General features: G+C 37.8%; 2 protein-coding genes and 1 long non-coding RNA gene across 3 annotated transcripts in view; all 3 read right to left on the bottom strand.

Moving 5' to 3' along the window:
• The window catches only part of LOC133572561 (cartilage intermediate layer protein 2-like), an 11,751-nt gene extending 1,661 nt beyond the window's left edge, over positions 1-10,090 (bottom strand). The window contains exons 1-6 of the mRNA XM_061925377.1: positions 10,073-10,090; positions 9,526-9,556; positions 9,411-9,441; positions 6,743-6,781; positions 2,448-2,619; positions 1,428-1,537 (exon numbers count right to left, since the gene is read on the bottom strand). Coding sequence (XP_061781361.1) covers positions 1,428-1,537; positions 2,448-2,619; positions 6,743-6,781; positions 9,411-9,441; positions 9,526-9,552 — 379 coding nt within the window. The 5' untranslated portion in view covers positions 9,553-9,556; positions 10,073-10,090. The remainder of the gene's footprint in view (positions 1-1,427; positions 1,538-2,447; positions 2,620-6,742; positions 6,782-9,410; positions 9,442-9,525; positions 9,557-10,072) is intronic.
• An 18,921-nt stretch (positions 10,091-29,011) lies between these two features.
• On the bottom strand, positions 29,012-30,358 carry LOC133572900 (uncharacterized). Its single transcript, XR_009810592.1, has 4 exons — positions 30,337-30,358; positions 29,805-29,835; positions 29,690-29,720; positions 29,012-29,050 (listed from the first exon to the last, which is right to left on the bottom strand). It is a non-coding gene; the product is annotated as an uncharacterized lncRNA (long non-coding RNA).
• Positions 30,359-44,559: 14,201 nt separating this feature from the next.
• LOC133572899 (cartilage intermediate layer protein 1-like) lies at positions 44,560-54,173 on the bottom strand. The gene is made up of 11 exons (XM_061925975.1): positions 54,156-54,173; positions 53,261-53,291; positions 53,146-53,176; positions 52,500-52,538; positions 51,366-51,537; positions 50,536-50,642; positions 49,244-49,415; positions 48,131-48,240; positions 46,971-47,142; positions 46,510-46,619; positions 44,560-44,718 (listed from the first exon to the last, which is right to left on the bottom strand). The coding sequence occupies exons 2-11, from the start codon at positions 53,285-53,287 to the stop codon at positions 44,714-44,716; spliced, it is 945 nt and encodes a 314-aa protein (XP_061781959.1). The 5' UTR covers positions 53,288-53,291; positions 54,156-54,173; the 3' UTR covers positions 44,560-44,713.
• Positions 54,174-58,013: the final 3,840 nt, after the last annotated feature.

Below are 58,013 nucleotides of genomic sequence, written 5' to 3'. Positions count from 1 at the left end.
AAAAGGGTACAAACAAAAGGCACGCACCAGGCGGAGAACAAACTTGGCTATGAACAAAAACTAGCACAAAGGCTAACTGTGGACAAGAAACAAAAACACTTACTGTGACACGAAGGAACTATGACATGAGCAGAGTGAACAGAAGTAGACACAGCTACAACGACAAGTATTAAGGACATGTAGTAGCGACAATAATCCAGCACTGACTGGAGGACAAAGCAGATCTAAATAGCAGCTGGCTGATTGACACCAGGTGTGGCCCGGTGCCAATCAGCCACAGCTGAGGGGAAAAAACACTCAGGGATACAAGCAAGAAATAAAGACAAAATAAGAGCGCTAACAGGAAATAAAGACAGACACAGAGGAAAAACTAAAACATGACCAAGCTGTCAGGGACAAGCCTGACAATCACAGATGCTGGCTTGAACTTTTCGCCTAAAGCAATCTGGATGGTTCTTTTCTCCTTTTGGTCCGGAGGACACAACGTTCACAGTTTCCAAAAACAATTTGAAATGTGAACTTGTCAGACCACAGAACACTTTTCCACTTTGCATCAGTCCATCTTAGATGAGCTTGGGCCCAGCGTTTTTGGGTGTTTTTGATAAATGGTGTTGGCTTTGCATAGTAGAGTTTTAACTTTCACTTACAGATGTAGCGACCAACTGTAGTTAGAGACAGTGGTTTTCTGAAGTGTTCCTGAGCCCATGTGGCGATATCCTTTACACACTGATGTCGGTTTTTGATGCAATACTGCCTGAGGGATCGAAAGTCACGGGCATTCAATGTTACGTGCAGTGATTTCTCCAGATTTTCTGAACCTTTTGATGATATTACGGACCACAGATGGTGAAATCCCTAAATTCCTTTAAATATCTGGTTGAGAAATGTTGTTCTTAAACTGTCAGACAATTTGCTCACGCATTTGTTCACAAAGTGGTGACCCTCGCCCTATTCTTGTTTGTGAATGACTGAGCATTTCATGGAAGCTGCCTTTATACCCAATCATGGCACACACCGGTATTCAATTAGCCTGTTCACCTGTGGGATGTTCCAAATAAGTGTTTGATGAGAATTCCTCAACTTTCTCAGTGTGTTTTGCCACTTGCGCCAGCTTTTTTGAAACATGTTGCATGTATCAAATTCCAAATGAGCTAATATTTGCAAAAAAAAAAGAAGAAAAGTTTCGCAGTTCCAACAAGTGTATTCAATTGAATATAGGTTGAAAACGATTTGCAAATCATTGTATTCTGTTATTTACACAACGTGCCAACTTCACTGGTTTCCTGGTTTTGTATAAAAGTTCAACCAAAGCAAGTTTGGAAAAGTGGGAAATAATGCAAACCATAAGTACTTCAATGGGCATTATTATGTTTAAATCATATTTGTATTAGTTTAATGATTGTTTTTAGGAATGTTTCCCGTCTTACCTTTGCGCTGGCAGTAATCATATGGACATCTAAAACGTACACGATAATCAGAGCACATTCCCGTGTTCTGGTCTGAATTTCTACAGATGAACCCACTGGTAGTGTCAGCTCTGCAAGAGAACAGAATTCAGTGAGAACATTGTGGGGCATCCACCCTAATATTGTGCTGAAAGGATTGTTAAAGGAGACAAGTTGTGTAAATTCTTCACAGATGAAAACTGTTCTCAGGTGTCCTTTTTCAAAATGCCCCAAGCACTGAGATATTAGAGAACCCTCAAATAAAACCCTCTATGAAACAGCCCTGTTTAGAGCATCCGGGAGATATTACTGTATGGTTTGTTACAATATGTAATAACTTCATGTTACTTTCTGGTTCCTTACGTATATTAGTACGAAAGTAAAGTTCTTACATCTTATTCTGGCTGCGGTGGCTTTGCTAGTGACTGATAGCATGTGACGTTCTATGAGATGTTTATGGATCTGTTAAACAGAAGCTAGCGCTAAGTTGATGGGATTTGCATGTTGAGTATTTGAAACTTAGATTGGTTTGCTGGGAAATAACATTTACTGAAATAGGCAGCTCACATAAAACAATCTTGCTTGTGTAATTTCACACTCAATGAGTGAGCAGGCGTTTAACAAACCTAAATACAGTATAACCTGTTTAATTTAACGCTCCTCAGTCTGACATTAACTTACGCTGTGGTCAACATAATCGAAACTGAAACTGTTCATTACTTGCACATATTTGGCTAAAGACATCAGTAGAATGGGTAATAAAGGTTATTTGAATCAACAGTAGTTTGTTGACAGATTTCCTCCATGTGTGCATATTTTTGTTCAGATTTTTCTGTTTTCATATGCTATTGTATACTTTTATCTAACTGCCAAAGGTAAATGTGTTGTATACCTTAACAACGTAGACTATAAAGCTTTTGTACAATGGTTACAGTTCCATAAATGTATATTTTTGTGCAGGTACAAGATAATCCCCTTCCAGAAAGAACAGCTCGTACTTACACAGCAACCACATCGCCTGTTGAATCCATGCTTAACCCAGATGTAGTTTGGACTTCAATATCAATGGGTGCTTTGCAGATTTTATTTGGATTTTCCTTGTACAGGTTCTTAAGAGTCTCATAGTCTCCAGTACCAGAGGGGTTGTCTCGATCAAACCAAGGAGTCCAGCAATCTGCAAAAGTCATGTCAAGTTGAAAGAGCTGTTAATACCAAGATCACAATAGCTGTTAAAGTTTTTTTTTTTAAAAACTACTTCAAATTAGTTAATTTCCTATTTTTCTTTGTCCGGCATATACAGTAACACACTTGTTTATCTTTCTAATCTCATCATTAAAATATTATTGTTGAACAATGAGAATACTTGGACAAAACATCACCGATGAACTGATCACCTATGAACTAATTGGCAATGTGGCGATATCCTTTACACACTGCTGTCGGTTTTTGATGCAGTACCGCCTAAGGGATCGAAAGACACGGGTATTCAATGTTACGTGCAGTGATTTCTCCTGATTCTCTGAACCTTTTGATGATATTACGGACCGTAGATGGTGAAATCCCTAAATTCCTTGCAATAGCTCGTTGAGAAATGTTCTTAAACTGTCGGACAATTTGCTCACACATTTGTTCACAAAGTAGTGACCCTCGCCCCATCCTTGTTTGTGAATGACCGAGCATTTTATGGAAGCTGCTTTTATACCCAATCATGGCACCCACCTGTTCCCAATTAGCCTGCTCACCTCTGGGATGTTCCAAATAAGTGTTTGATGAGAATTCCTCAACTTTCTTAGTCTTTTTTGCCACTTGTGCCAGCATTTTTGAAACATGTTGCAGGTATCAAATTCCAAATGAGCTAATATTTGCAGCAACATTTTTTTTCTCAGTTCCAACATTAGATATCTTGTCTTTGCAAAACATTCAATTGAATATAGGTTGAAAAGGATTTGCAAATCATTGTATTCTGTTTTTATTTACGATTTACACAACGTGCCAACTTCACTGGTTTTGGGTTTTGTATAAAAGCTCAACCAAAGCAAGTTTACAAAAATGGGAAATATTGCAAACCATAAGTACTTCAATGGGCATTATTATGTTTAAATCATATTTTATTTGTATTAGTTTTCATGATTGTTTTTTCGAATGATTCCCGTCTTACCTTTTTGCTGGCAGTAATCAAGTGGACATCTAAAACGTACACGATAATCAGAGCACATTCCCGTGTTCTGGTCTGAATTTCTACAGATGAACCCACTGGTAGTGTCAGCTCTGCAAGAGAACAGAATTCAGTGAGAACATTGTGGGGCATCCACCCTAATATTGTGCTGAAGGGATTGTTAAAGGAGACAAGTTATGTAAATTCTTCACAGATTAAAAGTGATCTCAGTTGTCCTTTTTCAAAATGCCCCAAGCACTGAGATATTAGAGAACCCTCAAATAAAACCCTCTATGAAACAGCCCCGTTTAGAGCATCCGGGAGATATTACTGAATGGTTTGTTACAATATGTAATAACTTCATGTTACTTTCTGGTTCCTTATGCATATTGGTACGTAGGTAAAGTTCTTACATCTTATTCTGGCTGCGGTGGCTTTGCTAGTGACTGATAGCATGTAACGTTCTATGATCATACCTGCCAACCTTGAGACCTCCGAATTCGGGAGATGGGGGGGCGGGGTTTGGTGGTAGCGGGGGGTGTATATTGTAGCGTCCCCGGAAGAGTTAGTGCTGCAAGAGCTTCTGGGTATTTGTTCTGTTGTGTTTATGTTGTGTTAAGGTGCGGATGTTCTCCCGAAATGCGTTTGTCATTCTTGTTTGGTGTGGGTTCATAGTGTGGCGTATATTTGTAAGTGTTAAAGTTGTTTATACGGCCACCCTCAGTGTGACATGTATGACTGTTTATCAAGTATGCCTTGCATCAACTTTTGTGTGTGTGTAAACGCCGCATATATTATGTGACTGGGCAAGGCACGCTGTTTGTATGGAGGAAAAGCGGACGTGACGACAGGTTGTAGAGGACGCTAAAGGCAGTGCCTTCAAGGCACGCCCCCAATGCTGTTGTCCGGGCGGAAATTGGGAGAAATTCGGGAGATTGGTTGCCCCGGGAGATTTTCGGGAGAAGCATTGAAATTCGGGAGACTCCCGGGAAAATCGGGAGGGTTGGCAAGTATGTCTATGAGGTGTTTATAGATCTGTTACACAAAAGCTAGCGCAAAGTTAATGGGATTTTAATAAATACAAGTTAAGTTGTACGATGTTGAAAAACATCTGCAGGGTTCATGCCCTGAACCTTATGTTACTTAAGCAACTAACCAAAAATCATTCTCGTTTGACAATGTATGTTGAGTATTTGAAACTTAGATTGGCTTGATGGGAAATAACATTTTCTGAAATAGGCAGCTCACATAAAACAATCTTGCTTGTGTAATTTCACACTTAATGAGTGAGCAGGCGTTCAACAAACCTAAATACAGTATAACCTGTTTCATTTAACGCCCATCAGACTGGCTGACTGGCATTAAGTTACGCTGTTTACAACATAACCGAAACTATTCATTGCTTGCACATATTTGGCTAAAGACATCAGTAAAATCGGTATTAATAAAGGTTTTTTGAATCAACGGTAATTAATTGACACGGATTTCCTCCATGTGTGCATATTTATGTTCAGATTTTTCTGTTTTCATATGCTATTGTATACTTTTATCTAATTGCCTCTGGTAAATTTGTTGTATACCTTAACTACGTAGACTATAAAGCTTTTGTACAATGGCTGCAGTTCCATAAATGTAAACATTTTTTGTAGGTACAAGATGCTCCCCTTCCATAAAGAACAGCTAGTACTTACACAGCAACCACATCGCCTGTTGAATCCATGCTTAACCCAGATGTAGTTTGGACTTCAATATCAATGGGTGCTTTGCAGATTTTATTTGGATTTTCCTTGTACAGGTTCTTAAGAGTCTCATAGTCCCCAGTACCAGAGGGGTTGTCTCTATCAAACCAAGGAGTCCAGCAATCTGCAAAAGTCATGTCAAGTTGAAAGAGCTATTAATACCAAGATCACAATAGCTGTTAAAGTAAAAAACAACAACAACTTCAAATTAGTTAATTTCCTATTTTTCTTTGTCTGGATACAGTAACACACTTGTTTATCTTCCTAATCTCATCATTAAAATATTATTGTTAAACAATGAGAATACTTGGACAAAACATCACCTATGAACTGATTAAAAATAACTGATATCACACAATTAGCTTCTTTTTTGCAGAGACAAAGTAGAACACTTTTTTTTTTTTCTAAAAATACTACTAATGTCAAAGATGTGCGATATTACAAATATGTTCTGTTTTTGTCGACAGACTCGACACCCATACAGTTGGACTGGCTGACTCACATCGCCACACGCTGTTGTTTTTCCTGTGTTCTGTATCATTTTCTGTCCTTGTGCTCTTATTTTGGTTATATCTCCCATTGTACTCCTTGTTTTGCTGCATTTTTTTTCTTTTGTGTAGTTTCCTGCCAGCGCACCTAAAACTCTAGTATTTTAAATAAGGAAATTGTGTACTGTACTTTGATTGTCAATTCTATATGCCGGAAACTGTATCCATCAAAAAGGCAATAATAATGATTTGTAGACGTCATACCCATTGGGTTGTATGCATTATCTTAGTAACTTGACATATAGTGTAAGAAATACTGAGGATTTCTGACTAAAATGTATGTTATAAGGGCTAACACATGGGCGTCCTTTAACCGCATACAGAAAATTCAAAGGATATAGAAAGCCATTTTGTACATTAAAGATGCTAAAATCTATCTAATGTAAGTCAATATATACTAAGCCTCATCTGCATGTTACAGGTGACAAAGCAAATTAGTGTAATATCTAATAAAATAGCTCATAAAATAATAATTTGTTAAATTTTTACAATATATTGACAGTCAATTAAAAATGAGATGCAGGCAGAAAATGGCCATGGACAAATTTGGTGTATAAAATGAAAATGTTATATTTCTACATAAGTCAAAGCCAATATACTGTAATGTATACACCATCATAGTCATTAATGGATCCATTTCAAATGTTCTCTTGTGGTACCTGAAGAATCATTGCTTCTGGTCAAAGAACATTCCGAACAACAACAACAACAAATTATTGATTGACTCAGTCATTCTTTAAAGACAAGGCTTTTGGTACAGTTCGACTTTTTTGCAAGTGTAACCTTGCCAGTGGACTTCATGCCTTTAAAATTTGAGACCTCATATGCAGAATAAACACAATATAGCCTGCTTACGAGAGCCGCTCCACGGTGTCCTGGCTTGCACTTCATTTCCTAGAAAAATAAATAAAAAGATACAGAAATTTTACAAAAAAAATGGAGGATCTAACAAAGACTAAGTGCAACACATTAGGGCAGTGGTTCTCAAACTTTTTTTGTCATCCCCCACTTTGGACAAGAGGGAGTTTTCAAGCCCCACCTGCCCCCATCGGCCTAATAGAACGCTAATGCCAAGCTTAACATTTTCAAATTTATTGAACATCAAGTAACATCAAGTTGTATACATTCAAACTCAATAACATAAAATAACATCAAGTTCAACAATAAATAAAATAACTGTGCACTTGTGGTATAACTTGCATCAAGTTCAATAATAAATAAAATAACTGTGCAGCTGTGGTATAACTTGCATCAAGTTCAATAATAAATAAAATAACTGTGCAGCTGTGGTATAACTTGCATCAAGTTCAATAATAAATAAAATAACTTGCATCAAGTTCAATAACAAATCAAAAAGTGTTATAACTTGCATCAAGTTCAATAACAAATCAAAAAGTGTTATAACTTGCATCAAGTTCAATTATAAATCAAATAACTTGCATCAAGTTCAATAATAAATCAAGTAAAAGTGTTATAACTTGCATCAAGTTCAATAATAAATCAAATAAAAGTGTTATAACTTGCATCAAGTTCAATAATAAATCAAATAACTGTGCACTTGTGGTATAACTTGCATCAAGTTCAATAATAAATAAAATAACTGTGCAGCTGTGGTATAACTTGCATCAAGTTCAATAATAAATAAAATAACTGTACAGCTGTGGTATAACTTGCATCAAGTTCAATAATAAATAAAATAACTTGCATCAAGTTCAATAACAAATCAAAAAGTGTTATAACTTGCATCAAGTTCAATAACAAATCAAAAAGTGTTATAACTTGCACCAAGTTCAATAATAAATCAAATAACTTGCATCAAGTTCAATAATAAATCAAATAAAAGTGTTATAACTTGCATCAAGTTCAATAATAAATCAAATAAAAGTGTTATAACTTGCATCAAGTTCAATAATAAATCAAATAACTTGCATCAAGTTCAATAATAAATCAAATAAAAGTGCCACTTTGCAAAAAAGGAGGAGCTATGCATTTGGCAAGACAGGGCAAGTGACAGCACTTTGCCCCGGGAGAGCCACCTTGCTTCACTGTGAAACAGTACAGCTGTATGATCAGCTCCCATTTCCTCACACAGTGCAGAGAACAGTCGCACTTTCAGTGGTCGTGTTTTGATCAAATTTACCGCGCTCACAACATCTGTTAAAACCTCATTGAGTTCGGGGCTGAGCTGCTTTGACGCGAGTGCTTCCCGGTGAATGACACAGTGTGTCCAACCCTCTTTATTAGAGCCTGCAGCCCGTTTCTTCACCCTGCCATGGTCTATGCGCCATCGCAGCAAAAGCCCACACAGTTGTCCCATTTAAGGTCGTGTTATTTGAGGAAACTGTCCATTATCTTGAACAGCTCATCAGCAGTGGCTCTATTTTTCATGTATTTGCAAAACAGCAAATCCTCGCAGTGACTCGCCATTCACAAAGCGGACGTATGCGATGAACAGGCAGTCTTTATTGCTGTCAGTAGCTTCGTCCACTTGTAAAGCAAAACGACTTTCTTTTCATTTGTCTACTCAAGATCACTTGCAATGTCGCATATGCGTCTCGCAATTGTGTCGTTTGACAGTGGGACAGCTTTTAATTTTGCTGAGCTTGTTCCGCTTAGCCCCACCCCCATTAGTTACTGCTGCTATGTCTGTCAAACGTTCGCTCCTACCTAGAAATTTAAAGCTTACAGGAAAACTAAGTCATTTACATTTATTTATATAGCGGATTTCACTGACGGAATCACAAAGTGATTTACAGTGTGTATAGAAAATGAAAGCATAGTAAAAAAAAATAAAATCTAAGAATAGAATTAAAAAAAAAAAAATTTAAAGTGAAATTTCCTCCCGTTCCTCGCGCCCCACCTGTCATGTCTCTATTCCCCACCAGTGGGGCGCGCCCCACACTTTGAGAAACGCTGCATTAGGGGCATTTGTGATATTTATTATTCTAAATTACTCTTAATTAAGGACAAAGATGTGGTATGTTACACTTAGCATTTTTTCTTTTTGCTGATATGCAAGAACAGTTCAATTGTAATAGTGGACACCTACTTGAGCATTGCAATTATTGATTGGCTTTGGAATAAATTTCAATGGTAAAAAATAAATAAATATATATATATATATACATATATATATATATATATATATATATACCGGTATATATACACCTTTAGATATAAGGGGATTTTTGGAGAAGTCATACCTCGTACAGTCTCATGACTATAGAGGGAATTAATGACTTCTAGTCATGCACAAAGCAGTGTAAAACACATTTTAGCACATCTAAAATATTGCTGACACACGTGTCATCATGGTTTCTTACGGGTTACTTGAAAAGTGGGTGAGGCTCCTGTCCTGTGCCCGCAATCATGTTAGAATCTCGCGAGAGCTCGTCCCACCCCTAGTTTTTACCATAATGACTTTTATAATTTTGTTCTTTCACATGGTGTGTCAGCATATGCAGGATGATACTGTACATACAAATGTGTTACACAAGATTGCATTTCTTAAAAACGATCTTACCTACAAGCAGGGCCACAATCATGGCGTACAACTGCAGGATAAAATATGATATTAGGACAATGCATAGTGTTCTGTCAAATGTAATCTTCATATTTATGTCAAGTTGATACATTACCCATCTGATCATGTTTGGAGATGTCATGTTTCTATCAAGAGAGGAGACAGTTTCTTTTATTTATTAAAAATGATATCAGTAATCTACCACGTAGTGAATGCCCTGGACTGATCAATTGCTGAGCTAATAATGACTAATAATGTTTTTCTTTTAAATTGTTTGGTATGGATTATTTGTTTCAGACATGTCTTAAAATGAGTAGGAAAATGCAGAGTTTCATGAATGTCATGACAGGTTTAGATGCATTTACTCAACTGTGTTTGGTATTGTTTCCTTACCAGCGCTCTTATTTTAAAGAAATTTTTTTTTTTTAAATGATAGTTAAGAAAAATAACAGTATATACTGTAGTTATAATAATGCTTCCACTATCGACTTATCTTGAAGCAATTTTTATTTAAAACCATTTTTAAAGAAAAATTAATTTAACTTAACAATAAAAGAAGTATACAATTGTTTTTTTTAAGAATATAATTTGATTTCAAGAAAGAAAGCATCGTGATGTTTAAAAATGATAAAACATGCAAATAAAAATATGAAAGCTCTTACTGTTCAGGATGCTGCTGTTGGTTGTCCTCGGTCTAAATGAAGAAAAATGCACTGCCTTAAATACTTTGACACAAAGGAGGTAGCCAATCACTAGGAACATCCCACATGATGGGACGTCACACTCCCAAATATGCTGAAGCTACAGTTAGAGATTTCAAACTTCATTACAGATAATCAGAGGGTTTATCAAAGTTTTATGTTCACTTTTACCAGTTTGCTAAGCATACACATTTTATGGGAGTGGAATTTCTGTTGAATCATCGAGCATCTTAAAAGACAGAAAATGCAACTGGACCTCATACAGATGCAGAGCAACTCGCACAGGTATGCAGGGGCGCCAAAAAGGGGGGGTAAAGGAGACTGATTCTAGGGGCCCATGATGGAGGGGGGCCCAGAGAGGCCCCTAATGATGATGAAATTATAATACAGAAAAAATAATGACACTGTGTTGGGGGCCCTGTAAAGATTCTCTTCATGGGGCCCAAAATCCCTAGCGGCGCCCCTGCAGGTATGTCTTGTAAATCTTGTAAGTCTTGTGTGACTTGAATGTCTCGTATGACTTGTTCATCTTGTCTGTTTCCCTTCTTCCCAATAAATAAAGATCAATGATGAATGTCAATGATATTTAACACTTGGTATTTGCTGCCACACCACCAATCATTGGTCGGATTAAGATGCATTGTAAACCTGTTGCAGTGCATGTTGATATATGACAGGAATGTGTTGATCAGATGATGTATTTTCCTAAAGCTTTCCACACATTCTCTAGGAGTAGACGATACTGCAAATGTTGGTACGTTTTACTTGAGATGTTTAATGATCATTTAAAGATTGTGCCTTTAATTTGTTAATAACAATTACAGCAATAAATAAGAGGACAGATATTTTAGACAAAATATTTTTTAATCTACAAATTCAACAATATATAAATACAACAAGATAAGACTGTGTAACAATATCAACCAAATATTACAATTACAGTAGTACCTCAATTTACGAGCTCAATTGGCTCCATGACTGAGCTTGTGACTCAAAACATTTGTGTCTGTCCCTGAGCAGCCGTTTGGTTGACTCCCCAAGGAAGCCTCTGGCACACACCTCCACTGGGTAAAAATTTACATTCCTTACACTCTGTAACCAGGTCAGCATATCGTCCATCCATTCATTTTTTTAGAATTTGAAAAGGTCTGACATATGTTGTGGTGCTAATCCGTTGGAAGATTTTAAAAAATACCATTTTAAATTTAATTCTAAAATGAACTGCCAGTAAAGTGATTGACTGAATATTTTATTAGGCCAAAAGTGTAGAGCAGCACACTTAAAATACTATGTCTAACAGGTCTGTCCAAAAAAGTAATCTTGTCTTGTTTCCGTGGGGGTCCTATTCAATTCACTTCAATGACATATATAGTGGCACCGACATTTCAAAAATCATCACAAAAAATACAGGGAAAATAACTCCATATGTACATCAATAAAAAGAACAAGCAATAAAACATGGAATAAAGAAAATAAAAGCAGAAAAAAAACATTTAAAAAAGCAATATTCACAGCAAGGGGCGGAAGGCTTCTCTGTCTGATGGGAGAAAATTGTATTATCTTCTTTTTTGGCCTCCTGTTAAGTGAATTTTCAGGGCTGTTTTGAAAGAGCCGCGCAAACTACTTTTTTGAGGGAAGGGGTGGACTATTGCAAACCAGGGTTGCTGTGCTATAGAATGAGAATTTGCCCATGTTTGTTTTAAGGGTGGTTGGTTCCAGATCGTTGTTCACTCTCCCTCGAGTTTTGTGACTGTCAGTGTTGCTAACCTTTTGAAGGTAGTTAGACAGATATGCAGGTAAAATGAGCATTTCGGGCAAAGTTGCATTTACAATTTTGAATACCAATCCCATTTAGAGGTAACATGCTCACGTTTTTTATGCCAGTTGAAAGGCAAGCAGCAGCATTTGGGACTAACTAAGGTTAAGCGAGTGAGGCCTGGTTCATTCCAACATAAAGTGAGTTGCAGTAGTCCAAAAGTGATTTAAAACAAATAAAAATAGCATGCATTACCCGCTCAAAGTCGTTAAAAGATACACTGATATAATTTTGTTGAATCATCGAGCATCTTAAAAGACAGAAAATGCAACTGGACCTCATACAGATGCAGAACAACTCGTACAGGTATGTCTTGTAAATCTTGTAAGTCTTGTGTGACTTGAATGTCTCGTATGACTTGTTGATCTTGTCTGTTTCCCTTCTTCCCAATAAATAAAGATCAACGATGAATGTCAATGATATTTAACACTTGGTATTTGCTGCCACACCACCAATCATTAGTCGGATTAAGATGCAATGCCCAATAGAAGCCACCTTTAACATTCTAAAACTGTGCCAGAAAATACGAGGAATCAACCCAATGACATCTGTCAATCAACCGCTTTGGTACAATCCTAATATTATTATTAATAAAAATGTGGTTAAATGGACAACATGGAAAGACAGAGGTATTACTAAACCTCATCATTTTATTAATAACAACTCTTTTAAACCGTTCAATGATTTAGTTGATCAATATAATGTACCCAGAAATAATTTTTTACATTTTATCTCTTTAAAACTCGCTGTAAATAAATGCATATCCTCGGAAAGTAGGTCCTTAAATAGTCATGAACTGGAAGATGCACTTTTTAATCAAGATACAATTAAGACATTAATTAAATTATTTTATGGATTAATAAATGAACACCACACTCGAAATGCAAATGATGCATGTGTACGGAAATGGATGATGGACTTAAACATTTTAGATGAAAGAGACATATCATGGAATGATATTTGGAAAAATGCCAATAAGCCCTTTAAAAGCATTAAAGATAAGCTGACTCAATTTAAGATCTTGAATAGATTGTATTTTACATCTTCTCAGCTGTTTAAAATTGGTGTAGTAGATAGCAAGGTATGTATGAAGAGTCAGGCAGCTGAGGGAACTCTTGTTCATTTATTGTGGAAATGTCAGAGAATAAAAGAGTTATGGTTGAAAACAACAAAAGAAGCAGTCACATTCCTTAATATAAACATCCCAATGACACTGCAAACTTGTATTCTTGGGGATCTACATCAATTTAGTAACGTGTCATCAAAGAGTAAAAATGCTTTTCTTTCAATATGCATAATAACAAAAAGGGTAATATTTAAAAAATGGATAGATGTTGATAGTCCAACACATTCTGACTGGTATACACAAGCTATGGAGATGATATCAGTAGAACAAACTGCATTTAGTTTAGATAATAATGAGTCATGTATTGGAATATGGGATCCATTATTTGAATTTGTTTCAACTAATAAATGAACCAAAATATGACTTATTATATCTTTGTGGAAAATGTTGGACGCGGTGTGTTGTCGGGCTTATGGGATGTGATGCAAGTGTAAACCACTGTGACACTATTGTTCATTTCTAATTTTTTTTATCCATCCATCCATCCATCCATTTTATACCGCTTATTCCCTTCGGGGTCGCGGGGGGCGCTGGAGCCTATCTCAGCTACAATCGGGCGTAAGGCGGGGTACACCCTGGACAAGTCGCCACCTCATCGCAGGGCCAACACAGATAGACAGACAACATTCACACTCACATTCACACACTAGGGCCAATTTAGTGTTGCCAATCAACCTATCCCCAGGTGCATGTCTTTGGAGGTGGGAGGAAGCCGGAGTACCCGGAGGGAACCCACGCAGCCACGGGGAGGACATGCAAACTCCACACAGAAAAATCCCGAGGCCGGGATTGAACTCACGACTACTCAGGACCTTTGTATTGTGAGGCAGATGCACTAACCCCTCTTCCACCGTGCTGCCCAATTTTTTTTTAGTATTTTTAATTAATGTTTTTAATGATGATATCAATGAAGGTTTTTTTAATCACTGCTATTTTGAAATTGTTACTAATATTAATGCTGTTGTCGATAATGTTCATTTTTGTTTCACTACATTTGGATTTGTGTGTCCTCAATTGCTCTCAATTGCTCTGTTTATTGTTGTTCTTAGTGTTGCAGGGACGGGTTTGGTTTTGGAATTGGATTGCATTGTTGTGGTATTGTTGTGTATTGTTTTGTTGATTGATTAATAAATTCATTAAAAAAAAAAAAAAAAAAAAAAAAAAGATGCATTGTAAACCTGTTGCAGTGCATGTTGATATATGACAGGGATGTGTTGATCAGATGATGTATTTTCCTAAAGCTTTCCACACATTCTCTAGGAGTAGACGATACTGCAAATGTTGGTACGTTTTACTTGAGATGTTTAATGATCATTGAAAGATTGTGCCTTTAATTTGTTAATAACAATTACAGGAATAAATTAGAGGACAAATATTTTAGACAAATGTTTTTTAATCTACAAATTCAACAATTTATAAACACAACAAGATCAGACTGTGTAAGAATATCAACCAAATATTACCTGGTACCTAAATTTATGAGCTCAATTGGCTCCATGACTGAGCTTTTGACTCAAAACATTTGTGTCTGTCCCTGAGCAGCCGTGTGGTTGACTCTCCAAGGAAGCCTCTGGCACACACCTCCACTGGGTAAAGATTTACATTCCTTACACTCTGTAACCAGGTCAGCATATCGTCCATCCATTCATTTTTTTGGATTTTGAAAAGGGGCGAATGGGTGGTTCAAGATCGTTGTTCACTCTTCCTCGAGTTTGCTAACTTTTTGAAGGTAGTTAGACAGATATGCATTTAAAAGGAGCATTTCGGGCAAAGTTGCATTTACAATTTTGAATATCAATCCCATTAAGAGGTAACGTGCTCACGTTTTTTGTGCCAGTTGAAAGGCAAGCAGCGGCATTTTGGACTAAGTGAGATTAAGCGAGTGAGGCCTGGTTCATTCCAACATAAAGTGAGTTGCAGTAGTCCAAAAGTGTTCACATTTTTTTTTTAAATAGCATGGATTACCCGCTCAAAGTCGTTACAAGATAAAACTGATGTAATTTTGTTGAATCATCGAGCATCTTAACAGACTTCTTGTGGCGAAATCAATCTGTCACGTACGGGTTGCATGTCTGCGATGGTTGTGTTCTCCAGGATGTGGGAGGACAGGAAGCGGCAGAAGCAGCGTGCAGGTAAGATTATTTTAATTCCGTTGGCAAGACAAAAATGACAAAACAAACAGGGTGTCGCTTGGAGGCGCACGGGTAGCCCAATCAAAGCTTAGTTTGGCATAAATACCAAATCTAAGGTAGTCACATAAAGCAAACCAGAGCGCGAACATTGATCCCGTTCCTGCTGAATGGCGAGACCGGTTAAAAAAAAGGACATGATTGTGATTGGCAGCAGGTGTGCCCTACTCAACAACCACACAATGGTGTGTCCACAGTGAACCTGGCAACAAGAAAGGTTAACACAAGAAGGAAAAAAGCACTGAGAACCGAACAGAACACCAAACTAAGAAGAAGATTAACAAACAATGCAAGATATGACCTTTGGTGACAGGTCACGACACAAATAAAGGTAACAGATGACACTGGTCATGGTTTATTTATTTCAGACTTGTAAATTACATCAAGCAACATCACATGATTCCATTTATACAGTTCAGCATGTCCAAAAAGGAGTAGAATGAAGCAGAGCTTATTATTTTCTACCCTTTCTTCATATCTATTCATGATAGCTTAATTCCTATGTTTAAATGTCACAATTGTCTCATTGGGATAGAAATTCAATACAAAAAAATACCAATGTTTCAGATTATGTTTATTCCAAAATTGTAATTCTCCTCTCTAGTTGAGAATAATTGTTGCTTTTTTCTTTGTACATAATCTTTGTCTACAGATTTTAGTATTTTAGATTTTATAAACAAGGAATTTGTACGTTCCCTATTTTCAGCCTTTTGGATTATCCTTTAATAAATACAATAAGTGTTGAAACACATTTTAAAAATGTTATAGTATGTGATAGAATACAAAATAAAAAAACACAATAAAATCACTAAAATTAAGATAAACAAGAAAAGGAGTAAACAAGTGAGGAATTACCCTGGATTTCCACTGGATGCAGAACGGATGCGGAACTGCTCTGCTGCAGAACGTCTCCGTGCATTGTCATCCCTCAATACCCACTGACTGCGTCTGTGATGCACACTGTCTTCACTTGTAGAAAAGACAACCGTTTTGCCTTGCATAACGACTACTTTATTGTTGTATTTGTAGCAAGCAACAGCACAGCAGTAACAATACCGCTTTTTATCGACTCCCGCTAACAGCTTTCCTGCTTTACCCGCCCCGTCGCGTCAGTGTTCACATAGGCCCCCAAAATAGCTGTTGCAGGCTCTGCCTGTAATATGCTTCTTTGATTTTGAATATGATCCATTTTGTCAACAAGATAAAATTACGTCTGAAAACCTTTGACCTGTTGACTTTAGGTCCCCGCCCATTCGAATGCATCGAAGGTGTGCCTTGAACTAAGGTGTAACAAATTGGATGAGTTTGGGACTCATCACTTGTCCCAACAAATTTGCATAGTTAGGATAAGATCGGAGAATAGGATAGGACTTTATTCATCCCACAATGGGGGAAAATGTTGTTGCAGCGCCGTTTCAAAAAGTCCACAAAAATAAGATAGCAAACAACACAGCAAATAGTGAAACGTGAAAGAACACAAATCACATTAAGACATTCAAAAAGTACACAGATGATGCAACCAGCTGCCACTTCAGCGGCGCCATTTGTACATACAGCACAAGTAAATCGTAAAAAAACAACAACGAAAAACACCAGTTCACCACATACACAACGGTGGCTTCTGTGGTGCTCCACGCTATCATCTGCTGAGGTGGGAGCAGCACGGCCAGAGACAAAAACGGACCCAGCAAATCGACCAAGAGAGCCAACTCCGTCCAAGGCTGCCCACCACCACCACAAGGCCGATGTAAGGTCCATGTGGATGAGCGAGAATCTGTCCAGGGAGACCGAAGTATCCGATACATGCTCATCCAATCACCAATGACAACCAAATGGCAAACACGGAACAAACTCCGCCCTCTTTCCCAACGCCTAACGCCAGCTCCGCAGCCATGGAAAGTTTCTCCACACGGACTTCAATGTGGGGGAGAGCAGGCAGATGGTCTCCGGTGCAAACAACTGAGCCATGGCCAAAAGACTCCCAAAGTCAGGCATATCCAAAAGTGATAAACAGTAAGCTTTTTCTGAGAGTGACTTTAGACAGGAGGTCTTAACCTTTTTGACCTCTGGTGCCAACTTTTCCATGACAGAGGGGCTATGGTGCCCCACCCAAATTTAAACACTGAATTAGTCATCTAACTTTTGATTTTAATCGTAATAAATGAAATCAAAACATGTTTCACAAAGATTTGTTACGTCGGGGTCGCATGGTTTTGCGGTGGTTGTTTCCCCAAGATGCAGAAGGACTTCCGGAAGCAGTGAGCAGGTAAAAAGGTGATTTATTCCAATAAGCAGGACAACGTGTACAAAAACTCAGACACTAGTCATGTGTGCAGCCAAAAAAAACAAGATAATCACCAGGGTCCAACATTGATGAAGTCTTACACTAGGAAAAATACAAAAGTGTGGTGAAAACAGGAACTACCAATGTTGCGAAAATCAAGCAAGACTGCCAGGCAGAGTGTGGCGCGAGGCAGGAATAAATAGCTCTCTGATTAGCCATCCAAATTACTGCTTGGGCAAGACACTAAACCCTTGCCCCCAATGCCGCTCACACTGAAAGAAGGGGTTGTCTCGATCATATCAAGGAGTCTATCAGTCTGCTCCAGGGCAGCTGTGGCTACAAATGTAGCTTACCACCACCGATGTGTGAATGTGGAGTGATTGTGAGCGCTTTGATTATCTAGTTGATAGAAAAGTGCTATGTAAATCTAATGCATTATTATTATTATTATAATCAGAGTCAGGTGACAATTATCAGCACCCATGGCAACTGAGAAAACAAACATGGGTGCAGAAACAGAACTAACCAACAACTAAGGAAATACCAAACTAAACAAAACATGACCTGGGTAACGGATCATGACAAGACTATTATTTGTTTAACAGATACGTTTAGGCTTAGGTCAGGATTGCAAAAATAAGTACGAACCAAATATAGTGCATAAATAACTGATGAAAAATAAATGTACATGAAATTGTCGTGCAAAACAAACAAAAATGATAAGAAACAAAATGTTTCTTCACTAAAATTTAAGTGCAAATGAAAATACAGATTCATCACGTTAGTCATCATTTTTGCTCTTAAAAAATTCTCTAAGACTTTAGCTCCAGAATTCTTCTGTTTGTTTGAGATGGTGTAAAACAAGCGGTGTATTACAACTGGGTACTGCTGCAGTTCATACGTACCACAGCTGAGAAACAAATATTTTTGGCGGCCATGTAGGTGAATCTCACAGCTCAACAATGGGCCCTGTTGTTAAGAAACACTGATTCAGAAGATAACAATTTGAAGTATAGGATCTGACTTCTACTAAAACTTGATTTACATCACTGTCAAGGCATGAAACTCATTCATAACCCAGAGTACCACCTGTGTTCCTGTGTCCCTCCAACAACTAGGGACAAGTAAGTATTGCACAATAACAAGGTACCTGTAAGATCAGTCTAATTTAAAACACAATTTTATACAAAATATACAAGTAGGTGGTCCACGCTCCATTGCTCTATCAGTTTGAGTGTCCTTGAAACCTTGAAGACCCCTAGTGTAAATGTAGCATTGTGACGTTCCTTGACAGAACAAATAAACCATGACCAGTGCAATATGTACTTTTATTTGATTTTGACAACATGATGATTAAGAAAGAACATACATTTTTCCAAGGCAAAGAGGATAGTAAATTTAAGTTTTAATCATTTTTCATATATTTAGTTTACCCATATACAGTACCTAAGATATACTTTTATAGTGAATCAAGAGCTATAAAAGGTTCATTCAAAACCTTGGCTTGCTGACATTTCATTCACATGGGCATCTAAAGCGTACTTTGGTGTCATGCAAATCTTTTGTGGCGACGATCAAAACCATCAGATGAGCTAACCTGAAAAAAGAACACATACTGATTAGTAATATAATATTAATGTATGGGATATAATCCGCATAGTCACGTCTATGTTCTCAATGGATGTCACCGCCTGCTGCCACCTTGTGGTTTCAATGTTCACTTTTCCTTTGTTGGTGCAGCAGACCTGGCTCTTACTTTTTGTCTTCCTCCTAGAGTTCCCGTGTTTCCCTGTGGGCGGAGTTGTTAGACGTGCACAGCTGTGTCCAATCTTCCCGACACTACTTAATCAGCACCTCGACAGCTGGATGGCACTCGGCAATTCCACTCCTCTTGTCCGAAGACTTCTATGCTTCCGGAGTTTTTGATGCTAACATTCTTGGCTATTCCCAGTGCCATCCAGCTTGGTGCTGTCTGGTAGGTTGCACGTCTTGCAACTCCAACCCAAGTCTGCTTCTTTTTGCATATTAGCTTTTGTTCTTTTTTCCCCACTGTGCTCATTTTGTTTTCTCTTTTTCGCACTGTCGCTTTTTGTTATCTCTTGTTTGGATTTTTGTAGTGAGTACTCTTTACTTCAGTAAAGAACTGTTTTACTCACCATCCGTCTGCGGCCTTGGGTTCCTCTGTACCACATTTAAATTGCATTGTGACAATGGAACCTTTAAGCTTTTAAAACTGGCAGACCCCTGTACCGGTGGCAGCATGGTTGCATTTGTGTTGCTATGGTAACTGCTCCACAACACTTGTATCAATATACATATGTTATTGTACAGCCACATGACGTCACTAGAGAACATAAAACTGCAAAACCCAAAACCAGTGAAGTTGGCACATTGTGTAAATGGTTAATGGTACCTTCACAGATGTGTAAGTTACCCATGTCTTGGGCACTAATACACCCCCATACCATCACTGTCAGGCTTGTCCCTGACAGTTTGGTCATGTTTTAGTATTTAGTTTAGTTTTATAAACAAAAACAAACAAAAGGATACAAACAAAAGGCGCGCACCAGGCGGAGAACAAACTTGGCTATGAACAAAAACTAGCACAAAGGCTAACTGTGGACAAGAAACAAAAAAACTTACTGTGACACGAAGGAACTATGACATGAGCAGAGTGAACAGAAGTAGACACAGCTACAACGACAAGTATTAATGACATGTAGTAGCGACAATAATCCAGCACTGACTGAAAGACAAAGCAGATTTAAATAGTAGCTGGCTGATTGACACCAGGTGTGGCCCGGTGCCAATCAGCCACAGCTGAGGGGAAAAAACACTCAGGGATACAAGCAGGAAATAAAGACAAGATAAGAGCGCTAACAGGAAATAAAGACAGACACAGAGGAAAAACTAAAACATGACCAAACTGTCAGGGACAAGCCTGACAATCACAGATGCTGGCTTTTGAACTTTGCGCCTGTAGCAATCTGGATGGTTATTTTCTCCTTTTGGTCCGGAGGACACAACGTTCACAGTTTCCAAGAACAATTTGAAATGTGAACTTGTCAGACCACAGAACACTTTTCCACTTTGCATCAGTCCATCTTAGATGAGCTTGGGCCCAGCGTTTTTGGGTGTTGTTGATAAATGGTGTTGGCTTTGCATAGTAGAGTTTTAACTTGCACTTACAGATGTAGCGACCAACTGTAGTTAGTGACAGTGGTTTTCTGAAGTGTTCCTGAGCCCATGTGGCGATATCCTTTACACACTGATGTCGGTTTTTAATGCAGTACTGCCTGAGGGATCGAAAGTCACGGGCATTCAATGTTACGTGCAGTGATTTCTCCAGATTTTCTGAACCTTTTGATGATATTACGGACCACAGATGGTGAAATCCCTAAATGCCTTGCAATAACTGGTTGAGAAATGTTGTTCTTAAACTGTCGGACAATTTGCTCACGCATTTGTTCACAAAGTGGTGACCCTCGCCCTATTCTTGTTTGTGAATGACTGAGCATTTCATGGAAGCTGCCTTTATACCCAATCATGGCACCCACCTGTATTCAATTAGCCTGTTCACCTGTGGGATGTTCCAAATAAGTGTTTGATGAGAATTCCTCAACTTTCTCAGTGTGTTTTGTCACTTGCGCCAGCTTTTTTGAAACATGTTGCACGTATCAAATTCCAAATAAGCTAATATTTGCAAAAAAAAAGAAAGAAAAGTTTCGCAGTTCCAACATTAAATATCTTGTCTTTGAAGTGTATTCAATTGAATATAGGTTGAAAACGATTTGCAAATCATTGTATTCTGTTATTTACACAACGTGCCAACTTCACTGGTTTGCTGGTTTTGTATAAAAGCTCAACCAAAGCAAGTTTACAAAAATGGGAAATATTGCAAACCATAAGTACTTCAATGGGCATTATTATGTTTAAATCATATTTTATTTGTATTAGTTTTCATGATTGTTTTTTCGAATGATTCCCGTCTTACCTTTTTGCTGGCAGTAATCAACTGGACATCTAAAACGTACACGATAATCAGAGCACATTCCCGTGTTCTGGTCTGAATTTCTACAGATGAACCCACTGGTAGTGTCAGCTCTGCAAGAGAACAGAATTCAGTGAGAACATTGTGGGGCATCCACCCTAATATTGTGCTGAAGGGATTGTTAAAGGAGACAAGTTATGTAAATTCTTCACAGATTAAAACTGTTCTCAGGTGTCCTTTTTCAAAATGCCCCAAGCCCTGAGATATTAGAGAACCCTCAAATAAAACCCTCTATGAGACAGCCCTGTTTAGAGCATCCGGGAGATGTTACTGAATGGTTTGTTACAATATGTAATAACTTCATGTTACTTTCTGGTTCCTTATGTATATTAGTACGAAAGTAAAGTTCTTACATCTTATTCTGGCTGCGGTGGCTTTGCTAGTGACTGATAGCATGTGACGTTCTATGAGATGTTTATGGATCTGTTAAACAGAAGCTAGCGCTAAGTTGATGGGATTTGCATGTTGAGTATTTGAAACTTAGATTGGTTTGCTGGGAAATAACATTTTCTGAAATAGGCAGCTCACATAAAACAATCTTGCTTGTGTAATTTCACACTCAATGAGTGAGCAGGCGTTTAACAAACCTAAATACAGTATAACCTGTTTAATTTAACGCTCCTCAGTCTGACATTAACTCACGCTGTTGTCAACATAATCGAAACTGAAACTATTCATTGCTTGCACATATTTGGCTAAAGACATCAGTAGAATGGGTAATAAAGGTTATTTGAATCAACGGTAGTTTGTTGACAGATTTCCTCCATGTGTGCATATTTTTGTTCAGATTTTTCTGTTTTCATATGCTATTGTATACTTTTATCTAACTGCCTCTGGTAAATTTGTTGTATACCTTAACAACGTAGACTATAAAGCTTTTGTAAAATGGTTACAGTTCCATAAATGTATATTTTTGTGCAGGTACAAGATAATCCCCTTCCATAAAGAACAGCTAGTACTTACACAGCAACCACATCGCCTGTTGAATCCATGCTTAACCCAGATGTAGTTTGGACTTCAATATCAATGGGTGCTTTGCAGATTTTATTTGGATTTTCCTTGTACAGGTTCTTAAGAGTCTCATAGTCTCCAGTACCAGAGGGGTTGTCTCGATCAAACCAAGGAGTCCAGCAATCTGCAAAAGGCATGTCAAGTTGAAAGAGTTGTTAATACCAAGATCACAACAGCTGTTGAAGTAAAAAAAAACAACCTACTTCAAATTAGTTAATTTCCTATTTTTCTTTGTCCGGCATATACAGTAACACACTTGTTTATCTTTCTAATCTCATCATTAAAGTATTATTGTTGAACAATGAGAATACTTGGACAAAACATCACCGATGAACTGATCACCTATGAACTAATTGGCCACGTGGCGATATCCTTTACACACTGCTGTCGGTTTTTGATGCAGTACCGCCTAAGGGATCGAAAGACAGGGGCATTCAATGTTACGTGCAGTGATTTCTCCAGATTCTCTGAACCTTTTGATGATATTACGGACCGTAGATGGTGAAATCCCTAAATTCCTTGCAATAGCTCGTTGAGAAATGTTCTTAAACTGTCGGACAATTTGCTCACACATTTGTTCACAAAGTAGTGACCCTCGCCCCATTCTTGTTTGTGAATGACCGAGCATTTCATGGATGCTGCTTTTATACCCAATCATGGCACCTACCTGTTCCCAATTAGCCTGCTCACCTCTGGGATGTTCCAAATAAGTGTTTGATGAGAATTCCTCAACTTTCTTAGTCTTTTTTGCCACTTGTGCCAGTATTTTTGAAACATGTTGCAGGTATCAAATTCCAAATGAGCTAATATTTACAGCAACATTTTTTTTCTCAGTTCCAACATTAGATATCTTGTCTTTGCAATATATTCAATTGAATATAGGTTGAAATGGATTTGCAAATCATTGTATTCTGTTTTTATTTACGATTTACACAACGTGCCAACTTCACTGGTTTTGGGTTTTGTATAAAAGCTCAACCAAAGCAAGTTTACAAAAATGGGAAATATTGCAAACCATAAGTACTTCAATGGGCATTATTATGTTTAAATCATATTTTATTTGTATTAGTTTTCATGATTGTTTTTTCGAATGATTCCCGTCTTACCTTTTTGCTGGCAGTAATCAAGTGGACATCTAAAACGTACACGATAATCAGAGCACATTCCCGTGTTCTGGTCTGAATTTCTACAGATGAACCCACTGGTAGTGTCAGCTCTGCAAGAGAACAGAATTCAGTGAGAACATTGTGGGGCATCCACCCTAATATTGTGCTGAAGGGATTGTTAAAGGAGACAAGTTATGTAAATTCTTCACAGATTAAAACTGTTCTCAGGTGTCCTTTTTCAAAATGCCCCAAGCCCTGAGATATTAGAGAACCCTCAAATAAAACCCTCTATGAGACAGCCCTGTTTAGAGCATCCGGGAGATGTTACTGAATGGTTTGTTACAATATGTAATAACTTCATGTTACTTTCTGGTTCCTTATGTATATTAGTACGAAAGTAAAGTTCTTACATCTTATTCTGGCTGCGGTGGCTTTGCTAGTGACTGATAGCATGTGACGTTCTATGAGATGTTTATGGATCTGTTAAACAGAAGCTAGCGCTAAGTTGATGGGATTTGCATGTTGAGTATTTGAAACTTAGATTGGTTTGCTGGGAAATAACATTTTCTGAAATAGGCAGCTCACATAAAACAATCTTGCTTGTGTAATTTCACACTCAATGAGTGAGCAGGCGTTTAACAAACCTAAATACAGTATAACCTGTTTAATTTAACGCTCCTCAGTCTGACATTAACTCACGCTGTTGTCAACATAATCGAAACTGAAACTATTCATTGCTTGCACATATTTGGCTAAAGACATCAGTAGAATGGGTAATAAAGGTTATTTGAATCAACGGTAGTTTGTTGACAGATTTCCTCCATGTGTGCATATTTTTGTTCAGATTTTTCTGTTTTCATATGCTATTGTATACTTTTATCTAACTGCCTCTGGTAAATTTGTTGTATACCTTAACAACGTAGACTATAAAGCTTTTGTAAAATGGTTACAGTTCCATAAATGTATATTTTTGTGCAGGTACAAGATAATCCCCTTCCATAAAGAACAGCTAGTACTTACACAGCAACCACATCGCCTGTTGAATCCATGCTTAACCCAGATGTAGTTTGGACTTCAATATCAATGGGTGCTTTGCAGATTTTATTTGGATTTTCCTTGTACAGGTTCTTAAGAGTCTCATAGTCTCCAGTACCAGAGGGGTTGTCTCGATCAAACCAAGGAGTCCAGCAATCTGCAAAAGTCATGTCAAGTTGAAAGAGTTGTTAATACCAAGATCACAACAGCTGTTGAAGTAAAAAAAAACAACCTACTTCAAATTAGTTAATTTCCTATTTTTCTTTGTCCGGCATATACAGTAACACACTTGTTTATCTTTCTAGTCTCATCATTAAAGTATTATTGTTGAACAATGAGAATACTTGGACAAAACATCACCGATGAACTGATCACCTATGAACTAATTGGCCACGTGGCGATATCCTTTACACACTGCTGTCGGTTTTTGATGCAGTACCGCCTAAGGGATCGAAAGACAGGGGCATTCAATGTTACGTGCAGTGATTTCTCCAGATTCTCTGAACCTTTTGATGATATTACGGACCGTAGATGGTGAAATCCCTAAATTCCTTGCAATAGCTCGTTGAGAAATGTTCTTAAACTGTCGGACAATTTGCTCACACATTTGTTCACAAAGTAGTGACCCTCGCCCCATTCTTGTTTGTGAATGACCGAGCATTTCATGGATGCTGCTTTTATACCCAATCATGGCACCTACCTGTTCCCAATTAGCCTGCTCACCTCTGGGATGTTCCAAATAAGTGTTTGATGAGAATTCCTCAACTTTTTTAGTCTTTTTTGCCACTTGTGCCAGTATTTTTGAAACATGTTGCAGGTATCAAATTCCAAATGAGCTAATATTTACAGCAACATTTTTTTTCTCAGTTCCAACATTAGATATCTTGTCTTTGCAATATATTCAATTGAATATAGGTTGAAAAGGATTTGCAAATCATTGTATTCTGTTTTTATTTACGATTTACACAACGTGCCAACTTCACTGGTTTTGGGTTTTGTATAAAAGCTCAACCAAAGCAAGTTTACAAAAATGGGAAATATTGCAAACCATAAGTACTTCAATGGGCATTATTATGTTTAAATCATATTTTATTTGTATTAGTTTTCATGATTGTTTTTTCGAATGATTCCCGTCTTACCTTTTTGCTGGCAGTAATCAAGTGGACATCTAAAACGTACACGATAATCAGAGCACATTCCCGTGTTCTGGTCTGAATTTCTACAGATGAACCCACTGGTAGTGTCAGCTCTGCAAGAGAACAGAATTCAGTGAGAACATTGTGGGGCATCCACCCTAATATTGTGCTGAAGGGATTGTTAAAGGAGACAAGTTATGTAAATTCTTCACAGATCTCAGGTGTCCTTTTTCAAAATGCCCCAAGCACTGAGATATTGGAGAACCTTCAAATAAAACCCTCTATGAAACAGCCCCGTTTAGAGCATCCAGGAGATATTACTGAATGGTTTGTTACAATATGTAATAACTTCATGTTACTTTCTGGTTCCTCTTGTATATTGGTACGTAGGTAAAGTTCTTACATCTTATTCTGGCTGCGGTGGCTTTGCTAGTGACTGATAGCATGTAACGTTCTATGAGCATACCTACCAACTTTGAGACCTCCGAATTTGGGAGATAGGGGGGCGGGGTTTGGTGGTAGTGGGGGGTGTATATTGTAGCGTTCCCGGAAGAGTTAGTGCTGCAAGGGATTTTGGGTATTTGTTCTGTTGTGTTAATGTTGTGTTAAGGTGCGGATGTTCTCCGGAAATGTGTTTGTCATTCTTGTTTGGTGTGGGTTCATAGTGTGCCGTATATTTGTAACAGTGTTAAAGTTGTTTATACGGCCACCCTCAGTGTGACCTGTTTTGGCTGTTTATCAAGTATGCCTTGCATCAACTTTTGTGTGTGTGTAAACGCCGCATATATTATGTGACTGGACAAGGCACGCTGTTTGTACGGAGGAAAAGCGGACGTGACCACAGGTTGTAGAGGACGCTAAAGGCAGTGCCTTCAAGGCACGCCCCCAATGCTGTTGTCCGGGCAGAAATCGGGAGAAATTCGGGAGATTGGTTGCTCCGGGAGATTTTCGGGAGGGGCACTGAAATTCGGGAGTCTCCTGGGAAAATCGGGAGGGTTGGCAAGTATGTCTATGAGGTGTTTATAGATCTGTTAAACAAAAGCTAACGCAAAGTTAATGGGATTTTAATAAATACAAGTTAAGTTGTACGATGTTGCAAAACATCTGCAGGGTTCATGCCCTGAACCTTATGTTACTTAAGCAACTAACCAAAAATCATTCTCGTTTGACAATGTATGTTGAGTATTTGAAACTTAGATTGGCTTGCTGGGAAATAATATTTTCTGAAATAGGCAGCTCACATAAAACAATCTTGCTTGTGTAATTTCACACTTAATGAGTGAGCAGGCGTTCAACAAACCTAAATACAGTATAACCTGTTTAATTTAACGCCCATCAGACTGGCTGACTGGTATTAAGTTACGCTGTTTACAACATAACCGAAACTATTCATTGCTTGCACATATTTGGCTAAAGACATCAGTAGAATCGGTATTAATAAAGGTTTTTTGAATCAACGGTAATTAATTGACACGGATTTCCTCCATGTGTGCATATTTATGTTCAGATTTTTCTGTTTTCATATGCTATTGTATACTTTTGTCTAATTGCCTCTGGTAAATTTGTTGTATACCTTAACTACGTAGACTATAAAGCTTTTGTACAATGGCTACAGTTCCATAAATGTAAACATTTTTTGTAGGTACAAGATGCTCCCCTTCCAGAAAGAACAGCTAGTACTTACACAGCAACCACATCGCCTGTTGAATCCATGCTTAACCCAGATGTAGTTTGGACTTCAATATCAATGGGTGCTTTGCAGATTTTATTTGGATTTTCCTTGTACAGGTTCTTAAGAGTCTCATAGTCTCCAGTACCAGAGGGGTTGTCTCTATCAAACCAAGGAGTCCAGCAATCTGCAAAAGTCATGTCAAGTTGAAAGAGCTATTAATACCAAGATCACAATAGCTGTTAAAGTAAAAAACAACAACAACTTCAAAGTAGTTAACTTCCTATTTTTCTTTGTCTGGCATATACAGTAACACACTTGTTTATCTTCCTAATCTCATCATTAAAATATTATTGTTGAACAATGAGAATACTTGGACAAAACATCACCTATGAACTGATTAAAAATAACTGATGTCACACAATTAGCTTCTTTTTTGCACATTATTTTGCACATTATTTTTTTTCTAAAAATACTACTAATGTCAAAGATGTGCGATATTACAAATATGTTCTGTTTTTGTCGACAGACTCGACACCCATACAGCTGGACTGGCTGACTCACATCGACACACGCTGTTGTTTTTCCTGTGTTCTGTATCATTTTCTGTCCTTGTGCTCTTATTTTGGTTATATCTCCCATTGTACTCTTTGTTTTGCTGCATTTTCTTTTTTTGTGTGTAGTTTCCTGCCAGTGCACCTAAAACTCTAGTATTTTAAATAAGGAAATCGTGTACTGTACTTTGATTGTCAATTCTATAAACCGGAAACTGTATTAATCAAAAAGGCAATAATAATGATTTGTAGACGTCATACCCGTTGGGTTGTATGCATTATCTTAGTAACTTGACATATAGTGTAAGAAATACTGAGGATTTCTGACTAAAATGTATGTTATAAGGGCTAACACATGGGCGTCCTTTAACCGCATACAGAAAATTCAAAGGATATGGAAAGCCATTTTGTACATTAAAGATGCTAAAATCTATCTAATGTAAGTCAATATATGCTAAGCCTCATCTGCATGTTACAGGTGACAAAGCAAATTAGTGTAATATCTAATAAAATAGCTCATAAAATAATAATTTGTTAAATTTTTACAATATATTGACAGTCAATTAAAAATGAGATGCAGGCAGAAAATGGCCATGGCCACTCTTTGGACAAATTTGGTGTATAAAATGAAAATGTTATATTTCTACATAAGTCAAAGCCAATATACTGTAATGTATACACCATCATAGTCATTAATGGATCCATTTCAAATGTTCTCTTGTGGTACCTGAAGAATCATTGCTTCTGGTCAAAGAACATTCCGAACAACAACAACAACAAATTATTGATTGACTCAGTCATTCTTTAAAGACAAGGCTTTTGGTACAGTTCGACTATTTTGCAAGTGTAACCTTGCCAGTGGACTTCATGCCTTTAAAATTTGAGACCTCATATGCAGAATAAACACAATATAGCCTGCTTACGAGAGCCGCTCCACGGTGTCCTGGCTTGCACTTCATTTCCTAGAAAAATAAATAAAAAGATACAGAAATTTTACAAAAAATATGGAGGATCTAACAAAGACTAAGTGCAACACATTAGGGGCATTTGTGATATTTATTATTCTAAATTACTCTTAATTAAGGACAAAGATGTGGTATGTTACACTTAGCATTTTTGCTGATAGGCAAGAACAGTTCAATTGTAATAGTGGACACCTACTTGAGCATTGCAATTATTGATTGGCTTTGGAATAAATTTCAATGGTAAAAAAATAAATATATATATATATATATATATATATACACCTTTAGATATAAGGGGAGTTTTGGAGAAGTCATACCTCGTACAGTCTCATGACTATAGAGGGAATTCATGACTTCTAGTCATGCACAAAGCAGTGTAAAACACATTTTAGCACATCTAAAGTATTGCTGACACACGTGTCATCATGTTTCTTACGGGTTACTTGAAAAGTGGGTGAGGCTCCTGTCCTGTGCCCGCAATCATGTTAGAATCTCGCGAGAGCTCGTCCCACCCCTAGTTTTTACCATAATGACTTTTATAATTTTGTTCTTTCACATGGTGTGTCAGCATATGCAGGATGATACTGTACATACAAATGTGTTACACAAGATTGCATTTCTTAAAAATGATCTTACCTACAAGCAGGGCCACAATCATGGCGTACAACTGCAGGATAAAATATGATATTAGGACAATGCATAGTGTTCTGTCAAATGTAATCTTCATATTTATGTCAAGTTGATACATTACCAATCTGATCATGTTTGGAGATGTCATGTTTCTATCAAGAGAGGAGACAGTTTATTTTATTTATGAAAAATGATATCAGTAATCTACCACGTAGTGAATGCCCTGGACTGATCAATTGCTGAGCTAATAATGACTAATAATGTTTTTCTTTTAAATAGTTTGGTATGGATTATTTGTTTCAGACATGAGTAGGAAAATGCAGAGTTTCATGAATGTCATGACAGGTTTAGATGCATTCACTCAACTGTGTTTGGTATTGTTTCCTTACCAGCGCTCTTATTTTAAAGAAAAAAAAATGTTAAAAACGATAGTTAAGAAAAATAACAGTATATACTGTAGTTATAATAATGCTTCCACTATCGACTTATCTTGAAGCAATTTTTATTTAAAAATTTTTTTAAAGAAAAATTATTTTAACAATATAAGAAGTATACAATTGTTTTTTATAAGAATATAATTTGATTTCAAGAAAGAAAGCATCATGATGTTTAAAAATGATAAAACATGCAAATAAAAATGTGAAAGCTCTTACTGTTCAGGATGCTGCTGTTGGTTGTCCTCGGTCTAAATGATGAAAAATGCACTGCCTTAAATACTTTGACACAAAGGAGGTAGCCAATCACTAGGAACATCCCACATGATGGGACGTCACACTCCCAAATATGCTGAAGCTACAGTTAGAGATTTCAAACTTCATTACAGATAATCAGAGGGTTTATCAAAGTTTTATGTTCACTTTTACCAGTTTGCTAAGCATACACATTTTATGGGAGTGGAATTTCTGTTGAATCATCGAGCATCTTAAAAGACAGAAAATGCAACTGGACCTCAAACAGATGCAGAGCAACTCGTACAGGTATGTCTTGTAAATCTTGTAAGTCTTGTTTGACTTGTTCATCTTGTCTGTTTCCCTTCTTCCCAATAAATAAAGATCAATGATGAATGTCAATGATATTTAACACTTGGTATTTGCTGCCACACCACCAATCATTGGTCGGATTAAGATGCATTGTAAACCTGTTGCAGTGCATGTTGATATATGACAGGAATGTGTTGATCAGATCAGATGTATTTTCCTAAAGCTTTCCACACATTCTCTAGGAGTAGACGATACTGCAAATGTTGGTACGTTTTACTTGAGATGTTTAATGATCATTGAAAGCTTGTGCCTTTAATTTGTTAATAACAATTACAGCAATAAACAAGAGGACAAATATTTTAGACAAAATATTTTTTAATCTAGAAATTCAACAATATATAAATACAACAAGATAAGACTGTGTAAAAAAATCAACCAAATATTACAATTACAGTAGTACCTCAATTTACGAGCTCAATTGGCTCCATGACTGAGCTTGTGACTCAAAACATTTGTGTCTGTCCCTGACCAGCCGTTTGGTTGACTCCCCAAGGAAGCCTTTGGCACACACCTCCACTGGGTAAAGATTTACATTCCTTATACTCTGTAACCAGGTCAGCATATTGTCCATCCATTCATTTTTTTAGAATTTGAAAAGGTCTGACATATGTTGTGGTGCTAATCCGTTGGAAGATTTTAAAAAATACCATTGTAATTTGTATTCTAAAATGAACTGCCAGTAAATTGATTGACTGAATATTTTATTAGGCCAAAAGTGTAGAGCAGCACACTTAAAATACTATGTCTAACAGGTCTGTCCAAAAAAGTAATCTTGTCTTGTTTCCGTGGGGGTCCTATTCAATTAAATTCAATGACATATATAGTGGCACCGACATTTCAAAAATCATCACAAAAAATACAGGGAAAATAACTCCATATGTACATCAATAAAAAGAACAAGCAAAAAAACATGGAATAAAGAAAATAAAAGCAGAAAAAACATTTAAAAAAGCAATATTTACAGCAAGGGGCGGAGGGCTTCTCTGTCTGATCGGAGAAAATTGTATTACCTTCTTTTTTGGCCTCCTGTTAAGTTAATTTTCAGGGCTGTTGTGAAAGAGCCGAGCAAACTACTTTTTTGAGGGATGGGGTGGACTATTGCAAACCAGGGTTGCTGTGCTGTAGAATGAGAATTTGCCCATGTTTGTTTTAAGGGTGGTTGGTTCCAGATCGTTGTTCACTCTCCCTCGAGTTTTGTGACTGTCCGTGTTGCTAACTTTTTGAAGGTAGTTAGACAGATATTCAGGTAAAATGAGCATTTTGGGCAAAGTTGCATTTACAATTTTGAATACCAATCCCATTTAGAGGTAACGTGCTCACGTTTTTTATGCCAGTTGAAAGGCAAGCAGCAGCATTTTGGACTAACTGAGATTAAGCGAGTGAGGCCTGGTTCATTCCAACATAAAGTGAGTTGCAGTAGTCCAAAAGAGATTTAAAACAAATAAACATAGCATGGATTACCCGCTCAAAGTTGTTAAAAGATACAACTGATGTAATTTTGTTGAATCATCGAGCATCTTAAAAGACAGAAAATGCAACTGGACCTCATACAGATGCAGAACAACTCGTACAGGTATGTCTTGTAAATCTTGTAAGTCTTGTGTGACTTGAATGTCTCGTATGACTTGTTCATCTTGTCTGTTTCCCTTCTTCCCAATAAATAAAGATCAATGATGAATGTCAATGATATTTAACACTTGGTATTTGCTGCCACACCACCAATCATTAGTCGGATTAAGATGCATTGCTCAATAGAAGCCACCTTTAACATTCTAAAACTGTGCCAGAAAATACGAGGAATCAACCCAATGACATCTGTCAATCAACCGCTTTGGTACAATCCTAATATTATTATTAGTAAAAATGTGGTTAAATGGACAACATGGAAAGACAGAGGTATTACTAAACCTCATCATAATATTAATAACAACTCTTTTAAACCGTTCAATGATTTAGTTGATCAATATAATGTACCCAGAAATCATTTTTTACATTTTATCTCTTTAAAACACGCTGTAAATAAATGCATATCCTCTGAAAGTATGTCCTTAAATAGTCATGAACTGGAAGATGCACTTTTTAATCAAGATACAATTAAGACATTAATTAAATTATTGTATGGAATAATAAATGAACACCACACTCGAAATGCAAATGATGCATGTGTTGGGAAATGGATGATGGACTTAAACATTTTAGATGAAAGAAACATATCATGGAATGATATTTGGAAAAATGCCAATAAGCCCTTTAGAAGCATTAAAGATAAGCTGACTCAATTTAAGATATTGAATAGATTGTATTTTACATCTTCTCAGCTGTTTAAAATTGGCGTAGTAGATAGCAAGTTATGTATGAAGTGTCGGGCAGCTGAGGGAACTCTTGTTCATTTATTGTGGGAATGTCAGAGAATAAAAGAGTTATGGTTGAAAACAACAAAAGAAGCAGTCACATTCCTCAATATAAACATCCCAATGACACTGCAAACTCGTATTCTTGGTGATCTGCATCAATTTAGTAACGTGTCATCAAAGAGTAAAAATGCTTTTCTTCCAATATGCATAATAACAAAAAGGGTAATTTTAAAAAAATGGATAGATGTTGATAGTCCAACACATTCTGACTGGTATACACAAGCTATGGAGATGATATCAGTAGAACAAACTGCATTTAGTTTAGATAATAATGAGTCATATATTGGAATATGGGATCCATTATTTGAATTTGTTTCAACTAATAAATGAACCAAAATATGACTTATTATATCTTTGTGGAAAAAAATGGACGCGGTGTGTTGTCGGGTTTATGGGATGTGATGCAAGTGTAAGCCACTGTGACACTATTGTTCATTTCTAATTTTTGTAGTATTTTTTTAATTAATGTTTTTAATGATGATATCAATGAGGGTTTTTTTAATCACTGCTATTTTGAAATTGTTACAAATATTAATGCTGTTGTCGATAATGTTCATTTTTGTTTCACTACATTTGGATTTGTGTGTACTCAATTGCTCTCAATTGCTCTGTTTGTTGTTGTTCTTAGTGTTGCTGGGACGGGTTTGGTTTTGGAATTGGATTGAATTGTTGTGTATTGTTTTGTTGATTAAATAATAAATTCACTTAAAAAAAATTAAAAAAAAAAAAAAAAAAGATGCATTGTAAACCTTTTGCAGTGCATGTTGATATATGACAGGAATGTGTTGATCAGATGATGTATTTTCCTAAAGCTTTCCACACATTCTCTAGGAGTAGACGATACTGCAAATGTTGGTACGTTTTACTTGAGATGTTTAATGATCATTGAAAGATTGTGCCTTTAATTTGTTAATAACAATTACAGGAATAAATTAGAGGACAAATATTTTAGACAAATGTTTTTTAATCTACAAATTCAACAATTTATAAACACAACAAGATCAGACTGTGTAAGAATATAAACCAAATATTACAATTACAGTAGTACCTCAACTTACGAACTCAATTGGCTCCATGACTGAGCTTGTGACTCAAAACATTTGTGTCTATCCCTGAGCAGCCGTTTGGTTGACTCCCCAAGGAAGCCTCTGGCACACACCTCCACTGGTTAAAGATTCCTTATATTCTGTAACCAGGTCAGCATATCGTCTATCCATTCATTTTTTTCGATTTTGAAAAGGGCCGAGTGGGTGGTTCCAGATCGTTGTTCACTCTTCCTCGAGTTTGTAAACTTTTTGAAGGTAGTTAGACAGATATGCATTTAAAAGGAGCATTTCGGGCAAAGTTGCATTTACAATTTTGAATATCAATCCCATTTAGAGGTAACGTGCTCACAGTTTTTGTGCCAGTTGAAAGGCAAGCAGCAGCATTTTGGACTAAGTGAGATTAAGCGAGGCCTGGTTCATTCCAACATAAAGTGAGTTGCAGTAGTCCAAAAGTGATTACATTTTTTTCTTTAAATAGCATGGATTACCGGCTCAAAGTCGTTAAAAGATAAAACTGATGTAATTTTGTTGAATCATCGAGCATCTTAACAGACAGGAAATGCAACTATGAGGAACACTTCTTGTGGCGAAATCAATCTGTCACGTTCGGGTTGCATGTCTGCGATGGTTGTGTTCTCCAGGATGTGGGAGGACAGGAAGCGGCAGAAGCAGCGTGCAGGTAAGATTATTTTAATTCCGTTGGCAAGGCAAAAATTGCAAAACAAACAGGGTGTCGCTTGGAGGCGCACGGGTAGCCCAATCAAAGCTTAGTTTGGCATAAATACCAAATCTAAGGTAGTCACATGCATAAAGCAAACCAGAGCGCGAACATTGATCCTGTGCCTGCTGAATGGCGAGACAGGTTAAAAAAAAAGGACATGATTGTGATTGGCAGCAGGTGTGCCCTACTCAACAACCACACGCTGGTGTGTCCACAGTGAACCTGGCAACGAGAAAGGTTAACATAAGAAGGAAAAAAGCACTGAGAACCAAACAGAACACCAAACTAAGAAGAAGATTAACAAACAATACAAGATTTGACCTTTGGTGACAGGTCATGACACAAATAAAGGTAACAGATGACACTGGTCATGGTTTATTTATTTCAGACTTGTAAATTACATCAAGCAACATCACATGATTCCATTTATACAGTTCAGCATGTCCAGAAAGGAGTAGAATGAAGCAGAGCTTATTATTTTCTACCCTTTCTTCATATCTATTCGTGATAGCTTAATTCCTATGTTTAAATGTCACAATTGTCTCATTGGATAGAAATTCAATACAATAAAATACCAATGTTTCAGATTATGTTCATTCCAAAATTGTAATTCTCCTCTCTAGTTGAGAATAATTGTTGTTTTTTTGCTTTGTACATAATCTTTGTCTACAGATTTTAGTATTTTAGATTTTATAAACAAGGAATTTGTACTTTCTCTATATTCAGCCTTTTGGATTATCCTTTAATAAATACAATAAGTGCTAAAAACACGTTTTAAAAATGTTATAGTAAGTGAGAGAATACAAAATAAAAAAAACACAATAAAATCACTAAAATTAAGATAAACAAGAAATGTCCCTGACAGTTTGGTCATGTTTTAGTTGTTCCTCTGTGTCTGTCTTTATTTCCTGTCAGCGCGCTTATTTTGTCTTTATTTCCTGCTTGTATCCCTGAGTGCTCTTTCCCCTCAGCTGTGGCTGATTGGCACCGGGCCACACCTGGTGTCAATCAGCCAGCTACTATTTAGTCCTGCTTTGCCCTCCAGTCTGTGCTGGAGTATTGTCGCTAATGATTGTCAATATCATTAATACTTATCGCTGTAGCTGTGTCTAGTTCTGTTCACTCTGCTCACTTCGTGTCACAGTAAGTGTTTTTTGTTTCTTGTCCACAGTTAGCTTTTGTGCTAGTTTTTGTTCATAGCCAAGTTTGTTCTCCGCCTTGTGCACCCTTTCTTGTTTTAGTGTTAAATTAAATCATGTTTTTCTGCACCAAGCCTGCCGTCTCTGCATCTTGGGGTTCGTCACCAACACCCTGTGACAAGAAAAGGAGTAAACAAGTAGGGAATTACCCTGGATTTCCACTGGATGCAGAACGGATCCGGAACTGCTCTGCTGCAGAACATCTCCGTGCATTGTCATCCCTCAATACCCACTGACTGCGTCTGTGATGCACACTGTCTTCACTTGTAGAAAAGACGACCGTTTTGCCTTGCATAACGACTACGTTATTGTTGTATTTGTAGCAAGCAACAGCACAGCAGTAACAACACCGTTTTTTATCAACTCCCGCTAACAGCTTTCCTGATTTACCCGCCCCGAACACTGACGCGATCAGTGTTCACATAGGCCCCCAAAATAGCTGTTGCAGGCTATGCCTGTAACATGCTTCTTTGATTTTGAATATGATCCATTTTGTCAACAAGATAAAATTACCTCTGAAAACCTATGACCTGTTGACTTTAGGTCCCCGCCCATTCGAATGTATCGAAGGTGTGCCTTGAACTAAGGTGTAACAAATTGGATGAGTTTGGGACTCATCACTTGTCCCAACAAATTTGCATAGTTAGGATAAGATTGGAGAATAGGATAGAACTTTATTCATCCCACAATGGGGGACAATGTTGTTGCAATGCAGTTTCAAACAGTCCACAAAAAAAAGATAGCAAACATGACAGCAAATAGTGAAACGTGAAAGAACACAAATCACATGAAGACATTCAAAAAGTACACAGATGATGCAACCAGCTGCCACTTCAGCGGCGCCATTTGTACAAACCCTGTTTCCATATGAGTTAAGAAATGGTGTTAGATGTAAATATAAACGGAATGATTTGCAAATCCTTTTCAACCCATATTCAGTTGAATATGCTACAAAGACAACATATTTGATGTTCAAACTGATAAATATTTATTTTTTTTGCAAGTTATATCATTAACTTTAGAATTGGATGCCAGCAACACGTGACAAAGAAGTTGGGAAAGGTGGCAATAAATACTGATAAAGTTGAGGAATGCTCATCAAACACTTATTTGGAACATCCCCCAGGTGTGCAAGCTAATTGGGAACAGGTGGGTGCCATGATTGGGTATAAAAACAGCTTCCCAAAAAATGCTCAGTCTTTCACAAGAAAGGATGGGGCGAGGTACACCCCTTTGTCCACAACTGCGTGAGCAAATAGTCACACAGTTTAAGAACAACGTTTCTCAAAGTGCAATTGCAAGAAATTTAGGGATTTCAACATCTATGGTCCATAACATCATCAAAAGGTTCAGAGAATCTGGAGAAATCACTCCACGTAAGCGGCATGGCCGGAAACCAAGATTGAATGACCGTGACCTTCGATCCCCCAGACGGCACTGTATGAAAAACCGACATCAATCTCTAAAGGATATCACCACATGGGCTCAGGAACATTTCAGAAAACCACTGTCACTAAATACAGTTCGTCGCTACATCTGTAAGCGCAAGTTAAAGCTCTACTTTGCAAAGCGAAAGCCATTTATCAACAACATCCAGAAACGCCGCCGGCTTCTCTGGGCCCAAGATCATCTAAGATGGACTCATGCAAAGTGGAAAAATGTTCTGTGGTCTGACGAGTTCACATTTCAAATTGTTTTTGGAAATATTCGACATCGTGTCATCCGGACCAAAGGGGAAGCGAACCATCAAGACTGTTATCGACGCAAAGTTCAAAAGCCAGTATCTGTGATGATATGGGGGTGCATTAGTGCCCAAGGAATTGGTAACTTACACATCTGTGAAGGCGCCATTAATGCTGAAAGGTACATACAGGTTTTGGAACAACATATGCTGCCATCTAAGCGCCGTCTTTTTCATGGACGCCCCTGCTTATTTTAGCAAGACAATGCCAAGCCACATTCAGCACGTGTTAACAGCGTGGCTTCGTAAAAAAAGAGTGCGGGTACTTTCCTGGCCCGCCTGCAGTCCAGACCTGTCTCGCATCAAAAAATACGATAATAATAAGACCCCGTACTGTTGAACGACTGAAGCTCTACATAAAACAAGAATGGGAAAGAATTCCACTTTCAAAGCTTCGACAATTAGTTTCCTCAGTTCCCAATTGTTTATTGAGTGTTGTTAAAAGAAAAGGTGATGTAACACAGTGGTGAACATGCCCTTTCCCAACTACTTTGGCACGTGTTGCAGCCATGAAATTCTAAGTTAATTATTATTTGCAAAAAAATAAAAATAAAGTTTATGTGTTTGAACATCAAATATCTTGTCTTTGTAGTGCATTCAATTGATAAGGATTTGCAATTCATTGTGTTCCGTTTATATTTACATCTAACACAATTTCACAACTCATAAGGAAACAGGGTTTGTACATACAGCCAAAAGTAAATCGTAAAAAAACAACAACAAAAGACACCAGTTCAACACCCACATACACCGCGGTGGCTTCTGTGGTGCTCCACGCTATCATCTGCTGGGGTGGGAGCAGCACGGCCAGAGACAAAAACAGACCCAGCAAATCGACCAAGAGAGCCAACTCCGTCCAAGGCTGCCCACCACCACAAGGCCAATGTACGGTCCGATGAGCGAGAATCTGTCCAGGGAGACCGAAGTATCCGATACATGCTCATCCAATCCCCCATGACAACCAAATACCTGTACCTGTAAGACCAGTCTTATTTAAAACACAATTTTATACAAAATATACAAGGCTGACCATATTCTGAAATCCCAAAAAGAGGACACATATGCACGCCAAGGCCGGGACTAGGTGAAAATTTGCCAATGATACTCGAACTTGCTTTATAAATAATATATTTATTTAAATAAAGCATTTTTTCTCCTCTGTTGACAGTACAACAAAATAAGTCACACTTGTATTCTGTGACATTCACAGTTTTAGAAAAAGTGCAGAGGTAGCAATATTCAAAATAACCTCTTGTATATAATGTAAACATAAATAATGCCTCAAAACAGGTTAATTAAATTTAAACAAAAAACAGGTAGCAGCCCATTATTTAAAATGTATCTTCTCAGTCTGGTGGACCATTCTAATGTAAACTAATATAAATAATGCCTCAAAACATTTGAAACAAAAACAGGGGTTCTCAGAGAATATAACATAGGTAAAGAGTATTTCACAAATCAGTTAAAACAACAAAAACAGAGGTAGCATTTATTAGCCAATTATTTTTTGCTTATGTAAAAATAAAAAATAAAAATAAATAATGCAGAGTCAACATTTAAAACAAGAAAAAGGAGAAGTAGTGTATTGCGTTTCTTCTTATATAGTCGTCTTGGCCTTCCTTATCTTCTTGGTTTTCCTCTTCGTCTCCCGGGCCTTCCTTGTTTGCCCATGGATATTTAGCTGAAGAGCTTATTTTCCCTAGCAGTTTCCGGTTGCTTATCAAATAAGCATGGAAGTCCTTGCAGAATGTTTCTTTGAAATTGTATTGTACAAATAGAAGCCCTTTCAATGACTCAACAGACCACCTGTTGGGGCGGTATAGCTCGGTTGGTAGAGTGGCCGTGCCAGCAACTTGAGGGTTGCAGGTTCGATCCCCACTTCCGCCATCCTAGTCACTGCCGTTGTGTCCTTGGGCAAGACACTTTACCAACCTGCTCCCAGTGCCACCCACACTGGTTTAAATGTAACTTAGATATTGGGTTTCACTATGTAAAAGCGCTTTGAGTCACTAGAGAAAAAGCGCTATATAAATACAATTCACTTCACTTCACCTGCTCTTTTCCTTGGTCCACTGGCTCTGCATCAGTGAGAAAACCCTCTCAATATTTGCATTGTGAGAAGGAAGGGCAAAGACAAACTGTGCAATCTTCAGTAGCTCTGAGTAACATGCAATGCCTTGGCCTTCTCAAAATATTTGCACCATTTCTGGTGCACTTGCAGGCCATTGAACTCTCCATCACTGTTGCTACTCTCAGTGAATTTCTTGAGATTGTTGACCTGATCAAAACACTTGGCACCCCCTTTTCTCCCAGGTACTTGATGCAGGCTTCCACATCATTACAACTTGGTGTCTGACTCAGATCCATCCAAATGAATGGAGTGAATTCTTCCATGGGTGTCATCCACTTCTGGAGATACTGCAGGCATGCACTGTAGAGACTCTGTACATCAGCACAGAACTGCTAACATTATTTTCCAAGCCCATCTGTGCGCTTCTGTGCCAGGAGTCCCTTAACTTTCAGGGACATGAAGTTGTTTCTCTGCCGTTCCTCAAGTGTTGTGTGGACTCTCTGCAAGATGTTACGCACTTCAACAATGGAATTATTTTCCTTTTCCATTTCTTTAATGGGTGAGTGGAACACACACATAAGTGAATGCATGTGCCAGAGGTATATATTTCACTGAATTCATTTTCAAAAAACCTCTTGATCATTACAGGTGTTTTTTCCTGTGAAAGAAAATATCCCTTTAATGCTGGAAACATCTGCAGCGGCCTCTCGATTCCAGGGAATAATGACAGCCATTGTGTCTTGCTGTGGGAAAGGAGCTTTTTGTATTCAACATCAACAAAGTCACAGTACTCCTTTAAACTCTCAGTGCACACAGTGTAAATGTGGAAGTTCTGGTAGATTTTGAACATGATATTGTCAATTTCAATATCAAGTGTGTCTGCGTCATGATGGACACAATTGTTCATTATGTGTGCTGGGCAACCCTCACCGATCAGTGTCTTGTTCTGGAGCAACTTCTTCAAATTTGCATACGCATTCTTCCCCTCTTCATCACATCTGATTCCTCCGAAGTTTGTGTTGCAGTTGTCACCAGTAAATGCAATACATTTTTTTGACAAATTATTTTTTCTCAGTGTTTCAATCAAGTAGTTTGCAATGGTGTCAGCTGTCTCATTAGGTGTGTCTTTGACCTCAAGCAATGTTGATTGTACACTACCTTTCTTCCAGTCAAAATACTGGATTATGATTGGGAATATTTTCACTGCACCATGGTTACTCCCATCTGTAACAATGCCACCGTACTTTATTTCTTTGAGCGCCTCTAGCGCAATGTCGATGCTGTGGGGCTATAACACTGTTAACAATCGCCTCTGTTTTGGTGTGTGCACTTGACAACTTTTTTGCTGTGTCTGAGTCTGGGAATGCTTTTTTCAGCAAAGCACTGATGCAATCCATCAATCTGTAACTGTTATGGTGTTTGACTGTTTGGAATGCTAAAACATCCTCTGCTGCGTTTACAATGTCGTGTCCTTTTCCAGGTCGCACAAAGTAGTCAATTTAGCAGATGAGCTCTCCCCTGCACAGCTGTTTTGTGCTTTGTAGTGTCAATATGGGCTTGTAGATCGTTGGTCCCTTTATTTGCCACAGATACATACGTTAAGGCATTCGACCGTGTCCCTCGGGAAGTCCTGTGGGGAGTGCTCAGAGAGTATGGGGTTTCGGACTGTCTGATTGTGGCGGTCCGCTCCCTGTATGATCAGTGTCAGAGCTTGGTTCGCATTGCCGGCAGTAAGTCGGACACGTTTCCGGTGAGGGTTGGACTCCGCCAAGGCTGCCCTTTGTCACCGATTCTGTTCATAACTTTTATGGACAGAATTTCTAGGCGCAGTCAAGGCGTTAAGGGGATCCGGTTTGGTGGCTGCAGGATTAGGTCTCTGCTTTTTGCAGATGATTTGGTCCTGATGGCTTCATCTGGCCAGGATCTTCAGCTCTCACTGGATCGGTTCGCAGCTGAGTGTGAAGCGACTGGGATGAGAATCAGCACCTCCAAGTCCGAGTCCATGGTTCTCGCCCGGAAAAGGGTGGAGTGCCATCTCCGGGTTGGGGAGGAGATCTTGCCCCAAGTGGAGGAGTTCAAGTACCTCGGAGTCTTGTTCACGAGTGAGGGAAGAGTGGATCGTGAGATCGACAGGCGGATCGGTGCGGCGTCTTCAGTAATGCGGACGCTGTATCGATCCGTTGTGGTGAAGAAGGAGCTGAGCCGGAAGGCAAAGCTCTCAATTTACCGGTCGATCTACGTTCCCATCCTCACCTATGGTCATGAGCTTTGGGTTATGACCGAAAGGACAAGATCACGGGTACAAGCGGCCGAAATGAGTTTCCTCCGCCGGGTGGCGGGGCTCTCCCTTAGAGATAGGGTGAGAAGCTCTGTCATCCGGGGGGAGCTCAAAGTAAAGCCGCTGCTCCTCCGCATCGAGAGGAGCCAGATGAGGTGGTTCGGGCATCTGGTCAGGATGCCACCCGAGCGCCTCCCTAAGGAGGTGTTTAGGGCATGTCCGACCGGTAGGAGGCCACGAGGAAGACCCAGGACACGTTGGGAAGACTATGTCTCCCGGCTGGCCTGGGAACGCCTCGGGATCCCCCGGGAGGAGCTGGACGAAGTGGCTGGGGAGAGGGAAGTCTGGGCTTCCCTGCTTAGGCTGCTGCCCCCGCGACCCGACCTCGGATAAGCGGAAGAAGATGGATGGATGGACATACGTTCCTGCTTTGCACACAGTGCATTCTGCTTCCCATGTGTCACGGCCAGGACGAAAACACGGATACTTTTTCCGCAAATCATCCGTGAAATAGCATTTACGTTTCGGCTTCTCTCTCTTGTGTCTTGTCTGTCACTCGACTCCCTCGCTCTCGCCATACTTGCCAACCTTGAGACCTCCGATTTCGGGAGGTGGGGGGCGTGGTCGGGGGTGGGGTGGGGGCATGGTTGGGGGCGAGGGGCGTTGTTAAGAGGGGAGGAGTATATTTACAGCTAGAATTCACCAAGTCAAGTATTTTTATATATATATATATATATATATATATATATATATATATATATATATATATATATATAAAATAAACAAATATATATAGCTAGAATTCACTGAAAGTCAAATATTTCTTATATATATATATATATATATATATATATATATATATATATATATATATATATATATATATATATAAGAAATACTTATATAAGTATTTCTTATATATATATATATATATGTATAAGAAATATTTGACTTTCAGTGAATTCTAGCTATATATATTTGTTTATTTTATTTTATTTATATATATATATATATATATATATATATATATATATACATATATATATAAAATAAATACTTAAATTTCAGTGTTCATTTATTTACACACACATAACACTCATCTACTCATTGTTGTACTTGAAAGACTTGATCAAATACATAGTAATGAAAACACAGTTGTTCTACTAACTGTACTGTGCTTGCTGCTTACTAAAAAAAACAAAAAACACTTACCTTTCACTATTTGAGTAGCCTTTCTTCTGCCATTTGCGTACTGGCGAGCGATCTCTGAATCCAGGAACATATCCTTCACGGATTTGTTGTAGACATCCGCAAATGAGAACGGGATGTTGCTTCCAGCTATCAGCATAGCCATCTTCGTCTCGGCATAAATTACACCCATTTAGCGGGGTGGCCCATAATACTGGGCTGGGACAGGTGCTGCGTTGCCGCCGCTTTGTGCTTCGCTGACCGTTCATGACTGAGTATATCCGTTCGGCCACCGTGTTCAATGGAGAAGTCTGATCTACAAAATTTACAGGCAGCATAGCCCTTCCCCTTCGAACTGTCCTGGATAAACTGAAATTCTTGTTTCCATTCGTTTTGGAACTTACAAGCGTATTTCTTCATCTTACTCGTCGTCGGCGTCGCCATGGCTGTATCTTCCTCGTTCTTCTCCTTCGTCTCCTTGTTGTGTGCGCAGTTGTGCACTCTCTAAAAGCTGTAGATGTTATAACGAGATTGTGCAGGCACGCTGTTTATATCGTGGGGAAAGCGGACGTGAGAACAGGCTGTCGACACATCACTCAGGTCCGCATGGAGCTTGAGGGGGCGTGGCCTCCAGCTGTGGCTGTAAATCGGGAGATTTTCGGGAGAATATTTGTCCCGGGAGGTTTTCGGGAGAGGCGCTGAATTTCGGTCGCTCTCTCTGTCTCTGTCTCTGCGCCTCCCTCACGGAATGCTGCTGCTTGCGCACTCCTCCACAATTTGTTTTGTTTTCAACCTCTTCTTAACTCTGTACACGCAACCCTAACTCAAAATGCCGGACATTTGAGGTATTTAAGAAACCCCGCCCGGACAGCCCCACAAAAGAGGACATGTCCGGGGAAAAGAGGACATATGGTCAGTCTATTAAATATAGAAGTAGGTGGTCCACGCTCCATCAGTTTGAGTGTCCTTAGACTGAAAAACCTTGAAGACCCCTAGTGTAAATGTAGTATTGTGACGTTCCTTGACGGAACTTGCATGCCCAAAACAAATAAACCATGACCAGTGCAATATTTACTTTTATTTGATTTTGACAACATGATGATTAAGAAAGAACAAACATTTTTCCAAGGCAAAGAGGAAAGTAAATTGAAGTTTTAATCATTTTTCATATAGTTTAGTTTACCCATATACAGTGCCCAAGTTATATTTTTATAGTGAATCAAGAGCTATTAAAGGTTCATTAAACTCCTTGGCTTGATGGGGCATCTAAAGCATACTTTGTTGTCATGCAACTCTTCGTATTTGTGGCGACGATCAAAACCATCAGATGAGCTAACCTGAAAAAAGGATACATACTGATTAGTAATATAATATTAATGTATGGGATACAACCCGCATATTCACGTCTGTTCTCTGTTTTGCTATGGTAACTGCTCCACGACACTTGTATCAATATACATATGCTATTGTACAGCCACATGACGTCAATAGAGAACATAAAACTACAAAACCCAAAACCAGTGAGGTTGGCACATTGTGTAAATGGTAAATAAAAACAGAATACAATGATTTGCAAATCCTTTTCAAATTATATTCAATTGAATAGACTGCAAAAACAAGATATTTACTGTTGGAACTGAGAGACTTCATTTTTTTTGCAAATAATCAATTACTTAGAAATGAACGGCAGCAACACATTGCAAAAAAGTTGACACAGGGGCATTTTTACCACTGTGTTACATGGCCTTTCCTTTTAACAACACTACGTAAACGTTTGGGAACTGAGGATACCAATTTTTGAAGCTTTTCAGGTGGAATTATTTCTCATTCTTGCACTTCATAATGCGCCACACATTTTCAATGGGAGACAGGTCTGGAATACAGGCAGGCCAGTCTAGTACCCGCACTCTTTTTCTACAAAGCCACGCTGTTGTAACACGTGCAGAATGTGGCTTGGCATTGTCTTGCTGAAATAAGCAGGGGCGTCCATGATAAAGTTGCTTGGATGGCAACATATGTTGCTCCAAAACCTGTATGCACCTTTCAGCATTAATGGTGCCTTCACAGATGTGTAAGTTACCCATACCTTGGGCACTAATACACCCCCACACCATCACAGATGCTGGCTTCTGAACTTTGCGCCTATAACAATCTGGATGGTTCGCTTCCCACAACGTTCACTGTTTCCAAAAACAAGTTGAAATGTGGCCTTGTCAGACCACAGAACACTTTTCCACTTTGCATCAGTCCATCTTAGATGAGCTCTGGCCCAGCGTTTCCGGGTGTCGTTGATAAATTGCTTTGCATAGTAGAGTTTTAACTTGCACTTACAGATGTAGCAACCAACTGTAGTTAGTGACAGTGGTTTTCTGAAGTGTTCCTGAGCCCATGTGGCGATATCCTTTACACGCTGATTTTTGGTTGACTGACTGATTTTTGATGCAGTACCGCCTGAGGGATTGAAAGTCACAGGCATTCAATGTTACGTGCCGTGATCTCTCCAGATTTTTCGAACCTTTTGATGATATTACGGACCGCAGATGGTGAAATCCCTAAATTTCTTGCAATAGCTGGTTGAGAAATGTTCTTAAACTGTCGGACAATTGGCTCGCGCAAGTAAAGACCCTCGCCCTATCCTTGTTTGTGAATGACTGAGCATTTCATGGAAGCTGCTTTTATACCCAATCATGGCACCCACCTGTTCCCAATTAGCCTGTTCACCTGCGGGATGTTCCAAATAAGTGTTTGATGAGAATTCCTCAACTTTCTCAGTCTTTTTTGCCACTTGTGCCATCTTTTTTGAAACATGTTGCACGCATCAAATTCCAAATGAGCTAATATTTGCTGTGTAAAAAGTTTCTCAGTTCCATCATTAAATATATTGCCTTTGAAGTGTATTCAATTGAATATAAGTTGAAAAGGATTTGCAAATCATTACGGTTTTTATTTACGATTTACACAACGTGCCAACTTCACTGGTTTCCTGGTTTTGTATAAAAGCTCAACCAAAGCAAGTTTGGAAAAATGGGAAATAATGCAAACCATAAGTACTTCAATGGGAATTTTTATGTTTAAATCATTTTTGTATTAGTTTTAATGATTGTTTTTAGGAATGATTCCCGTCTTACCTTTGCGCTGGCAGTAATCAAGTGGACACCTAAAACGTACACGATAGTCAGAGCACATTCCCGTGTTCTGGTCTGAATTTCTACAGATGAACCCACTGGTAGTGTCAGCTCTGCAAGAGAACAGAATTCAGTGAGAACATTGTGGGGCATCCACCCTAATTTTGTGCTGAAGGGATTGTTAAAGGAGACAAGTTATGTAAATTCTTCACAGATTAAAACTGTTCTCAGGTGTCCTTTTTCAAAATGCCCCAAGCACTGAGATATTAGAGAACCCTCAAATAAAACCTTCTATGAAACAGCCCTGTTTAGAGCATCCGGGAGATGTTACTGAATGGTTTGTTGCAATATGTAATAACTTCATGTTACTTTCTGGTTCCTTATGTATATTAGTAAGAAGGTAAAGTCCTTACATCTTGCAGCTACAAGATGCTCCCCTTCCAGAAAGAACAGCTAGTACTTACACAGCAACCACATCGCCTGTTGAATCCATGCTTAAACCAGATGTAGTTTGGACTTCAATATCAATGGGTGCTTGGCAGATTTGATTTGGATTTTCATTGTACAGGTCCTTAAGAGTCTCATAGTCTCCAGTACCAGAGGGGTTGTCTCGATCAAACCAAGGAGTCCAGCAATCTGCAAAAGTCATGTCAAGTTGAAAGTGCTATTACTACCAAGATCACAATAGCTGTTAAAGTAAAAAACAACAACAACTTCAAATTAGTTAATTTCCTATTTCATATTTTCTTTCTCTGGCATATACAGTAACACACTTGTTTATCTTCCTAATTTTATCATTAAAATATTATTGTTGAACAATGAGAATAGTTGGACAAAACATCACCTATGAACTGATCACCTATGAACTGATTGGCCATGTGGTGATATCCTTTACACACTGACGTCGCTTTTTGATGCAGTACCGCCTGAGGGATCGAAAGTCACGAGCATTCAATGTCACGTGCAGTGATTTCTCCAGATTCTCTGAACCTTTTGATGATATTACGGTCCGTAGATGGTGAAATCCCTAAATTCCTTGCAATAGTTGGTTGAGAAATGTTCTTAAACTGTCAGACAATTTGCTCACACATTTGTTCACAAAATAGTGACCCTCGCCTCATCCTTGTTTGTGAATGACTGAGCATTTCATGGAAGCTGCTTTTTTACCCAATCATGACACCCACCTGTTCCCAATTAGCCTGTTCACCTGCGGGATGTTCCAAATAAATGTTTGATGAGAATTCCTCAAATTTCTTAGTCTTTTATGCCACTTGTGCCAGGTTTTTTGAAACATGTTGCAGGTATCAAATTCCAAATGAGCTAATATTTGCAACAAAAAAAAAGTTTCTCTGTTCCAACATTAAATATGTTGTCTTTGCAGTGTATTCAATTGAATATAGGTTGAAAAGGATTTGCAAATCATTGTATTCTGTTTTTATTCACGATTTACACAACGTGCCAACTTCGCTGGTTTGGGGTTTTGTATAAAAGCTCAACCAAAGCAAGTTTAGAAAAATGGGAAATATTGCAATCCATAAGTACTTCAATGGGCATGATTATGATTAAATCATATTTTATTTGTATTAGTTTTCATGATTTTTTTTAGGAATGATTCCCGTCTTACCTTTCTGCTGGCAGTAGTCAAGTGGACATCTAAAACGTACACGATAATCAGAGCACATTCCCATGTTCTGGTCTGAATTTCTACAGATGAACCCACTGGTAGTGTCAGCTCTGCAAGAGAACAGAATTCAGTGAGAACATTGTGGGGCATCCACCCTAATATTGTGCTGAAGGGATTGTTAAAGGAGACAAGTTGTGTAAATTCTTCACAGATTAAAACTGTTCTCAGGTGTCCTTTTTCAAAATGCCCCAAGCACTGAGATATTAGAGAACCCTCAAATAAAACCCTCTATGAAACAGCCCCGTTTAGAGCATCCGGGAGATGTTACTGAATGGTTTGTTGCAATATGTAATAATTTCATGTCACTTTCTAGTTCCTTATGTATATTAGTAAGAAGGTAAAGTCCTTACATCTTATTCTGTCTGCGGTGGCTTTGCTAGTGACTGATAGCATATGACGTAATATTAGATATTTATGGATCTGTTAAACAGAAGCTAGCGCGAAGTTGATGGGATTTTAATAAATACAAGTTAAGTTGTACGATTTTGCAAAACATCTGCAGGGTTCATGCCATGCACCTTATGTTACCTAAGCAACTAACCAAAAACCATTCTCGTTTCACAATGTATGTTGCTGGGAAGTAACATTTTCTGAAATAGGCAGCTTACATAAAACAATCTTGCTTGTGTAATTTCACACTCAATGACTGAGCAGGCGTTCAACAAACCTAAATACTGTATAACCTGTTTAATTTAACGGCCATCAGACTGGCTGACTGGCTGACTGGCATTAACTTACACTGTTGTCAACATAACCGAAACTGAAACTATTCATTGCTTGCACATATCTGGCTAAAGACATCAGTAGAATCGGTAATAATAAAAAGTTTTTTGAATCAACGGTAGTTTATTGACACGGATTTCCTCCATGTGTGTATATTTTTGTTCAGATTTTTCTGTTTTCATATGCTATTGTATACTTTTATCTAACTGCCTCTGGTAACTTAACTACGTAGACTTTAAAGCTTTTGTACAATGGCTACAGTTCCATAAATGTAAACATTTTTTGTAGGTGCAAGATGCTCCCCTTCCAGAAAGAACAGCTAGTACTTACACAGCAACCACATCGCCTGTTGAATGCATGCTTAACCCAGATGTAGTCTGGACTTCAATATGAAGTGGTGCTTGGCAGATTTGATTTGGATTTTCATTGTACAGGTCCTTAAGAGTCTCATAGTCTCCAGTACCAGAGGGGTTGTCTCTATCAAACCAAGGAGTCCAGCAATCTGCAAAAGTCATGTCAAATTGAAAGAGCTATTAATACCAAGATCACAATAGCTGTTAAAGTAAAAAACAACAACAACTTTAAATTAGTTAATTTCCTATTTTTCTTTGTCTGGCATATACAGTAACACACTTGTTTATCTTCCTAATCTTCCTAAAAATAATTGATTTCACACAGCTTCTTTTTTTCAGAGACCAAGTAGAACACAACACATATTTTTTTTTCCCAAAAAATATTACTCATGTCAAAGATGTGCAATATTACAAATATGTTCTGTTTTTGTCGACAGACTCGACACCCATACAGTTGGACTGGCTGGCTCATGTCGACACACGTGGTTGTATTCCTGTGTTCTGTATCATTTTTCTGTCCTTGTGCTCTTATTTTTGGATATATCTCCCATTGTACTCCTTGTTTTGAGGCATTTTCTTTTTTGTGTGTAGTTTCCTGCCAGCGCACCGGTTTTCCAATTCCAATCAAGTCTATTTAGGTTTACATGTTGCTCTTTTGCCAGCAGTGGATTATTGCCTTTTTGTGCAAGAGTTACACTGGTACGTGTCTTGCGCAAGCATTATGTTTCTGCCGTTTTTTCTCTCTACGTAATGAATAGCATTTTTGACATGAATGCTACCCTTTGTCTCTGCATCCTGGGGTCATGCCATCAGCCTACATACGTCACCGTGACAGAATAATCCAGCCAACAAGTGACCTTGTATAGACTACTTTCGGTAATGTTGAAATGGCGTTTTGGACCAAGCACTTCCTGGAGTAATTGGAGGCCAGTTTTGTGCAGTACCAACTTAAGCTAAGCTCGCTTTTTCTCGACCAAGTAGCCAGCCAGCTCCCACGAGTACCAATTCCCGGCTTACCAAAACCCAACTCCCACCAGTACCTACACAAGGCTTTGCCTCTTCCAAGACCCGTTTCTATTTATGTACAACATGTATGATATGGAACTGACAATGACGCCAACAGTCGCTATGCGCCATCATTCCACATACAGATGTAAAGACATTCAACCATTGACACTCAAGAGTGAGTCACCACACTACCAGCAATTAAAAAAAGATACACACTCTGAATAATTATTACTACTTCATATTAAATATTCAAATGATTACCTTTAAGGCAGAAATTGAGAGGGCACTTAAATCGAACACGATAATCCGAGCACTGGCCTTTTTTCTGTTCTGAATTTAGGCAGATGAATCCTGTGGTTGTGTCAGATCTGCAGAGGACAAGAGATTCAGTTGCACTTAGAATGATTCAACCCCTGTTAATGACATTGATTTACAAATTGTATACTTCAATAGGTGGCAGATAATCAAAACTAGCCCTTGTTTGTACATTTACTTTTGACTGTGACCTGACACATCAGGAGAATAATTGACATTGTTTTCTACTATTACATTGTGTAGTGACATTGTTCACTACTTCAACACAGAAAGGGAAATAGCTTCCCAATGAGACTTGTGGTTGCTCACTCTCAGGAAAATACTGCCCCTAGTGTTTTGGCAGAGATTCACAAGTCACGCCACCACAAAAAGGCTACAACACGTTTAAGGCGCCATCAGAAGGGCTGGCGTAATGCTGCTTTCACACAATGAAGCCTACGGGTGGTTGACATTAACTTGGTTGATTTAAGTGGGTTTCACTGTATTAGTTGTGTAGAACTGAACTATTGCACGTTTCTAAACTGCAAAGTGTGTTGAATCATTTTGAGTGCAAATGTACATTTGTTTGAAGATACTTTTATATGTTGTTGTTTTTTTTTTTGGTTTTTTTAAAGGACACAAACTATCTTAGCTGCATTCTCGTCACCTCTTTATTCTTTTGATCTGATTTCCTAGATCATGGCAACCTTGTCTACAGAACTGTCAGTTTTTACTCCTGACCTTACTTTTTGAAGCCTTTATATTTCTACATGAATATTTTTTCATTCAGTGCTTACACAGAAATGACATCTGAAGACACAATGACTCCAGATGTTGTCTCGACGTCAATTTGGAGTGGCTTTTGACAGATGTATCCTGGGTATTCACGGCGCAGGTCAAGTAGAGTCTCAAAGTCCCCTTTCCCACTAGGGTTGTCCCGGTCAAGCCACTTAGTCCAGCAAACAGAAGCTAATGTCCAGGAGGAATAAGGTGGTTGTTTTTTGTTGGAGTTGATGTTGCATGTAGGGTAACAGAAAACAAAAACAAACTAATTGATTAAGAATTCTAAAACAAAGCTGAAAACAATATTGAATGAAAAAATAAATACCAACATTGACACTGGGAAAATCCTGGGTCATATTTTAAATCTGATTCTTGCGAGAATCAATCCTGTAAATAAGACATGTATTTCTCTCTAAAGAGCTAGTATTTTAAATAAGGAAATTGTGTACTGTATTTTGATTGTCAATTCTATATGCCGGAAACTGTATTCATCAAAAAGGCAATTATAATGATTTGTAGGCGTCATACCCTTTGGGTCGTATGCATCTTCTTAGTAACTTGACATATAGTGTAAGAAATACTGAGAATTTCTGCCTAAAATGTATGTTAAAAGGGCTAACACATGGGCGTCCTTTAACCGCATACAGAAAATGTAAAGGACATGGAAAGCCACTTTGTACATTAAAGATGCTAAAATCTATCTATGTAAGTCAATATATGCTAAGGCAGGCAGAAAATGGCCATGGCCACTCTTTGGACAAATTTGGCGTATAAAATGAAAATATTATATTTCTACATAAGTCAAAGCCAATATACTGTAATGTATACAGCATCATAGTCATTAATGGATCCATTTCAAATGTTCTCTTGTGGTACCTGAAGCAGAAGCAGGCCAACAAGAAGCTTTCCTCTGCCCTCAAGGGCTCTACTTTAATTATGAACTAAATGTCTGCATCATTGCTTATGGTCAAAGAACATTCCGAACAACAACAACAACAACAACAAATTATTGATTGACTCAGTCATTCTTTAAAGACAAGGTTTTTGGTCCAGTTCGACTATTTTGCAAGTGTAACCTTGCCAGTGGACTTCATGCCTTTAAAATTTGAGACCTCATATGCAGAATAAACACAATATAGCCTGCTTACGAGAGCTGCTCCCCGGTGTCCTGGCTTGCACTTCATTTCCTAGAAAAATAAATAAAAAGATACAGAAAAAAATAAATAAATGAAGGATCTAACAAGTGGAACACATTAGGGGCATTTGTGATATTTATTATTCTAAATTACTCTTAATTAAGGTCAAAGATGTGCCATGTTACACTTAGCATTTTTGCTGATAGGCAAGAACAGTTCAATTGTAATAGTGGACACCTACTTGAGCATTGCAATTATTGATTGGCTTTGAAATAAACTTCAATGGTAAAAAAAAAATATATATATATATATATATATACACCTTTAGATATAAGGGGATTTTTGGAGAAGTCATACCTCGTACAGTCTCATGACTATAGAGGGAATTAATTACTTCTAGTCATGCACAAAGCAGTGTAAAACACATTTTAGCACATCTAAAGTATTGCTGACACACGTGTCATCATGGTTTCTTACGGGTTACTTGAAAAGTGGGTGAGGCTCCTGTTAGAATCTCGCAAGAGCTCGTCCCACCCCTAGTTTTTACCATAATGATTTTTATCATTTTATTCTTTCACATGGTGTGTCAGCATATGCAGGATGATACTGTACATACAATTGTGTTACACAAGATTGCATTACTTAAAAACGATCTTACCTACAAGCAGGGCCACAATCATGGCGTACAACTGCAGGATAAAATATGATATTAGGACAATGCATAGTGTTCTGTCAAATGTAATCTTCATATTTATGTCAAGTTGATACATTACCCATCTGATCATGTTTGGAGATGTCATGTTTCTATCAAGAGAGGAGACAGTTTCTTTTATTTGTTAAAAATGATATCAGTAATCTACCACGTAGTGAATGCCCTGGACTGATCAATTGCTGAGCTAATAATGACTAATAATGTTTTTCTTTTAAATAGTTTGGTATGGATTATTTGTTTCAGACATGTCTTAAAATGAGTAGGAAAATGCAGAGTTTCATGAATGTCATGACAGGTTTAGATACATTCACTCAACTGTGTTTGGTATTGTTTCCTTTTCCAGCGCTCTTATTTCCAGTGCTATTTCCTGTTTCTTTAACTATTCTGGCCTGAGCGCTGTTTCCCACACCTGTCCTAGATTGGCAGACTGAGCACCCCTGTTTTAAGTTGCCAATCAGAATTTTGTGTGTGCTACCGTTTTCTGGGCACTTCCCAGTTTCATTACTCCTGCTTTGTTTTTTACATTAAAGTCATGTTTACCTGTGCACCGCTGTCTTTGTTTCTTGAGGTTCCAGACTGACAGTCTATTGCTGATCATTCATTCACTCCATATCTTAACATGCTGACAATTGTTTTCATTTAAATTTAGTTCACTTCCCATGTAAAGAAAAAAAAAATGTTAAAAACGATAGTAGTTAAGAAAAATAACAGTATATACTATAGTTATAATAATGCTTCCACTATCGACATATATATTTTGATAAGTCAAAAGTGTGAGAGTGAGCTTCTTATCTCGACGCTATTTTTATTTAAAACAATTTTAAAAAAAATAATAATTTAACAATTTAAGAAGTATACAATTAGTTTTTATAAGAATATAATCCGATTTCAAGAAAGAAAGCATTGTCACGTTTAAAAATGATAAAACATGCAAATAAAAATGTGAAAGCTCTTACTGTTCAGGATGCTGCTGTTGGTGGTCCTCGGTCTAAATGATGAAAAATGCACTGCCTTAAATACTTTGACACAAAGGAGGTAGCCAATCACTAGGAACATCCCACATGATGGGACGTCACACTCCCAAATATGCTGAAGCTACAGTTAGAGATTTCAAACTTCATTACAGATAATCAGAGGGTTTATCAAAGTTTTATATTCACTTTTACCAGTTTGCGAAGCATACACATTTTATGGGAGTGGAATTTCTGTTGAATCATCGAGCATCTTAAAAGACAGAAAATGCAACTGGACCTCATACAGATGCAGAGCAACTCATACAGGTATGTCTTGTAAATCTTGTAAGTCTTGTGTGACTTGAATGTCTCGTATGACTTGTTCATCTTGTCTGTTTCCCTTCTTCCCAATAAATAAAGATCAACGATGAATGTCAATGATAATTAACACTTGGCATTTGCTGCTACACCACCAATCATTGGTCGGATTAAGATGCATTGTAAACCTGTTGCAGTACATGTTGATATATGACAGGAATGTGTTGATCAGATCAGATGTATTTTCTTAAAGCTTTCCACACATTCTCTAGGAGTAGACGATACTGCAAATGTTGGTATGTTTTACTTGAGATGTTTAATGATCATTGAAAGATTTTGCCTTTAATTTTTAATAACAGTTACAGGAATAAATAAGAGGACACATATTTTAGACAAATGTTTTTTAATCTACAAATTCAACAATATATAAACACAACAAGATAAGACTGTGTAACAATATCAACCAAATATTACAATTACAGTAGTACCTCAATTTATGAGCTCAATTGGCTAAATTGACTGAGCTTGTGACTCAAAACATTTGTGTCTGTCCCTGAGCAGCTGTTTCGTTGACTCCCCAAGGAAGCCTCTAGCACACACCTCCACTGGGTAAAGATTTACATTCCTTATACTCTGTAACCAGGTCAGCATATCGTCCATCCATTCATTTTTTTAGATTTTGAAAAGATCTGACATATGTTGTGGTGCTAATCCATTGCAAGATTTAAAAAATACCATTTTAAATTGAATTCTAAAATGAACTGCCAGTAAATTGATTGACTGAATATTTTATTGGGCCAAAAGTGTAAAACAGCACATTTACATTTCAAATACTTTGTCTAACAGGTCTGTCTAAAAACGTCATTGCTGTCTTGTTTTCGTGGGGGTCCTATTCAATTCAATTCAATGACATATATAGTGGCACGGACATTTCAAAAATCATCACAAAAAATACAGGGAAAATAACACCATATGTACGTCAATAAAAAGAGCAAGCAATAAAACATGGAATAAAGAAAAAAAAGCTGAAAAAAACATTTAAAAAAAGCAATATTTACAACAAGGGGCGGGAGGCTTGTCGGTCTGATGGGAAACAATTGTTTTTCCTCCTTTTTTGGCCTCCTGTAAAGTGAATGTTCAGGGCTGTTTTGAAAGAGCCGAGCAAATTATTTTTTTGAGGGATGGGAGAGAGAACAAGTCCACACCTTATGTCAAAAATGATTTACGACCTAGCTGTCAAAAAAGATTTACGACCTAGGTGTCAAAAGGTCAAATGATTAATGACCTTAGGGTCAAAAGGTCAAATGATTAATGACCTTGGGGTCAAAAAGGTCAAATGATTAATGACCTTGGGGTCAAAGGTCAAAGGGGGTGGGGTTATGGAAAGGTCAGAGGGAGGGGGGAGGAGGGGGGATACACCTTGTGTCAGAAATGATTAATGACCGGGATACACCTTATGTCATAACGAGATTTATGACCCTAGAAGAGGAGGTGGGGTTATGGAAAGGTCAGAGGGAGGGGGGTATGAGGAGTCCCACGAGTCCCGCAGCCGGCCTTGTGAGCCCAGACAGAGACATATACACAACAGTTTTGTAATATGTAATTAATTTAGTCATTATTAACATACTGAGATGAAGAATATCTTATTTTTAATAAGGTTGAAAGTATTTCTCGTCATTATTTTTCTTTGTACTCTGTAAGCACTAATATTTTGAACAATCTCTTAAACAGGATCATATCAGTTCAATTTTTAACTTCTTTACTTAATCCATTCCGTAATTTTTATTTTACATACTGATATGCTGAAAGTTTTAAGTGTTGTATGTGCATATAAATGTTTAAAATTATTTTTCAAGGTTATATTTTTCCTGTTTTTTTGTTGAGAAGAATTGTTGTACGTTCTCGGGTGGCAGGTTATAGTTTGCTTTATACATTATTTTAGGTGTTTGCAATTTTACCAAAAAATAGAACTTTAATATTTTTGACTTAATAAATAAAGGGTTTGTATGTTTTTTGTATCCAACATGATGTATTATTTTAACCGGTCTTCTTTTTTTTTTGTAACACGGTTAGTGAATGTAGCGCACACACACACACACACACACACACACACACACACACACACACACACACACACACACACACACACACACAGCAAATGGTTGGTATACGGTTTAATTGTTGTTGTTTGAAACATTATACGTTTACGATTTTTACTGACAAAAACCAAATGTTATTTTCTTGAGAAAGCAAAAGGTCTTTTAGATTAGGTGCCCAGCCCAGGCAGAAACATATACACAACCGTTTTGTAATATGTAATTAATTTAGTCATTATTAACATACTGAGATGAAGAATATCTTATTTTTAATAAGGTTGAAAGTATTTCTCATCATTATTTTTCTTTGTACTCTGTAAGCACTAATATTTTGAACAATCTCTTAAACAGGATCATATCAGTTCAATTTTTTAACTTCTTTACTTAATCCATTCCGTGATTTAATTTTACATACTGATATGCTAAAAGTTTTAAGTGTTGTATGTGCATATAAATGTTTAAAATTATTTTTTTAAGGTTATATTTTTCCTTTTTTTTTTTTTTTTTTGTTTTTGTTGAGAAGAATTGTTGTACATTCTTGGGTAGTAGGTTATAGTTTGCTTTGTACATCATTTTAGCTGTTTGCAATTTTAACAAATTATAGAACTTTAATATTTTTGACTTAATAAATAAAGGGTTTGTATGTTTTTTATATCCAACATGATGTATTATTTTAACCGGTCTTTTTTTTTTTTTTTTTTTTTGTAACACGGTTAGTGAATGTAACACACACATTTGTAGTTATTTCCCCATCGCTCGTACCTGGTTATTTTTTACATTGTTTTATTACCTCTGTTTTACAACGTTATTGGTATATTTTATTAGACGATGATCTAGTCGACGCAGAAGTAAGAGACGACGAGCTTTGTTTGATTGATCTTACAAAGTTGGAAAACGACTCTAGCGGTGAGTTTAAACTATTGATTTGTTTGATATTATTTGTAATCATTATTTTGTTTTATAGAGGGGATGTGGGAAGATTCTAAAGAGATCTCTTTTTCACAATCACAGTTTGGTGAGTCAAATGATTTTCAATTTACAAGAAAAAACATATATTATACAATATATATATTTACTTACAGATGTTTCTTTCACGCCTCTGGCACGCTGGTTGGTCTTAACCGAGCGTTCGACGGCATCACACCTCCCGCCAAAACGTTCCGAAGAAGTCTACATCAAAGACCAGCTTGCGGAGGAAGAGGAGGAAGTTTTAACCCCGCAAAAGAGTCCTGCCATTGAAGAATTGTTCCTGGACAAAATTGTCGAAAAAGACGTTGAATGTCCCTCCGTTGAAGGCTCGCTTGCTGTGGATGAGAAGGCTTTTCTCCCGGCAAAGACTCCCGACAACGAAGGCTTGCTCACGGACAACATCATCGAAAAAGACGGCGAGGGTCTTACATGCTCCCGCTGTAAGTTCTTTTTGCTTTCTGTACGTTCTTCCTTAAAG

The sequence above is a fragment of the Nerophis lumbriciformis genome, linkage group LG30 (genome assembly GCF_033978685.3).
Source record: "Nerophis lumbriciformis linkage group LG30, RoL_Nlum_v2.1, whole genome shotgun sequence".
Lineage (NCBI taxonomy): Eukaryota > Metazoa > Chordata > Actinopteri > Syngnathiformes > Syngnathidae > Nerophis > Nerophis lumbriciformis.
The sequence above is the reverse complement of the archived record's forward strand: the minus strand, read 5'-3'. Positions and strand labels throughout refer to the sequence as shown.

What these genes read in the sequence shown, in the direction of transcription:
- LOC133572899 (XM_061925975.1), bottom strand. Translation starts at nt 53,287, where the DNA reads ATGACATCTCCAAACATGATCAGATGG. An exon ending in CTCCAAACATGATCAGATGG is followed by an intron (nt 53,177 to 53,260) that starts GTAATGTATCAA and finishes TTTATCCTGCAG; the next exon opens with TTGTACGCCATGATTGTGGC. An exon ending in TCTTCAGATGTCATTTCTGT is followed by an intron (nt 50,643 to 51,365) that starts GTAAGCACTGAA and finishes TGTCCTCTGCAG; the next exon opens with ATCTGACACAACCACAGGAT.